This window comes from Delphinus delphis, chromosome 13, assembly GCF_949987515.2.
Source record: "Delphinus delphis chromosome 13, mDelDel1.2, whole genome shotgun sequence".
Lineage (NCBI taxonomy): Eukaryota > Metazoa > Chordata > Mammalia > Artiodactyla > Delphinidae > Delphinus > Delphinus delphis.
In genome coordinates this window covers 26,802,475-26,863,422 of record NC_082695.1, presented here as the reverse complement: position 1 = coordinate 26,863,422, position 60,948 = coordinate 26,802,475, and the positions used below count along the sequence as shown (strand labels likewise).

Below are 60,948 nucleotides of genomic sequence, written 5' to 3'. Positions count from 1 at the left end.
GTGTTTTGCACAAGTCTGCTGCCCACTCTCCGCTGACTGCCCTGAGTTGGCCTTAGCTGCCAAACTGTCGGGAACTCTGTCGGGAACTCCCCTTCTCCTTTGAAGCAGGAAGTTTAAATTATCAGGTCAATTAGGAAAGACACAACCGAAAAATACAAGTTTCATTCACACTTCCAGGAGGCGTTTCCTGGCTGGGTGCCACCTCTATTATTTTTGGCGAGGCTGCTGAAAGCCCCACAAACCCTGAGAAGGTACAGTGTAATCTTTGATTCTGTTTCAAGGATCAAAGCAAGTGAGTTTGGCTGTAAATGCAGATAACATTTCAGAGATGGTTTCATGAAAGAAGTCGCTAGACCAGGGCAGAAAGGGAGCTGGTGTTACGTCACTTCCAGTGACCTCGGCCGCCTTGGCCCTGGCAACCTGTCCCCACCTGGAGGCCCCGGGGCACGAGGTGCTAGAGGTCTCGCACGTAGGGCAACAGCGCTCCCCCGCACCGGCGCCTCCTGTGCCGGGGCGCTGGCTGGGCAGCCGCTCAGGGTCCAGCCTTGAGGGGTGAGTTGAGCCAGCCCGCCCACGGCGAGGGAACCGGGCTCCTCAGGGGACGGTCCTCGGGGCCAGCCCCGCCCCGTCGCTCCTGGGCGCACGTACGCGCCCGGCCCCTGCTGGTCTCCAGCTACGGGTACTCTCCGGGCACTCCGTCCAGGAAACGCTGCAGCCCCTCTGTGCCAACCCTCCCAGGTGCCCTCGGCCCCCAACATCCCTCCTGACGCTCAGCACTCAGTGCAGTTGTCGCCCCGTCTGTCCCTGAGTCCCAGCTAGAGCCAGGTGGACGCCACGATCCCGCCGCACCGAGCCGTTCCTCAGCGCAGCGCGCCGCGGGCGCCTGCGCACGCGACCCCGCCCGCCCTCCGGACCCGGCCCTTCCTGCGCCTGCGCACGCGGCCCCACCTGCTCTCGTGGCACTCCGCGCGGCGCCCGGCTGAGCGCCCTCCCATCAACCCTCGCGTCCTGCTGCCCCGCTGGCAGGGCCCGGAAGCGCCTGCGCGACCGAGGCTTCACGACGCAGGGCGCAGGCGCAGCGCGGCTGGGAGGCCAGCGAGGGGCGTTCCGGGAGCCGGCGCGGGGACGTAGGGGTCGGCCGCGCGCACGCAGGGGGCGTGGCCGCACGCCAAGGCGGTGCTGGGGCTCGCGCTGCTCGCGGCTGGGGTCGCGGGCTGCGCCCGGCGGGTTAGTGTGTTGGGGTCCGCGCCCTTCCGTCCCTTCCCGACCCCGGTCCGCGCCGGCCCTGGCCTCGCCTCGCGGCGGCCGGTCTCGTCCGTTTTGTAGGTGCGCTCGGACTCGCTGTCGAGGGAACCGGACCGTCGTGGCGCCGCGTGGCCGCAGGTAGGTGGGCTTCGTGCGGCGGCGCCTGAACCGGGCGCGCGCTGTCCTGTCCCGGGGAAGGGCCGGTCCCTCGGCGCCGGGCAGGCTGGGGACCTCGCTCCCCGAATTAGTGAGAGCCAGGCGGGGCGGGGTCCCGGGCGCGCACGGCAGCGGCTGCCTCCCCTCACAGGGGGCAGGAGCGGGAGTGGTTCGTGGTCACCGATTTTTCAGCGCTCGGTGAGAAACTGGACCGGACGGCATTTACCTGCTGTCTTCGGTCTCTGCCTCCCTAGCGTGTTTTTAGTGTTAGGATGGGACGGGCTTTCGGGTGGAAGACCCCCACCTCCCGCCTCGCCACCAGCGTTGGGGGTTGGGGAGGCAGGTGCTGGGGCCCCTGGCGGCTCCGAATGCTGCAGGCCGCCCTGGGAGGTCCTGGGCGGAAAGACCAACAGGCCGTGCCCCCTGGAGGAGCTCCCGCAGATGGGGGTAGGTAAACACGTGGGAAGCCGCCCCGAAGGTGAGTGCAGACTGGCGCCCCTAGGTGGGAGCCGGTTGAGCAGTGGGGGGCGGGGTGTGTGTGTGTGTGGAGGGCTTGTTGGGGAAATCGCGCCAAGAGGGGTGAAGCAGAGAGCGCTCTGTGCAGGCCGGGAGTGGACCTCGTGTTGCAGGCAGACTGGGGAGGTGGCTACCCTCAGGCTGGACTGCGGGAGGACTCCTTGCATCCGACGGGAACTGCACCTCCTTTTTTGTTTTGCGTTTCTTTGGGCTGCTCAGGAGTGATGATGGTCACTGTTCTCCAGGCCCTTTGCAGGGACCACCTTGGGGTGGGGAGAGTAGACAGAGCAAGTGGAATTTAACTCGGGTTCGGATTCTGGGCTGTTGACAGGGAGGGGAATGCAGGGAGGATATGTTTGGGGTGGGGGTGGCTGCACTGTGAGTAGCGACATGAGTCTAGGAGACACAGGACGGGTGTGGGGGTGGGGGGAAAGCTGGAAGGCACACAGGTAGTGCTTGCCATGCTTCTGGGGCTGTGATGTAAAAAGATCTTATGACACATTCTGCACCTGACAGTACAGTGCTTGGGCGGCTGGGAGATGGTTCACAGGACTGTGAAGCGTAGCTTGTAAATGGCGTGGTGATGTGTGGTGGGGTCAGCTGCCTCTGCCACTAACTGGTTGGTGTGTGTGGCCACAGACGAGTGACTTTACTCACCACCGTGCCTCGGGGTCAGCCTCATCAGGGGTCATTGTTGGCCATGACTAGAGCCGTCAGTGAAGGTTGTTATTGTCACTCCTGAAATTCTTTGACAGCCATCCAGGCCGTCCAAGGAAGCCCAGGGGGATCTGATCTGGCCCCCTGATCTGGCCTCCTGGGATTGACATCACCGCCATCACATCTTGCCCTTGAAACATCCCAGGTGGCATGTACCTGCTTTCTGGGACCTCCCAGGCAGGCCTCTGGGCCCCCTTGCATGGAGAGCTCCTGGTGGGGGCCCAGGGTCGGCTGCCCAGTGGTGGTGGTTGGGCCTAGTTCCCACTCTTCCCACCTTGTTTTTGGACAGATTGCCTCGGATGGTGGCCTGCGTCTGACAGTCCCATCAGCTCTTCTCAGCTCTTCTGAGGCCGCAGTGGTCAGCTCCCCGCTCAGCACTTGCCTGGAGCACCCCTTCGCAACCGTCTGTCCCGTTGTGTCTGCGCGCCGCTTCTGCCCACCCTCTGGGCGCCGTCCCTCCCTCCTCTCCCTCTTCTTTCTCTAGTTGACGTGACAGCTCCCGTCTGCTCCCAGCATGCCTCGTGGCCGGCGCCAGGGCCCTCGCAATCCCATCCGGGCGGCAGCCAACTACGCCAATGCACACCCCTGGCAGGAGGACGGGGCCACTCCTGGGGTTGCGTACACCCCCCTAGTGGATCCCTGGATTGAGCGGCCCTGCTGTGGGGACCCTGTGTGTGTGCGCACGACCATGGAGCAGAAGAGGTCAGCGAGTGGTGCTGTGGGCTGTAAGCCCGCGGAGAGGGGCCCCCCGGCAATGCGCATGGGCCCGCGGCCCCTCAGGGTGGACTTCCACTGGGTGCCCGGCTCAGACCCAGGCACCTTCGATGGCTCCCCTTGGCTGCTGGACCGTTTTCTGGCCCAGCTGGGCGATTACATGTCCTTCCGCTTTGAGCACTACCGGGACAACCTCAGCCGCGTCTGCGAGATCCTCGGGCGCCTGACGGGCCGAGCCCGGGCGTGGGCAGCCCCCTACCTCGATGGGGACCTGCCCCTGCCTGACAACTATGAGCTTTTTTGCCAGGATCTTGAGGAAGTTATTCAAAACCCAAACAACTTTGCTGAGTACCACGCTGCAGGGCCCTGTTCTTTGCCTCTGGCCTCGAGCCAGCCACCAGTGGCCCCACAGCTGCCTGTAGTGAGACAGTACTTAGCTAGGTTCTCAGAGGCCTTGGCCCTCAACATGGGCACTCCCCCCAGGTCTGTCCCCGCTGCTCTGGCCACCCCCACTGTTTCTAGTTCCAATTCCACATCTAGAAATGCTCTATCTGAGCAGCTGCTAGCCATGGAGAGCAGCTCTGGGCCTGTGGAACCTTCTGCCTTGTCCAACTCTGCAGGCAGTGCTGGTCCTGGTCCCGTGGGGCCATCTTCTTCCCAGCCAGGGGAGGCGGCCCCCAAACCTGTCCTTGCAGTTGCAGAATCTGCTGAACCCCCTGCCCAGAAACCAGGTCCCACTAACCCAGGGGGTCCAGGACCCCAGAAAACAAAGGAGGAGGTTTCTGAGACAGAGGCAGGCCAGGAGGCATCCTTAGGTACCCCAGAGGGGGCAGTGGACACCCCAGCCACCCTAGGAGAGCCACCATTCTGTCCCACGCACCAACCCACAGCACTGGATTCCGAACACGGCCTGGGCAGGTATGGCAGTGCCCCCTTGTCATGAAGTGGTCTGCGTGACCAGGGAACCCCACGGCCCCACTGTCAGGACAGTGGGGTATTGCCAGCTAACTCTAGATGGGGTGCACCAGGTAGTGCCCTGTCCACTTGCCCCATTGCTGGGCAGGAGATGGACTTGTTTGGCGTCTGCCATGTCTGAGCACAAACAGCTCCCCTTAAACTCCCACCCCAGGGCACAGCAGGACAGTGGCCTCTGCCCTGTGCCCCTCATTCTCCAACTCAGTGGCCCAGAGGCTGCCTCCCACTGGGCTCTTGGCTGCATCCCAACACCTTGTTGGGAAGCGCCTTCTCACTTGGCCTGTTCCCGCTAGTTGGAAAGAATTGCGTAGACCAGTCCCCATCAAGTTTGTACAGTCCTTGTAACTAGTCCCCCCCAAACCCACCCCCTTCAGTGCTGGCTGGGACTGGACTGGGTCCGCTGTGCCAGCCCTTTTGGATCTAACTCCTGTGGTGTCTGCTTTGACTCCTGCCCCAGTCTCTGCTCCCTGTGTCCCCTATCCTCTGGACTAGAAGTTAAGGAAGGGTGCATGGAGAAAGCAGCTGCTTTCATTATTCAGTATAAGTGGGAGGGTGTCTTGGCAGAGAAGGGTGCTTCCCTATGTACGGGCTTACCAGCAGCCCTGGCCCACTGGGACAGCTTTAATGCAGGAGGGTGGAGTGGGGGCCTCCTTGCCAGTCTCAGCTCCCTTTCAGGCATTTGCCTGCAGTGTTAGCATCTAGTCTTGTTTTGGCCCACGCTGCCCTCCCCTCTGCTCTTCAGCATCCTGCCTCCACGCCCACTCGTGCACTTCGCTGCTTCAGCACTCAACGCCCAGCGCTGTAATGACTTGTGCCTCTGGATGGACTGTGAGTCCCTAGGGCAGGGCTCCATCAGTCAACCTCGTGTCCCTGCTACACAGTCGGTGCTATTAAACATGGGTTGGATCCATGGCTGAGTGAGTCCTTGTCCATCTGGGAGCAGAGTCTGGGCCCAGCCGTGAGCACCCGGTCAGCGTTGCAGGTGTGGTTCATGGCAGGGACTTGGATCCTTGCAGGGTCTGGCTGAATGGGTGGGAGTGGGAGGCTTGGTGGGAGGGGTGTGGCCTTGAGAACTATCTTCCAGGCCAGCGGTGAAGTGAGCAGGCAGCAGGCCAGGGCTGTGAGTCCCTAGGGCCGAGGGTGGAGTGAAGGAGTACCTGCTCTGCACAGGGAGGGTTTTCTAGTAACAGAGCTGACTGGGAGGCTTCTCCAGCCCAGGTCAGCACAGGACAGGCACAGTGCATCTGCTCCGAGGGACAGATAGGCAAACATTTCAGGCCCCTGTGGGTCCTGTAATTGGGAAAACAAAACACTTTCCTGGAGAATAGGAAAGAAAAAGAAGTGGAAATATAACTGCAATCAGAAAGTCATTTTAGGAAGGAAAGTAATAAGCAAATGGTAAATTTTAAGTAAAATAGACATTGTTGGGATTACTTCATTAGTAATTTGCTTGAAAATGTTCTGGGTTCAGGTGGTTTTATTTCTGAGTTATTTTACGGCACAGACACCTCATAAGTAAAACAGCTGCGAGTCTTAGAAGTAGGTGGGAAGCTGATGTAGCCCCAAAGTGAAACAAGCAAGTTGATAAGAAATCAGTGTGCACCCTTGGTTCTGATCCAGTGGAGGAATTTGGATGTTCCAGCCCAGCCTGGTCACACTGCTGCCCCCATGCTATTGCTCAGGCCCGGGCCCTCCTCCTGCAGGCTGTCCTGGTCAGCTGTGGCCTGGCCCACGTATGGGTCTGATGTCGTTGGCAACATTGGGGCCCCAGAGCTGCCCTCTGGGGCGGGTGGCCCAGTCAGCAGCCTTCTGCACAGGCTGCCTCTCCCGTCTCCACTTAGTGGACCTGGAGTGAGTTCCCTCAGCCCAAGATTTCCATCTTCCGTTTTGACCCCCGGTCTCACTGGGGGCCTTTTCCCCCTCGGGCCCCAGACGGCTCCTGCAGGCTCAGGTTATGGTCCAGCATACCTCTCATGAGGGTCATCTGCAACGGCAGGCCCGGGGGCTTTGGGGAGAGACTGGACAGATGACCTGCGGAAAATGGGTTCTGTTGGTGTGCCCTGGCCATGAAGAAAAGGACGGGAGGGCAGGCCTCAGTTGTGAGGGCAAGGTCACCCATTCCTGGGGTCGGGAGAGGGTGGGAGGGCGCTGGCCTTCCAGACTGGCAGCGCCTATCGTTCCGCAAAGTGACTGCCCCATATTTAGCTGGCACTGTGCCCTGCCTTTGGGCAGATGTGATGACCCAGCTGCTCTCCTCTGGGGGGAGAAGGAACACAGAGGGCCAGGAGAGGGGGCTCTGCTGTGCGTGGCAGGAGAAGGGCCCTTGGGTCATGGCCACTCCCGGCTCTGCACACGTAGGCAGCCCACCCGGAGGAGGGTGCTCTGGGCCTGGCAGGGTTGCTGGATGTGCTCAGGGTGGGCTGTGCTGGGGCGTGCATTCCAGACCATTGTGTCTGTCCCTCGCTTCCCTTGGAAATACCCGGAGGTCTCATTTTCTAAAGCTGGGACACGATGGGCACTGTGGGAGGGTTTGTAAAGCGCCCGTGTCCAAGAAAACTTCTAACACCGGAAGTGTTGAGAATGAGGTACTGTGAGATACAGAACATTTTTTAAAGCTGCAGGAACGAAAGGACGTGGAAATTGGTATGGAAGGATGAGCAGAGAACTTGTAAATAAAGCCGAATAAATACAGGGGTTTAGTTCACGCTGGCAGGGCTGTTTCCAATTAATGGGGGTAAAGTGGATCATTCAGTGAGAGGACTTGGAGCAGCTGGTCAGTTGTCTGGAAAACAGTGAAACTCACTATGTGCCAGCCGTGCTTCAGGTGGATTAAAGATTTAACGGTAAAAAGTCACAAAAGCACCATGGGGAGGTACGGGCAGATTTTCTGCTGTGATTCCAGACATTCTAGGTGCCGTGAACCGCAGGAGGCCTCTGGGCGCGCTGAACCCTGGCCCGCGTGCAGGTGGCGGCTGCTCGCTCCATGGTCTCGGCTGAACCATGAGCCATTGGAATCACCCGTCCTCAAGGCGGCGGGGTAGGGCTGAGTGAGTGCCCAGTGGGGGTCACCGCCTTGTTAACAGCCTGGAGGTCCGGCAGCGAGGAGTGCGGTCACCAGGCTGCTGGCGCTGTGTAGGTCAGGGCGGGCCGACTGTGCTGCAGGAACAGAACCTCCACATCGTGGCCACCCCATCCATTGTGGTCCCTCGGGTCGTGCCGACAGGGCTCTACTGGCTACGTTTCGCCATGACTGCAGAGACTGGGGAAGGACCGCTGTGAACCACTAGTGGTGCGCATCACTCCCCTCCGTTCACCTGGCCTGAGGGAGCTGCTGAGCCCTCCCGCGAAGTGGGTGGGGCCCTCAGCACCGAGCCACAGGACACAGCCGTTCAGCCGTGACGGGGGGCCACATGGGCCGTGGGGAGAGATGCCCATGCGCACCTGCTCAGGCTGCGTGGCCTAAGCGACAGGAGGTGCTTCCTCCCGGTCCTGGAGCCTGGGCATCCGAGATCCAGGTGTTGGCAGGGTTGGCTGCTCCCGAGACCCCTCACCTCGCTGTGTGTCCCCCAACGGTCTCCCTCAGTGTGTCTGTGTCCTCGCCCCCTTATGAGGACACCGGTCCTATTGGATCAGGGCCCACCATATGACCGCATTGAAGCTTAATCCCCTCTTTGAAGCCTCTGGACACAACCACGTCTGAGGTGCTAGGAGTGGAGCTTCAACATGGGAACTTGGGGGAGACAGCTGGGCCATCAGAACGCCCGACATGGGTTTGTTTGTTTCCCATCTTTGCAGTCTTGGGCAGTGCTGTCGTGAGCATCCTTCTGACGTCGCCCCTGTGTGCAGAGCTGCTCCAGCCTCGAGCAGGATGTGCCCAGTTCTGTATCTGGGACCCCTACAGAGGGTGCGAAGATGTTACTCTATATTCCCAAGTTTAAACATTCTTCCTTTCACGTGACTCTGGAATCTCCTGGCTTGCAGGGCGCCCTTGACAGCCCATTCCTTCTCCCCGGGTGCCCTGTCTCCCTGTTGGCGGGGCCGTAAGAAGGTGAAGAGGGATGTCCCTGGCTGCTTTCCACCTGTGTGTCTGAGCAGTGCCGGCCTGGGCCAGCGGTCGGGAGTGAGCCCGCGCCCTTACACCTGCCTGTGCAGGTGGCAGAAGTGCAGCCACGGTGCAGGGACACCTGCTGGCCGCTGGGAGTGCCACATCGGCCCCCGAGAGGCCTCAAGTGATAGCGACCTTCACCACCACCATGCTTAGGGGCCCCTCTCCAAGTGGGACTGGGTTCACGGGAACTTCCTGGGCACCAGCCCGTGGGCATCAGCCCCATCCCAGGCCCTGGGGAGGGCCATCTGGGCACTGATGTCAGCCCTGGGGAACTGGCCCCTGTGGACCATCCCTCCTGGCGGTAGTGGGCCCCAGAGGCCGGTGCTGGTGCCTGGGAACGGTCCCACTTCCTGTAAAACATGGAGCTTTTCTGTGCATTCACCGGGAACAACCAGGGTGGCAGCCCATTGCTAGCCAGTCCCACCCTGGCCCCTAAGTGCCAGGCAGGCCGGCTGAGAACACCCAAGTGGCCTTCCTTCCTGCCATCTCCAGCTCCTGGACCAGTGGCTCCTCACCCTGGCATTTCCTCCTGGCCCGGCAATGATGGCCTGTCCCCCCATCCCAAGGAGTCCAATTGGTGCCTCCAAGCCCTCAGCTGTAGGAAGCCCTTCATACTTTTTGTTGGTCAGGCCGCAGAGGTGCTTAGGGGAGAACGGGCTGTGCTCACCTCTGCCCAGGCACCCATCATATCACGTGGACCTTGACCCCAGCGGAGGAGCCTGGTCCTCCGTGGCCATCTTCCCCAAACACGGGGCAAGTTGGAAAGGACACTCACAGCCCCCAAGGGGCTTCACACGAATTGCTGGCAGCTGCCCAAGGGCCCAGGATGCTGCCCCAGGGATGTGAGGCCAGCGCTGCTGCTGCCTGAGCAGTGGATCCTGCCAGAGGGAGCAGCGTCCCTCCCAGGCTTTGCAGGAGCAGGTGACTTGCTTCTCTTGGATTGAACAAGAGGCTCAGGGCCAGGCCGGGTGGGTGGCTGTCCTCCCTGGGCCTCAGGAGCACAGCACTCAGCTCCACTTCCGAAACTCATGTCCACAGCCATCCCCGAGTTTGCTTGTGGACCCTCTGGCTCACAGGGAGGTGCCCTGCGCACGGGGGGCGGGGTGGGTAGGCTGTAGTCGGGACTCGGGGGGCTCCTGCTGGCTGGGCTCAGGAGTCTTCCCCGTGCACGTGCAGAACAGCCAGCACGGGCCTGCCAGCCTCAGGCCGTGCGGAACCGGGCGCAACTGAGGCCACCACCTGGGCTTCTGGGCGACGCTGTGCCAGAGGCGGGCAGGCCCAGGGAAGGGCTATGAGGGTGTTCCTAGTCTCCCCCCACCCCCCCACACACGGACACGTCAGGCCCCGGGAGGCAGGCATGGCTGGGTTGGGGGAAGGTAGTGTAGGGATGGTGCCCAGTTCCCGCCTCCCCAATGGGCTCTGAGGCCCGCTAAGCACGGGGCTGCTTGTGGCACCGTCCTCCTCCCCACCCCCTCCCCGGGCCAGGGAGCTGCCTCCCCGGAACCCCTCTCCAGGATCCGCATCTTTGAAGCCATGGATACTGACAGAGGATTCAGTGAATCCAAGGTCGCCAGCCGGGCGTTGACAGATGCCCGGCCACGATACTATTTCTGATTTAATAACCGAATGGGAGGCTGGCCCTTGGTAATAATTAGGGCTAATTACTGAGGAGGTGTTGACAGAAAGGCTGAGAGGAAACAAACTACCTTTATCCCGGGGCTTAGAGTCAGATTACACTGTGCTATCTGCCTCTCAGAAAGGAGACGCTTCAATCACTCACCAGAGGCTTCAAAGGGGAAGGGGCCCTGGCCGTGCACGGGCTCAGGAGGGCTATGAAGCATGCCTTTGACTCCGAATGGCCACGCAGAGCCCACTCCAGAGATGGTTTCTTTGTGAAGTTTGAGTTCCCTGGGCAAACCTGCCGCTGCACCCGGGCCTGGGCGGGGCTCTGCAGGCACGGGCGGGAGGCGGGGCCAGGGCTGGTGCTGAGGCCAGGTCCTCCCTGGGCTGGGCCCACGCGTGGCAGTCCGCAGGAAGGCAGGGCGGCTGGTGCGTTTTCCTTGGCCCAGGGAGCGAGCTGCAGGGAACAGGGTAGGGCTGTCACCCAGCAGGCTGTCCCCTGTCTCACCTGGACCCCTGAACCGCAGCTTCTCCACAGCATTGTGGGCCAGTCTGGCCTCCTTGGAGGGGGCTGTGTCCTCGGCCTTACTATTGGGGGACCACTCCTGGGGGCCTGAGTGTCACTCACTGGGCTGCCCTCACCCAGTGAGCCAGCACCGTGGACCGGATGCTGACCCACAGGGACCTCGGTGACAGGCTAACTACCTAGAGCGTTGTCCTGTGTCGTGGGCTTGTTGCTCACGCGCTGTGTGCCGACTCCCCTGGACCTCCCTGCGTTTCAGAGATGGGGGAGGGGTGGTGGTCAGACCTCCATGTTCTGTGAAGCAGGAGGCTTCCCAGTGATCTGGCCTGGACCGCCCTGGGGCCGCCACATCTGTAACGTGACTTCCAGGGGCCAGTTCTGGGATTTGGGCCTTGCTGTGGTCTGAGCTGATCAGGAAGGTGGAGGGCGACGGGGCCTACTCAGGATGGCCTGTCCAGGTGTGGCCTGGGAGGTGCAGAGGGGCTGGGTCTCAGTTCCTCCTGGCCTGGAGAACTGGCCAGCTCAGAGTTTTCCTGCTAGAATGGCCGTGCCGCATGAGAGAGAGGGGACTGCTGGGTCAGCATCTCCCTTCCCTGGTGCTACTCTGCTTTGGGAGTAACAATGAGCATGAAGATGATAAAAGTTACCAGTAAATTGCTTAGCTGAGTACTGACTACCTTGTGTTGGGGGCACTATTGATGGATTTAAGTCTATTTATATTAGGGCAAAAATAGGATGGGAAATCACTTTAAATAGGAGAAGCACTTAAAAATTGTCATTAAATCTGTTTAAAGTCACCTTAACTGGAATGAGAAATTGGATCTAAAGCCAGAAAAATCTAGACAGGAAACTGGGTTTTCATAATACCTTAGTGGTAAATCAAATACCATTAACTGTAGGTCAAGAAAAAATAGCCCCCAAATATTGTTCAATATATGTTATTTGAAAAATAGCCTCCTCGAAAATGGCCAGGAGGGCGGCGGCCCAGTGGTTGCCCCATGCCTGGAAGGTGCTGGTGCCCTCCCCTTGCGACTGTTGTGCGTGGGGACGGCACGGTCGTCCCGTGATGAACAGCCTTGAGCACTGTGATCCACCCAAGTCTGGAGCTTATTCCGATTTCCTTAGTTTTCCTCTTGTGTCCTTTTCCAGGACCTCAGCTAGGACTATGTGACACTTGGTCACATCCCCTTGGGCCCCTGTGGGCTGTGATGCCTGAGACAGTTTCGAGGCGAGTACCCTCCGCTATGATTTGCCGTTTGTGTTTCTCGAGATCAGCCTGGGGTCTGGGTTTCTAGGAGCAAGACCTCCAAGATAAAGGGCCATTGCACCGTGTCAGACCCAGGGGACGTGCTGTCAGCATGACCTTGATCGCCTGGACGGTGGCGGTTGTCGGGTCTCCCCTGTGAGGAGGGCTACCTCCACGCACACCCTCGCAGGCAGGGGTCCAGCTCCGCCGCCTTGCAGGTCACTTGGAATTCTGCTCAGATTTGTCTGCTCTCCCTGTTGATCTATTTCTTCAGTCGTTTCCTTCATCACTGTGGACTCACGGTATCAATCAGGACTGATTGTTAAGACACGAACTTACAGGGAGTCCCAACACATGTACAGAAACCTTTCCATGGTCAGAGCCCTCCTCTCGCTGCCCCTTGGTCATGAGCCCACCCCTGATCCCTGACTCTGGCCCCTGGCACCTCCAGTCACGCTGTCTACCTGGCCCTGCCGTTTCCAGAATGCCGTGTGAATAGGGCCAAGCAGTATGTAGCCTGTTACTCGCTCTGATTTTCTGGGGAGGCGTCCATGGTGTTGCGTTCATCAATACTTTCTTCCTATTTTATTGCTCAAGGGTGTCTTGTCATTTCGCATTCGGGCGATATTCTGAACAGAACAGACCAGTCAGGTACAGGTGTTTGTGTGCACGTATGTTTTCATTTCTCTAGATTAAATATCCAGCGGCGGAGTGCTGGCAACTTGACGATCGGCTGTTTTGTGCTCCAGGGACCTGCTGGGCTGTCATCCAGGGCGTGTGTGCAGTTTGTATCCTCACCTGTGGCTCAGCAGCCGTTGGCTTCCTCGGGGGGTTGTCTTCTTCATTTGAACTGTGTTGTTTTCATTTGCATTTCCCTAGAGGCTAAGGATGCTGAGCGTCTTCTTGTGCTTATTTGCCATCTGTACACCTTATAGGTGAAGTGTCGTCTGTTCAGATCTTTTGTTTAGTTGCTGTTGAGTTTTTTTAAATATTACTGATATACTAAAACGTGCACATATTTAAAGTGGATAATTTGATAAGTTCCAACACCTGTGTAAGCATCACCATACCCAAGACATGAATGTGCCTGCTGTCCTTAGGGAATCCCTAGGGTTTCCTCCCAACCTTCGACCTTTGTAAGGCCTCTCCCCACTCCCTGCAGCGCCCCTCCCCAGGAGCCACTCATCTGTTTCCTGTCGCTACTGGGTAGTTAGCACTTTTTAGAAGTTTATGTAAATAGAATAGAATATTTACTCTTTTTTTCTGGCTGCTTTTAGTAGATATATGATTTTTAGGTTGATTCGTGGGGAGGCGTGATCAGTGCCCCTTTGTTGTTGAGTATGGGTATACCACCGTTTGTTCAGCCTTGATGGATGTTTGGATTGTTTCCAGTTTGGGACTTCTTTTGGAGAAACAGCCACGCTTTATTCCAAAGCCATTGTACCAGTATGTTCATAGGAGAGTTCTTCTGCTTCACGTGCTTCCCAGCGGCCAGGGGTGTGGTCAGTCTTTAATGTGGGCCGCTCCCATAAGCGTGTAGTACAGGTGACTGTGGCTTTCGTTTGTGTTTCCCTGATGACCAAAGCTGGTGAGTATGTTTTCAGGTCCTAATTTGGCATTTGCATATCTTCTTGGCTATAGTGTTTATTCACATCTTTTGCCCTTTCTTTTAAAATTTACTTTCTGTTTTTTATTTACTTTTTCTTTGCTTTCCTCATGAATTTTGAGGATTCTTTATATATTGTGGATGCATGATTTACAAATATTTTCTCCCAGTCTGTAGTTTGTCTTTTCATTTTCTTAACACCATCTTTCAAAGAGCAGAAGTTTCTAATTTTCTTGAAATGAAATTTATCCGTTTTTCTATTGTGGATCATGCTTACTGATAGTTTTTAAAAATCATGAATGGATGTTGAACTTTGCTGGATGCCTTTTCTGTATCAGTGTAGCTGATATGGTCTTGTGTTTTTTCTTCTTTAGTGTGTTAATGTGATGGAGTTATCTCTATTGATTTTGGAATATTGAATCTGCTTTGTGTTCCTGAAGTAAACTCTAGTTGGTCATAGTGTATTCTTTTTTTTTTTTTTAACTTATTTATTTTATTTTTATTTTTGGCTGCATTAGGTCTTCGTTGCTGCGCGCGGACTTTCTCTGGTTGTGGCAAGTGGGGGCTACTTTTCATTGTGCACGTCGTACTGGCTTCTCGTGTTGAGGAGCACCAGGCTCTAGGCATACAGGCTTCAGTAGCTGTTGCACATAGGCTCAGTAGTTGTGGCTCGCAGGCTCTAGAGCACAGGCTCAGTAGTTGTGGCACACGGGCTTAGTTGCTCCGCAGCATGTGGGATCTTCCCGGACCAGGGATCGCCACCATGTCCCCTGCATTGGCAGGCAGATTCTTAACCACTGGGCCCCCAGGGAAACCCCCGTAGTGTATTCTTTTTATATACTGCTGGATTTGATTTACTTTTTTTTGAGGATTTTTACATCTGTATTCATGAGGAATATTGGCTTGTGGTTTTCTTTTCTTGTACTGTCTTTATCTGCTTTTGGTATGAGGATCATGCTGGCCTCAAAATGAATTGGGAAATGTTCCCTTTTTTTCTGTTTTCTGGAAGAAATTATATAGAATTGGGGCTATTTTCTCTTTAAATGTTTGGTAGAATATGCCAGTCAAGTCATGTGGGCTGGAGTTTTCTTTTCTTTGCAAAGATTTTAACTAAAAATGCAATCCCTTTAGTCACTATAGGGCTATTCAGGTCATTTCTTCTAGGTGACCTAGAAACCCCCTAGTCTGTGGTTTTCAATTTCTATTTCATCTAAGTTGTTGTATTTATGTGCACTGAGTTATTTATGGTATTTCCTTATCCTCCTTTTAAGGTTAGTGGTGTCTGTAGTGATAACCCTTCTTCCATTATTATAATTGGTTTCTTCTCTTTTTTCAGTTGTCAGGCTAGCTACCGATTTATCTATTTTATTGATCTTTTTAAAGATCCAATCTGTGGTTTTGCTGATTTTTCTCTGTAGTTTTACAATTCTCTTGTTTTATTTATTTCTTTTCTGACCTTATTATTTCCTTCCTTTTCCTGGCTTTGGGCTTATTTTTCTTCTTTTTCTAGTTTCTTGAGGTAGAAGCTAGGTCATTGATTTGAGACTTTTCTTCTTTTCTTTCTTTCTTTCTTTCTTTTTTTTAAAGAAAACCTTTATTTTAATTTTTTTTTTTTTTTTTTTTTTTTTTTGCCACACTATGAGGCTTGCAGTACCTTAGTTCCCCAACCAGGGATTGAACCCAGGCCCACTGCAGTGAAGGCACGGAGTCTTAACCAGTGGACCACCAGGGAATTCCCCCTTTCTTCTTTTCTAATTTGGCATTTGATGCTATAAATTTCCTCGAAGTCCTGCTTTAGCTGCTTCTGACAAGTTTTGCTATTTTATATTTTCATTTTTATTCAGTTCAAAATATTTTCCAATTTCTGTTGGGACTTCTTCTTTGCCCCATTGATTATTTAAAAGCTGTTGTTTGTTTCCCAAATATTTGGAGATTTTTCCAGTTGTCTTTCTGTTATTGATTCCAGGTTAAATCCATAAGATCAGAGAACATTGTGCGCTTTTGGTTCTTCTACATTTTTTTGAGATATAATTGACATATAACATTGTATTAGTTTCAGGTATACAACATAATGATTTGATAGTTGTATATATTGCAAGATGATTGCCATGATCAGTCCAGTTAACATCTGTCACCTCACATAGTAACAAAGGTTCCTCTACATTTTTTAAAATTTTGTTTTATTTTTTTTTTTGTCTGCATTGGGTCTTCATTGCTGCGCACAGCCTTTCTCTAGTTGTGGAGAGTGGGGGCTACTCCTCGTTGCAGTGCACGGGCTTCCTATTGTGGTGGCCTCTCTTGTTGTGGAGCATGGGCTCTAGGTGCGTGGGCTTCAGTAGTTGTGGCACATGGGCTTCAGTAGTTGTGGCTCACAGGCCCTAGAGTGCAGGCTCAGTAGTTGTGGCGCTCAGGCCTAGTTGCTCTGTGGCATGTGGGATCTTCCCAGACCAGAGCTCGAATCCGTGTCCCCTGCATTGACAGGCAGATTGCCAACCACTGCACAGCCAGGGAAGCCCTTAAGGTTTGTTTTAAAACACAGGATATGGTCTATCTTGATGAACGCTCCATGTATATTTGAGACGTATGAGTTGTTCTGTTGGTGGAATGTTCACTTCATGTCAGCTCAGTCCAGTAGATAGATAGTATTAGGTCTCCTGTACTATTTTCTGGCCATTTGTTGAGTTGATTGCTGAGGAGTTTGAGTCTCTAGCTGTAATTATGTATCTGTCTACTTCTGCTTTCATTTCCATCAGTTTTTCCTTCATGTGTTGTGAAGTTCTGCTGTTAGCGGAGTACATGTTTAGGACTTTCATGTCTTCTTGATGAATTGATGGCTTGTGTCATTGTGTGTTTTCTTCTCCCTGTTAATAGTCCTTGTTTTGAGGTCTGCTTTCTCTGATAATAATGTATCCATTACACCTTTTTTTTTGTTATTTGTATAGTATATCTTTTATATTTTTACTTTCAATTTATCTATGTTTTTATTTTTTTATTTTATTTACTTATTTATTTTTTGGCCACTCTGTGTGGCACACGGGATCTTACTTCCCTGACCAGGGATCGAACCCATGCCCCCTGCATTGGGAGCACAGAGTCTTAACCACTGGACCACCAGGGAGGTCCTCTATGTTTTTATATTTAAAGTAGGTTTCTTCTAGATAATTTACAGTCGGGCTTTTTAAAAATTAGCTTATAGTTGTTGGGTCTTATAATAGCATGTTGAGAGCATTTATGTTTATTGTAGTCGTTTTTATGGTTCTATTTAGGTCTTGCATTTTGTTTTCTCATTTTCCTGATGCTCTGGCCCTCTATCCCTTCTTTCCATCCTTCTTTTGGATTATTTGGATATTTTCAAATACTCTGTTTAAATTTTCTGTTAGCTTTTTGTCTGTATCTCTTATATATTATGTTTTTAATAGTTAGTAGAAGCCTTACATCCATATGGGTCCCCTTACCCTCCCCCCTTCATGTTATAGCTGTCAGATTGCAAACCCCAACAATATACATGTTCACTTAAGAGGTGGAAATTTGTCTTTTATGTTTACCATTTCTCTTCCTCTATCTTCTTGGAGTTCCACATTTCTTTCTGATATTTCTTTTGAGCTGTAGAACCTTCTTTAATATTTCTTTTAGGGAATATCTTCCCGCAAGAAATTCTCTTGGTTTTCCTTCACCTGAAAATACCTTTATTTTGCCTTCATTCCCAAAAGATAATTTGATGGATATAGAGTTCTTTTGTTTACTCTAAAGATGTTCCACTGTCTTCTGACTTCCTGGTTTCTGATATGAAATTCACGTTCACACAGATGATTATTTCCCTATGTGTAATGTGCCGTTACTGTCAGGATTTTACTGCTGTTATTTTTCAGCAGTTTAATTATGACATGAGTATGGTTTTCTTTGAGTTTATCCTGCTTATGATTCATTGAGTTCTTGAATTTATACATTTTTGTCTTTTCCCAAATTTGTGACATTTCGGGCATTATTTATTCAGGTAATTTTCCTACCCCATCTCCTTCTCTTGTCCTCAGACTCCCATGCATGAATGTTAGACCTTTTTCTATTATTCTGCAGTCCCTGATGCTCTAATCATTTATTCCAGTCTTTTTTCTTTCTGATCTTATATTGGATAATTTCTTTTGACCAGTCTTCATGTCACTGACTCTCTCCTTTGTCATCTCTGATTCCATTATTGAATGTCTTTGTTTCAGATATTGTATTATTTAGTTCTGGAACTTCCTTTTTTAAAAAAAATTTTTCTCTCCGCTGGGAACTTTCTTTCATTCATTTCAAGTGTGGTTACCTTTGCCTCATGGAGTATAATCATAAAAGCTGCTTTAAAACCCTTATCTGATATTCCCAACATCTGAACTGTCTTGAGGTTGGCATCTGTAAATTGTCGTTTCCTTTGAGAATTGACCTCATTTCGTGGTTCTGTGTGTTGAATAATTTTGTGTTGTATCCTAGACATACCCTGGACCGGGTATTACATTGGGTCCTCTGGAGAATGTTGAGTTTCGTGTTAACAGGCATTCAACCCAGTTAGATTGTCTCACCCTCTGTGGGCTACAGTTTTACTTTCATTTCCATTTTCAAGGCTCTTGATACACTGCTTTGGGTCTGTCCCACTCACCAGCCACTCTGGGTTCAGCCTGAGACTTGGGCAGTGGTTTAGGTCCTAGTTCAGGTCTTAAAGCTGGTGCTGCTTTGGGTCTATCCCACATGTATGCAGCTCAGAGAAGAGCCTGGGGCTTTTGTGGGTTCATTCACAGAATTAAGGGATCTTTTTCTTTAGCTCTCTCCTCTCTGCCATTCTTATACCCACATAGGATCTGGCAGGGTTCTTTCTCCATGGTTCCTCTGACCAGAACGACAGGGGTCTCTCAGAGTCACTTCTTCCACATAGCTCCGTGTCCAGGGCCCATCCTCGGGGCAGGGCCAAGAGAGAAGAGAAACACAGGCCATCAGGGAGTCAAACCCTAACTTTTTAGAATCTAGGATTCTATTGGCTTTTTGACTATATTTCTTGTATTATATATTATGTTTTTAACTCAATCTAGGACTTAAACTAATCTCAGTGCAGAGAAAAAGTGTCTCTCCAAATTTTAGCTACCACTGCCTTGCAGCAGTGCAACTTAGACCCACCCTCAAGGCAGTGCCCCAAGACATAAAAATAAAAGCAGGAAGCTTGTGCCCATTCAGATCAATTCTCCAAGTTTTTGCTTGCCTCCAAAGTCTGTCTGCTATTGTTCACTTTTCAGAGTTTTCAAGTAATTGCTGTTTATATTTTGTCTAGAGTTTTTAGTTGCAATCTGGCAGATAGAGAGGAGAGAGGCTGTAGTGAGCCTACTTCATCCTGGCCAGAACCAGAAGCCTCTTTAGGTGGTATTAATTTACATTTCTCCATGAGTGAGGTTAAGCATCTTTTCTTATGTTTAAGGGCCATTTTCATATCTTTATTTGTGAATTGTCTATTCATGTCTTTTGCCCAATTTTCTATTTGGTATTTAGTCCTTCTTTAATTTTGAAGACTTTATGTGTTTTAAAGATACTTTGATTTTTATCTCTTTTGATGTGTAAAAGTTAAAAAATTTATTGTTAAGTACTTTATCTTCTTAGTTGGTATTGTAAGTGGGATTTTCTGTGACGGGTTATTGGTTGTGTACATGGAAGCTGTTGAGTTCTCTTTGCTAGTTTTATTTGCTGCTACTATCACTGAAGTTTTCCTTTAATGTTTGTTTTTTCATTTGTTTGTTTGCTTATTTGTTTTTTGGCCACGGCCATGGTGCACAGCATGCAGGATCTTAGTTCCCCGAGCAGGGATTGAACCTATGACCCCTGCAGTGGAAGCACAGAGTCTTAACCACTGGACCTCCAGGTAAGTCCTGTTCTTTTAATGTTTGGATCTGTTTTATCATTGATTATCTAGGGCTTTCAATGTATACCATCATGTCATCTGGAAGAGAATTTAACATCTTCTTTTCCAGTTCATATGCCTCTAATTGATTTTTCTTATCTAACTGAATAAGCTTAAACCTCCCATACAATGTTGACTAATATTGTAGACAGTGAGTATCCTGATCTTAATAGAAATACCTCTGATATTTCTTCATAAAGTAATGTGTTTTGGCTTTAGAACTAAGGAGGGTGTGTGTTTGTGTGTGTGTATGTGTGTGTGTGTATGTATTATAATCATTTTTAAGAAACCCATCAGTTTCTGTTTGCTTAAGTATTTTAATTAAAAATGGGTATTGAGGGCTTCCCTGGTGGCGCAGTGGTTGAGAGTCCGCCGGCCGATGCAGGGGACACGGGTTTGTGCCCCGGTCCGGGAAGATCCCACATACCGCGGAACGGCTGGGCCCGTGAGCCATGGCCGCTGAGCCTGTGCATCCAGAGCCTGTGCTCCGCAACGGGAAAGGCCACAACAGTGAGAGGCCTGCGTACCGCAAAAAAAAAAAAAAAAAAAAAAGGGTATTGAATGTTGTCAGAGGCTTTATCAGCATCTATGGAGATAGTCATATGCTTTTTCTTTATAAATCTATTAATATGATGTATGACATTAATGGATTTCCTAATTGAACCAACTTTGCATTCTAGGATAAATTCCACTTGGTCAGCATGTATTACGTTCTTAATTTGATGTTGTATTTTGTTTGCTAATATTTTATTTGCTATTTTTGTATGATAAGTGATATCAATCTCTATTTTTCTTCTGACCAAAGCTTTAAATATATCTGATGAATCTTGGTATGTAATGTTGTTTTGCCATTTTAAAAAATTTGTGGTTTAAGTATTTCCCCTTTTACCTAGAAATCATTTAATAAATTTTTAAAAATTTATAGTTGGAAAGATCTTTTTGGTTTTTATTTTGTTAATTTTTTGGTTTAATTGCACTGTGATCATAGAATATTGTTTATAATGTTAATATTTCTTCTTTGCGGAACTTACTGATGTTTCAATTGTGACGCAGTATTTGATCACAGAGAATGCATTCATGTGCCCTTGAGGAGAAGGTATAGTGTCTGTTGTCAGAGTGTGGAGTTCCCTACAGTTCCATACTGTTTACCTTGTTGAGTCTCTGTCTCCTTACTTATTTTGTCACTTGGTCTGACTTGTACTGACGGTAGTATATTACATTCTCCAATTACTAGTGAGTTTTTTTCTGTGCCTCTTTGCATCTCCTGTAGTTTGTGCTTTATAAAGGTGTTGTTTCTGTTACTTAGTACATAGATGTTCATACATTCATTGTGAACCGCAGCTTAGTATTAGAAAGTGTCTGGCTTTGTCAAATCTGATGCTTTTTGGCTAGAATTAAACTTTTTTTTTAATTAATTAATTTATTTATTTTTGGCTATGTTGGGTCTTTGTTGCTGCACGTGGGCTTTCTCCAGTTGCGGCGAGTGGGGGCTACTCTTTGTTGCAGCGCGCGGGCTTCTCATTGCGGTGGCTTCTCTTGTTGCGGAGCACAGGCTGTAGGCGGGCGGGCTTCAGTAGTTGTGGTGCACGAGCTTAGTTGCTCCGTGGCATGTGAGATCTTCCCAGACCAGGGCTCGAACCTGTGTCCCCTCTATTGGCACATGGATTCTTAACCACTGCACCACCAGGGAAGTCCCTAGAATTAAACTTTGATGTCAGTGTTTCAACTCCTGTTTTTTTACTGTTTCCGTTTGCCTGACATACCTTTGTCTATCTTTAATTTCAGCCTTTTGGAATCACTTTAACTTGTTTCTCTTATTGACACATATTCTGAGTATGAGTCCTTTATCAGATATATGTTGCAACTATTTTATCCTTGTTTCTAGTCTCATTTTTTACTTCCTTAATGTCTTTCGAAGAAAATCATGATTTTGAACTTCTTCTGTGTGACACTGGAGTTTATTCATTTTCAGTTCTGTGGAGTATTCTGTCATATGAATGTGCCAGAAGCATCCCATTCTGCAGCTGATGGTTATTTGGGTTGTTTCTGGTTTTTATTATTATGCACAATACTGCTATGAACACTCTTGTACAAGTCTTTGTGTGCAAGTGTGCAAGTTTCTTTAGGGTGTTTAAGTGTGGGGTTGCTGGGTCATAGGGTGTGCCAGGTGGTCCCTGATCGTTTTCCACGGTGATTGGTTCCACATAGGCCCCTCCAATGTGGTACACAGCTCCAGTTGCCCCACATCTTGGTCAGCATTTGCCAGGCTGTTTAATTTTTGGCTAATCTGCTAGGAGTGCAGTTATTTCACGCTAAGGTTGAACAGGCATTTCCAAGATTATTAATTAGGTTAAACATCTCTTCCTATGTTTGTTGGGTATTTATGTTTCTTGTGAAACATCTGTTCAAGTCTTTTGCTCATTTAACGTTTGGTGTTTGCTTCTTTATGTTATTGATCTGTGTCTTTATCTATTCTGGATACAAGTCCCGTGTGGGTTTGTGGCAAGTGTGGAGTAGTGAGTACTTGTGTTCACCGATGGCGGGCATTTTGCCACATTTGCTTTACTTCTCTGCCTGTGTACTTGCATGTAGCTAGACACAGGTCGAGGGTTTTTTTTCTGAAACGTTTGAAAACAGATTGCAGACATAACATTTCATCCCTAAAATACTGTATCCTAGGAATAAGGATACTCTTCTACATAAAATACCATTGTTTTCCCCAAGAAACTTAGCAATATTAATTCTATATTATCTGCAGCCTGTATTCAGATTCCCCCAGTTGTGGCCCCTGTTTCTGATCAGGATCTAATCAAGGTTCACACGTTGCATTTGGTCGACATGCTCTTTAGTCTCTGAATTTAGAAGAGTCACCCTGCTGTTTCTCTCCCTGTTTCTCTTGACCTTGACCTTTGCCATGAGTCTGAGCTGGGTGTCCTGTCTGGGCCCCTGGTGGGTATGTCTGGAAGTTCCCGAACGTTGCTGGCATAGGTGGACGGCGATGGGCCCTCGGGAGATGAGTGATGCAGGCTGTTTACTGCGGGTGGCCCGCTTCAAGGACAGTGCCAGTGGTGACAGCCCGGTGTCCCCTCATGAAGGAGCATTTCCTCTGTGATTCATAAACGACCTGTAGGCACAGCAGATCTCCTGCTCCCAATAGCTTTTCCCCAGTCGGGTCATTTTCCGGATCTGAGAGGTGATGCTCTCTGCTTGTACATTCAGTTCCATCTTTTTATTTCTTTAAAGTCGTGAAGCGTTATATTTCACAGACCTGAACGCTCTGCTCGGGTCCAGGTCTGCGCCTGCGGTTCCTGGTGCTCCTGGTCCTCGCAGGGCTGGGCCTCCTTGTCTGCTTTTACGAGTGTTGGCTGGGAGCCGGCATTTCTTAGGGTTTTTCCTGTGAATTCACTGAGGCCTGGGTTGAAGGGGTCCTTCTGAGAGATGCACGGCCTGCAGTTGGGGGGCCCCAAGGTGGTGTGATTTGGAGCTGAGAGCTGAGGGCGGTGACGTTCTAGAATCTCCGAGCACAGCTTTGGTTCTGGTTCAGCCTAACACTTGAGCCCATGGCCCCGGGGACCTCATCTGTAGGGGATACTCCTTCGAGATTACCCACCTCCAGAGGGCTCAAACTTTGTCCCTCATGGACCTGGGACTCCAGGTCCCTAGGGCAGCAGGTGCCCTAGGGCAGGGCCAGCTGCAGGCTCTGTGGCCCTGCCCACGCTGCACTGTGCTCCCACACCAGGGTAGTGGGGAGGCCGGGTCCCCCCTCCACAGGAGTAACCCTGCGGCTGTCCTCCGTCTGTGGGCCGGGCCTGGGGGGCTCTGGGGGCATTTGTAGCAATGGTGGAAAGGCTGTCAGACTGTCTCTCTTTTTAATTTTTAAAGGAATGTGTCTTGCAGAACCCAAAGTTGTGCTCCATGGATTAAGTTTCAGGCTCCTTTGCCCTCTGGGTGGGGGGAGAATGACAGGCCAGTGGAGGTGGGGGCAAGGCCAGCGGGGGGCAAGGCCGGTGGGCGGCCATCGTGCTCACCGCTCCGGGCGGCCTGGTGCCAGGAGATAGGATAATACGATTATTCTCAATTAGATTAATAAAGAATAATTAGACGTCATAAATCAAGTCATCATAGAGTATTGTCATGGGAAAAATATGTAGCTAGAATTAATTAGTTTTCAAATAAAGTGTTTACTTTAATTGCTTGAAATGATGGAGCCCTTAATTGCCGAGGCTTCGTCTTGGCCTGAGCGTCCGGCTGTTGTAACAACTTGACGGGTTTATTCCCTACGTCCGGGGAAAACAGTGGAGGAGGACTTGATTTCATCACCTGGGAGCTAGCCTGGTGCGGTGAGGTTGTGGAAACGCCCGTCAGGCCGCAGGCAGGTGGCAGGTGTGGGCTGGGTTTCTGCTGGGGCTGCCCAGGCCCACCGTGCTGCCTGTGTGTGTGTGCGTGTGCGTGTGTGTGTGTGTGTGTGTGTGTGCGTGAGCGCCTGTGTGAGCACGTGTGTGTGTATGTGTGTTGGGGGGCTGCACCGTGGGAGCCTGTGCAGGGGTGGCCTGTCCCTCTGTCCCCGGAGCCCCTTCCCGAAGGCCCACTCCGGCCCTTTCACTTCCCCCCTCTGGCAACTGTGTGGGCGCCTTCCCCTTGCTGTGTGCAGGCTGGGTGGGGGCTGTCCCAGAGGCCAGCAGGAGAGGCCCCCCCAGCTGCCGCAGCTCCCGGGGGGTCCGCTCCTAGCTGTCCCCTCTACACCCTCGGCCCGGCCCAGGGCCTGCAGGCAGACATACGTAGCCCTGGCTGCTTGTGAAATTGGGGTGGCGTGGTTGGGGTGGGCTCGGGGGGGCCCTGGCAGCTTCTCCTTTGGGGTGGGTGGGCCCAGCAGGCCTTACACACAGGACCAGTGATTTGAGGAAGGGTCTGTCCTCTGAGAGCAGCCCTCCAGGGGAGTGGCTGGGTAACTGGGCCCCGCCCCTTGCCCACACACACACCTGTGCCGGCCCTTCTGCCCCTTGGTGGCAGCGTGCAGGCTCTGGAACACTTCGAACCTGAGCCTGGGAGGCCTAGAGCAGCTCACCGGACGGTTCCTTGGGTGGCTGTAACAGTTGGAGGTTGTGATGAGCAGGACCGGGACCCGGCGGGCCGTGTTTGCAGCCCATGTGACGAAGACCGTGGACCCCATACACCTCTGACTTGGCTGGGAGGGCTCGTTGGGGAGGGCCCCCTGAGGGAGAAGCTGGAGCGAGGCCTGGGCAGAGGGCAGGACGAGTGCTCCCAGTGTGTGGACAGCTGGGACGAGGAGGACCCTGCCCAAGTTGGTGGGGGGTGTGGGCACTGCTGCCCTTGCCTGGGGACAGTACCTGTTGGGACAGAGGGTGCCGGGGTGGGCAGCATCCAGGGATGCTCCGGTGCCTTCCCGAAGGAGGACAGGTGAGTCATTCACGCCCTTCCTCGGTCCCCAGGTGACAAGCATGGCAGCCCCACCGCTCCCACCACCAGACCCCCAGTTTGTCCTCCGAGGCGCCCAGTCGGCGGTGCACACACTGCATTTCTGCGAAGGAGCCCAGGGGCAGGGGCGCCCGCTGCTCCTCTCAGGGTGAGTACCCCCGGCCCAGGGTGAAGTCGGGGGGTAAGGGCCTCAGGCTGCCCATCACCCGGGCACTCGCCCTTTCAGAGCCCTCGACGCGCTGTCCCCTCGGGCCTCCCCCGTGGAGGACGCAGGGACATGGTCTCCGTTAGAGGCGCCAGGCAGCTGGCACTGTCAGTGGCGGCCTCCCCACCTCTCCAGAGAAGAGGCTCCAGGGCCCTGCCACCCTCCCTGTAAGAGGAGCACGTGTCCCCTGGTTATGTGTTCAGAGCTGTCCCCTGAGCTGGGAGCTGCTGGCTGGAGCACCTGACCCACCGGCTGCGTGGTGTCCAGCCCGCTCCCCCCCATGCCCGAGCCTGACTGGAGCTTCTCTGAACAGGTCCCTTCGTGGGCTGGTGCACATCTGGAGCCTGCAGACACGGAGGGTGGTCGCCACCCTGGATGGCCATGGGGGCCAGTGTGTGACCTGGCTGCAGACACTGCCCCAGGGGCCCCAGCTCCTCAGGTGAGTCTTGGTGGCAGTGAGCCAGGTTGTGGCCTTCGGGGGGGTTCCGTGAGCTTTCCAGGGGAGGCCCTGAAGGCCTCCCCCAGCTGCCAGAACGGCCCCAACAATGGCAGAACCGGGTGACTTGTCGAGGGCAGCGCAGCCCGGGTGTGTGGGCCTTCCGGGCGGGTGCCCATTGAGAAGAGCCCAATGGACGCTTAGGACGGCTCTGTCCGAGCCCACCCTGGCCTGCTGGGGCCCCCAGGGCGAGGGCTGGGGGCCAGTACTTGGAGGAGCCTCCACTTCCCTCCTGCAAGTCGCGGGCCCTGGTGTCCTCATAGCCGCTCTGCAGCGCAGCCTTCTCCCTGGCCATGGAGCCACCTTCCTGCGAGGCAGGAAGGACTGGTCGCCAGGGTGGCACAGAGCTGAACCTCAAGCTCACCCAGGCTGATGGGGCCCCACTCCCTGCCCAGTGCGGCTGCCCCAGGGGGGACTGGGAGGCCGTGCAGGTGCCAGGGTCGTGGAACTCTGGGCTGCCAGCGTGGGTGGGTGGGAGATGGCAGAGCGAGGGGTCTGGCCCCCTGGCAGAGGAGATTGCATGTGTTGACACCATGGTGGGCCGGGACTGGGGAGTCTGGGGGCTGGGTAGCAGTGAGGGAGGGTCCTGTGGAGGTGACGGGCTGGGACCCCAGGTGGGAGGTGGGCCAGGAGGCAGCAAGAGGGCGCTGGTGGGTGAGGGAGTAAGTCAGGGGGCTTCCCTCCTTCCCCTGGAGAGGGGGATGGTGAGGGAAGGGCACGGACAGGAGGGAGCGGGGGCCACCTGGCAGCCAGAGCGACTGCTATCTGGGGCGGCCCTGACATCTGCCCCTGTACAGGGGTCCCAGCTCTCCCACCCCCGTCAGAAATCTGCCAAGTCAAAGAGGGCTTTCCCCGGCGCCCTCTGCCCCAGAACTCCCAGATGGTCCTGCTCTCCTGCTCCAGACTTGGAGCTTGGACACCTGGGCACCGTGGAGCCCAGTCCCCATTAAACAAGGCCTCTTGGGCTCCCAGTGGCTTCAAAGCACTTTTGTGTGGGACTGAAGCCGCTCCCACTCCCTGCAGGTGGCTGAGGCCCCAGGAGTCCTGGAGGCCATACCCTGGGCGTGTGTGCTTGTCCATCCATCTCAGCGCCTCGCTCCTTCCCTGCCCAGTTGCCCAGACGCACCCCTCACTGCAGGGCCCTCACGTGGCTTTGCTCTTTCCCTGATGATTAGAGTGGATGCTGTGTCTGAAGACCCCACAAGGCTGCTGGAAACTTCCTCCTGAGGTTTGAGCCGAGGTGTAAGCCCTTCTGGACCTCATGCTCCTCTGCGCACCTTGGGCTGGCCTTGGGGAGCCTCAGGCCGGGAGTTCCACCCCTTGGAGAGCTGGCTGGTGCTGTGCGGGGTGGCAACTCCAGGGGCACCCTGCTCATGTGCATGATGGATGGCGCTGTGGGGGCCCCCCGCCTAGGCAGGCGCAGACCACGCAGGTGCTTGGATGCTGCACTAGAGGCCGGGGCCCAGCTGTGTTTGGAAGTCAAGCCTCCAAAGTGGCCCTTGAGGGGGAAGGTGCCCTTTCATGTCAAGGGGCCGGAGGACAAAGCTGGGAGCCAGGGCTCTGCAGACACCCCAGCCACACCTGTACCCCTGAGGATGCACCTGTGCCTCTACAGCTGCCTGGGTGGGCTTGTTTCCTACTTCCTTTATTGGGAGGCGTGATGTACTTACAGGAAGGTGCATAAGACGAGTTTCAGACCATCTTGTCATGGGTGGGCACCTGGGCAGCCACTGCCCGCCCCACGCCCGCCCAGCGGCCTGTCCTCATCCTCAGGAGGCAGCCCCTCCACCTCATTCTTGCTTTACCGTCTGAATATGCATCTCCAAAAAGCATAGACTCATTTTATGTTTTTTTTCTTTTAACCTAAATGGAGCGACATGGAGCAGCTTCCTTTGTGTCTGATTCTGTGTTTGCGAGACCCGCCAGGGTGTGCACGGCTGCAGTGTGTTGTGTGGGTCTTTCTGTCTTATTCCTCTGGACGTGTGTACCCAGATTCCTCACCTTTCTGTGTCGGTGGAGATCTGGGTTGTCCACTTGGAGCTGTTGTGGATGAGGCTTGAGAAGACTCCCACCGGGCCTCCCGGTGCTGGGGGCCCCCGGATCCAGCAGTGGGGCTGCTCAGAGGCCACCAGTGTCCTTGAAGGGGCTCCCACTGGCCAGTCTGGGATGGTTAGGGCACAAAAATCAATGAGAACTCTGGGTGATGACCCATCAGTAACACAGGAATGTGTGAGTCCAGACTGATGGGAGGAGGGGAGATAAGAGGCGAGAGCCCGCTGTCTGGTGGGTGTGCCTTGTGGACGTGGAAGATGACCGTCTGCACCGTCTGCAGGGCTGACGGGCAGCACCACTGTGGGTGGAGGCGCTGGGTCATCTGAGGCCAGGGTGGCGGATGTCACAGTGTCTTTCCCAGAAGTGCCCACGGCAGGGGGAGGGGCTTTGAGTGAACACACCTGGCGGGCGCCTCTGTCCAGGTGATCAGGGTGGGCAGTCGGCCTTATGTGCAGTGTCATCCCCTTGCTGTCCTCCCCAAACGTGGAAATGTCACCCTGGGGATGACACGCACACACACAAGGGACAGGGAAAGGCGTGGCCCGTCCAGTCCAAGGGCCTGGTGAGCGCTGACCAGCCCAGTGTTTGTCCCGGGGCCCCGAGCTCGCCTCTCCGTGACTGGCACTGACCCACATGGGCTGTGCCAGGGTCCCTCGCTGTGGGGGAAAGCGTGGAGGTGGCGGCGCAGCTGGGCGCGTGTACAGCGTTAGCAGTTAGGGGTCCAGGCGAAGGAGGCAGGGAGCCACTGTTCTGGGGGTTCCTCAGATACAGGACAGCCCTCCCTCCCTGTGTGGGTGCCCTTGGCCGGCGCCTCTGTGTGAGAGCACGGTTCCCACTGCTGCTTCTCTCCTGAGCTCCACTCAGACACGGTGTCGAGAGGCCTCACGTTCTCTCTCTCCCGCGTCGCTGCCGCTTCAGGCCGAATGACTCCTGCTCCCCAGGGTCCAGGCACATCCTGCCAACACCAGCGGTTCTCCAGACAGAGCTGGGGTCTGGATCAGGATCGGGTGCCCTGGGTCTACCTGGGGGGCATCCATCCACGCAGCACCGAGGTCTCCCAATGGTGCAGGTAGATTCCGGGCCCCGCGTGCCCTCCTGTCCCCTTCCACAGCTCCAGGACTGGCCCACTGTCCTGTCCCCTTCGTCCCCACTGGCCTATGCTGCTGCTTCTTCCCTTGTTTGTCTGGACCTCACCCCTTGAGAGGAGGATGGGAGGGCGGTTCTGTGGGGTGACCCTCACGTCGGCTCAGCTCCGGGGTTTCTTGGGGTCAGACTGGGGAGGTGGGCTTTTGGGAGGAAACCCTTCTCATCCCCTTGTCGGGGGTCTGGAACATCTGTGGGGCTCCACCTGGGGAGTGTGTCCACGGTGTCCCACCAGCAGGGACCGTTCCCTCTGCCTCCTAGGCTCCTAGGAAATGAGTCCTGAGGCCCAGCGAGGAGCATTTCTGGTGAGTGTTAGAGCCGCGCAGTGGATAGTGAGCCTCAGGGCTGCAGATACCCCGTCCCTCCATCCTCAGCGTCCGCTCAGGGGCTCTGCCCCCACAGCTGTGCCTGGGCTGATCTCACGGGGAGGGTTTCTCCTCCTTTTATAGCATTCTACTTTCACTGGAACTCTTCTGTTTAATGGGAATTCTCCTCCCTGTGTATATATGTGTTCACTCTTGGGTCTGAGCTCGTGGAGATTTCTTTTATTCTTGGGTTAGAATTTCATTCTACCCACAACACACTGACATTTGTCCTCACCCGGGAGGGTCACGGCCCGTCTCCTCTTATTTTGGCAGCCAGGGCCGCGACCTGAAGCTGTGCGTGTGGGACCTGGCGGAGGGCAGGAACGCCGTCGTGGACTCCGTGCTCTTGGAGAGCGTGGGCTTCTGCAGGGGCTCTGTGCTGGCTGGGGGCCTGCAGCGCTGGTTGCTGGCTGTGCCGGGGAGAGGCAGCGATGAGGTGAGTGAGCCCATTCACCCTTGGCCCCTGGCTGCAGGAATACTGTGCCCCGAGCGGCTCCTCAGGCCAGCCTTGGCCTGGTCACCTGAGGTGGCCCTGGCGCTAGGGGTTGGGAAAGGGGCCCGAAGTGGCCCAAGGTCTCTGGGAGGCCCTGGCACCCAGCCAGGAGCAGCACGGGATGGACAAGGTCAGGGCCCGAGGCTGTCAGGGGCCTTGGGAGCAGGCAGGCATGGAGGGAAGCCCCAGGCAGACCCCATGAGGTCGAGGTAGGCCTCAGAGTCAGGACAGCAGGGGAGGGCGGCCTTTTGGGGTCAGAACTGGGCACTGGCGTGAGAGGTCTTGGGCAGGGCTGAGACACAGGGTGTAAGGGCTGGCACCAGGGTGGCAATCGCAGTCACAGATGAGCGGGGCCCGTCAGAGGACAGGGCTCCTGGGGGCAGTGGGTGGGATGGATCCCCAAGGTCACTGTCAGATGGAGTCTAGGCTGAGTGTCCAGCAGTGATCTGTGGCAGGGACTGGTCAGTCTGGACAGTGGTGTTCACACCCCAGGGACGGAAGAGGCAGAATCCCCAGGGGAAGCAGAGCCCAGGACGGGGTGCCGGCGGGGAGCGCCGAGGGCAGGGGGATTGGGGTGCTGGAGGCAGTGGGGGAAGGAGCCCCAAGTGCAGCAGGATGGCCTGGTGGGTGGGGGCCTGGGGGCGCCGAGAGTGGGCGTGGGCCTGGGGTACATGTGCAGGGGGAGGGAGGCCCCTGCCTACCGCCCACGCCCCGTCCTTCCCGTGTCCCCTGCTGCCCTGAGGGCCTATGCGGCGGGCGGGGCTGGGCAGGGACGCAAGCCTTGCACCCGGGAAGTTTGGCCCCCACCCAAGAGGAGTCGTGAGTCTTAAAGCAGATTCAGCTCATAAATAATGAGGCAGGAACAGGCATCTATTTGTTCATGATGGCGTTTAAGTCACCAATTAGGAGCTACATGCGATTTTCTTGCCAGTTTGCCAAAAACCTGTTAAAAGTTTTATTAACGTGAAAAGAGAGGGCTCTGCTTTCTCCTGGTGGCAGCAGCCGGGTGGCGCCGAGCCTCCTCAGTGGTGGGGGCCGGACCACACTTCCGCTGAGGTTGCCTTCCGCTTCCCCCGCCAGCCTGGCCCAAGACTGCTCGTCCCCTCTGCTTCTCTCCAGCTCCCCAGCTTCTGGTACACCACCACCCCCCTGCCCGGGAGCCACAGGTCTGGGAACCTTGCATATCCTGGGAAAAGGGCTGTTTTCCATGTTCCCACCTGGAATCAGCACCACTGGCCTGTGCCCAAACAGAGCCAGGCCCGGCCGTCTGGGTGGCCACACTTGCCCGAACCAAACATTTTTCCTTCTGGAAACAAAACTTGCCCTTGAATGCCAGGTGGAAGCATCCCGGTGTGAGGAAGGCCCCGGCAGAGTGCAGAGCCCCTCCTGGGACCACAAGGACCAAGGGGCACTTGTTCTGGATGCCAGCACTGTGCCCCCTCTCATGGCGCCTAGCCCAGGCCTGGGCTGCCCTGGTGTCGCCCTCACTCTGGGCCACTCACCTCTGCCCGATCCCCCCGCCCTCGCGTCTCTCCTCACTGCCACCGGAGGGGTCTTCCTGAGCCCCCAGATCAGGGGTGGGGGCATCCCTCTCTGACCCTGGACCCCGCTCCCCCATCGCCCAGCAGCTTGTCCTCCTGACGTAGTGACGTTTTAGGAAACTGGCATCGGAGCAGAAATAGGAAGGCAGGCATCCAGCCCCCAGCACCATGTTCCTTGACCTTCTAGGTCCCCCGCCTTGGCCGGGACGGGCTTGGGTGCCTGAGGCCCAGCCAGTCCCCACCCCTACCTCCCTCCCGCTGACTTCGGAGGACAGAAGGGCTCCGAGGCCCCCTCCTCTTTGGTTTGCTCGGTCACTTCTGGGCCACACTCCATGCCACCGCATCCTCCTGTACCTCCTTCATTTTGCTGGAGCTTCCCCTGAGCTTCGTGGGTGCTACAGGAACTCCTTTTAGCAGCCTCTAATTCATGGCGGGATGACGCTCACGTCACTTAGGTCCTTTTCCGTCTCTTTGGGGCAGTGAGAACGAGGTGTCTGGGGTAGGTGCTGGCCCTGCAGGCAATGTGATACCGGCGGAGGGGGCTGTGTGTGCATGTGTGCGGGCATGTGTGTACACGCATGTGCACGTGCGTTAGTGAGAGCAGCAGCAGGGCTACACCCGTTCCACACTGTGTATTTACACCTTGAGTTCACCCTGGGGTTTCCTCCTGGGGGTTCTGTGCCCCAGGTGTCAAAGTGGACCAGCAGGTGTAGGTTCTGTCCCCTCGATGCCCCATCACGTCTGGACCTCAGACTCCTCATCTGCAAACCTGGGGCTGCCCCGTGTCGACGAGGGGTGCCTTGCAGCTCTGCGGTGCACACACTGTTGTTGGTGGAGTGTCCCCAGGAGGGTGGCTGGAGCCACCAGGTGGGGACATGTCACCCAGCCAGGCGCAGGAGGGGCTGTGTCAGCATCAGGCGACACTGAGCACAGGCCGCACACGGTGGAGGAGCAGGCGCTGGGGCCCCAGGTGTGCAGGTCTGGGTGCCATGCGACAGTCCTGGAGGGCTCAGGGTCATCCACGTGTGGGGCCCGACAGGGAAGGAGTGCCAGGAGGAGGGCGGGAGGCCGAGTGAGCTGAGTCAGCACCGTGGGCCAGGCCGCCTGCTTGGCCAAGAGGTCAACGCAGAGGAGGCCTGAGGTAGCTGCAGGGCAGTGACACCGCTTGAGGGACCTGCCAGTCACTCATGAGTGACGCGTGCATTCCACACAGCCCGGCAGTCCCCGAGCCCAGGAGCCCGTGGGTCAATGCGGGAGGCACGGCCTGGGTTCCCGAAGGCGCAGACAGGCCCACGGTGGCCGGGCTGAGGCCTCAAGAGTCTCCTGTTTGTGCAGCACAGACTTGACTTGGCTCTGGCCCAACTCAGCTTGTTTTCTTACTGTCAGGTTCAGATTCTGGAGATGCCGTCCAAGACGTCAGTGTGCTCCCTGAAGCCCGAGGCACAGGCCAGGCTGGGCATGCCCATGTGCCTGCAGCTCTGGCAGGTAAGGCCCAGCGCCCACCAGCCACGCCCACCGACCACACCTGCCGGCCACGCCCGCCAGGTGTGAATCATGCCCATTAGGGACTTGGTTCCTCATCACCTACGGGCACTGGCCCCTGGGAGGCGTGTGCACAGCGTCCTCCTCAGCCTTGGTGTCCCCAGCCCTCCAGCCCTCCTGCTGCGAGGACGCCTACAGACCCTTTGGGGATGCCGGACTCGTCCTCATCTTCGCAGGGCGGTGTGGGAGACAGCGACCCCCTCCTGGGGGAGCCACATGCTCCCCTCTGGTCTGCTCACCGGCACGGCCTGGCGTGGGGCCAGGAGGGGGTGCTGACTAACCCTGCAAGCCTGCACGGCCCCTGCGTCGCCAGGATTAATTTTTGTTACTTCTTTGCCTTGTTGAGGCTGGAGTGGGCTTAATGTGCTGGCTTTCCCTGCGGCCACACTTGGAATTTCTGATCCACGCCATTTCCTTCTTTCTTGGCTGTTCTCTCTGATTAGAGAGGGTCTGGAGGCATCTCCTGAGGCTGCGGCAGAAGCCGGGGGGCAGCGGAGTCACAGGCCTGAGTCCCTGCAGGATGGGTTCTGGCTCTGGGGCTGAGCGCGAGGCCTGGGAGGGACCCTCCTGACCAGAGGGGCAGCTTCCCACTCCCAGCGGTCAGCACCAGCTCAAAATGGGCGTCTACTCCTGGGGGCAGCAGAGCAGATGGTCCGGTGCATTCATGTGGAAAGAGTCTCGGCAGCGTCTTTACAGCTGCAGAAGCCATGGGGAGCAGGTCACTGACCAGGGCTGTCCCGGACCGCTGCCTGGGGCCTGTTTTTCAGCTCCGAGCAGCTCACCTGTGCCTCCTCAGAGCCACCCCGGGCTGCCTGGGACCAGGGGGAGGCCGTTACTGCCCCTGCTGTGACTCTCCATACGAACCCGGCCAGGCTCGCATGGTTTGGAGGTGTCTGTGCCCGCAGGGTCCCTGGGCCCAGCTCTTGTCCCTCCAGGGCCCTGCCCTGTCTTGCAGTTGGTGTCCCTGCCATCTCTGAACTGAGAGAAGCCCATGGGGGAGGGGCGTGAGGAAGTGGGGGCTTTGAGACTCACCTGGATGGCAAAGCTGCTGGTGCCAGCAGGCAGGGTGGGGGGGCGCCTGGAGGGGCAGCGGAGGCTGTGGAGGTGGCCTGGTGCTCACAGGCCCCGGGCGGGACGGGGCTGCATCCGCTCACCCTCCCTCCCTGGAGATGCTGTCATTGCCTAATTGTGTAAGAATTCCATCAGAAAAATGTGCAGAAATGGGATGTACAAACTTGTCAAGGTAATTGACGTGGTTGACAGAAGGACAAATCGAGTTGTGTTAGTTGATACAGATCCAGCGCAAAGCATCCTGTTAAGAAAAGACTATGCTGATTTGAAATGTCCCTTTATTCCTCGCCAAGCCTGGAGGTCCAGGTTATAGCTTATTGATCTGAGTGTGGCAGAGTGGCCCAATGTGGGATTCCTTTCTGAAACATTCAGAGATTTCTTGTTTTGCTCCTGAGAGTGGATGGCTTGTGTTATTAGAATGATTGTCACGTAGGAGGTCAGAAGTTGTCCACACCAACCCTCAGAGCAGGTCCTCCAGTGTCCCCCCCACGCCCCCAGCTAAGGGCTCCCCGGGGAACCTCGAGGTGCTGGGGGGCGCCTCGGGCTGGCACACCTGGGGTGGGGACGGGAATGCAGAGTGAGCAGAAGTCAGCCTGGCACCAAGGGCGTGGTCGCCAGAGGACTGAGGCCCCAGAGCCCTGACCCGCCTGCAGGGTCTATCCTGGGGGGCCGCAGGGACCCTGTGTGCTAGGAGAGAAGGTGGAGGGGCCTCAGTGCAGGGACAGAGCCTGGCACGGGGTCCTGTGGCTGGTCTGGCTCCTGCCCTGGCCGCCCTGTGTGCCTGCACAGGGGGCTCAGTGGTGTGCAGCCCCCGCTCCAGCCTAGGCACTCAGAGCTCCCAGACCATAGGCAGTGGGGGAGCCCTGGATGCAGGAGGAACATGCGGGGTGGGGGCTGGGGAGCAGGCTGGGCCAGGCAGTGCGGTGGGAAGCTGGTGGGAGGACACATCAGTGCCCCAAGGGGGATGGACCCAAGGGGGCCCCGGCAAGTTCCTCACAGCTGCTTTCTTGGACTCCTCCTTGCTGCTTGTTTTTGGGAGCACATGTTATCATCAGAAAAAAGGGCTTGTGGGAGGCGTCCTCCAGATCCCAGAGCTGGTCTGTACGGGGCTCCCCTGGCTCCCCTCACTCTGTGGGGCCCTGAGACATACCCCTCACACCAAGCACGGCGAGCTCTGCTTCCTGGGGTTCAGGACGTAGCTAGCGTCCACTCATGTTAGACACTCACGGTGTGCAACACCTGGGCATGGAGCCCCTCTGGGTGGGCAGCGAGCTCCAGCAGGTGGGCCAGGAGGGCCCGCCTGGGTGCTGTCGGCCATGCCTAGGCACGCGGCTCAGCACCAGCCTTGCCTGCCAGCAGCGGGTCCCCATTGGAGCTGCAGGCGACCCTGGAGGCAGCCTTGCTGGCGGCCCCCAGGCCCTGTGCTCACCGCTGGCCATCCAGGGTTTGAGGGCCGCCGGCTGAGCTCCTGGCCTCGGGAAATCCTCCGCTGGCAGGGGGCGCTTGGTCGTTTCTGAGCCCTGGGAGCTCAGTGGAGAGCAAAGGTGCTGGGTCCTGGCGGCAGTCCCGGGACTGGGCACCAAGCACGGGGCGGCCGCTCTCAGTCGGTGCCAGGCCGACCCAGGGTCCCCATGCTCCCCTGCAGGCGGCTGCACAGCCCTCTGACCCACGCCCTCATCCATCACGCGGCTCGGCCGGCAAGGCGCTGACTCTGCAGCCTTGACGGTTGGGGGGCTTCCGCGGCGACGTTGACAAAGTACAGAAGGTTCATTTTTCATTGAGACGGAGCTCGAGATTTTCTTTGGCCGGCAGTTCTAGACAGGTGGCCGGCCCCGCCCAGGGGTGGCCGCACGTCTTGGCCGGTGGGAAGGAGTGGGAGGACCAGCCAGTGTCCCAGACCCCGATGGCAGGCACCCCACCCAGCCCGCACTGGCCCCAGTCTGGGTGTCGGCCCCCTGGGGGTGTGCAGACCCCCCAGGGCTCAGTGGGGAAGGCAGCCTATCTCAAGCTCCTTCTCCTCCAGAAGGCCCGGGACCCCCGAGCATCCCCCAGCTGACAGCGAGCTGTCCCCGCAGGCTGACTCCAGTCCCCGCCCTCTCCTCCTGGCTGGCTACGAGGACGGCTCAGTGGCCCTGTGGGACGTCTCCTCACGGAAAGTGTGCAGCCGCGTCTCCTGCCACACGGAGCCCGTCATGGGTCTGGACTTCGACTCCCAGGAGGCCAGGGGCGTCTCAGGCTCTGCGGAGAAGGCGCTGGCCGTCTGGAGCCTGGATGAGCAGCAGGCCCTGCAGGTCAGTGGGCCAGGCCCGAGGTGTCATTTATCCTGCTCTGCGCCAACAGTCTGATGGGCTGGAACAATATTTAGGCATGAAGAGGACTTGTGGCAGGTCCGCAGTTAATTAATCATCGGACCCGGCGCGGGCGGGCCTGGCGGGCGGCAGTAGAGGGGCTGGCGCTCGTGAGCCATTCACAGGGTTTGGGTTTCCCTCAGACCTTGGCTAATAGCGGTCACGTTTCGTCCATCTAGAGGAAAGGCATGTAGAATCCAGGACTGTGCAAGCCTGTTTGCAAAACTCAGAGGAATTTGGTCAGTAAGGAACTGATCAATCAAAAAGAAAAAACCCCAAACCCTACATGGAGAAATCCCTTAGTGAGGCCCCTGTGGCTGTCTGCAAGCTGCCCGGGGGCAGTGGGAGGGCCGTAACGGCTCAGTGGCTTCCCACCACGTGGCTGGGGGCCCTTCGGGGCCACATCTGGGTGCCCAGTGCTCAGCCCTGTTGGGAGGGGGGGATGGAGTTGGCCGGGAGGGGAGCCTCCTGGCCAGGCCTCAGACGGGTGAGGTCCTGGGGAGTGAGGTGCTGGGTGTGCCCTGTGCCTGTCAGCCCCCTGAGGGTGGCCTGAGTGCACACTGGCTTCTGGGCGGGGGCGCCCCCATTAGCCAGGAAGCCTCAGAAGGCTGAGACCTGACCACGGCCGGCTCTGTGAGCCCAGGTCTGGTGGGGGAGTGGGGCCCCAGTGGGGAGCCGTGTATCCCACCTCCTGGAGCTCTGGAGGACAGGGCCTGTGGCTATGCCCTCTACAGGGGCTGCGTGGTCCAGGCTTCCCTGCAGACAGGAGACCACAGGAAGAGGGCATCTCTCGGGCCCTCCCCAGATGGGAGGCCTTGCCCAGCAGCCCGGGGCCCCCACAGCCAGGGAAGAGGCTCTGTGCACTTGGGTGGGTGGGAGAGGGCAGGCATGGGTGAAAATCGGGAGAGACTGCCATGCCCAGCGGACATTGCCGTGCCCTGGGTGCAGGATAGCAAGGGGCAGGGCTATCAGGGGTGGGTGAGGGGTCCTGGGCAGGAGCTAGGGGCCAAGGGCAGACTCAGCAGGGAGATCTTCCATGCGGCAGCTGGAGGGACCGCTCTAGCTTCCTAAAAAGCACAGTCCATGGGAGGACCAAGCTAGAACCAGAGCGAGTGGCCATGGCTGCAGGGTCTGGGAAGGGTCCTGAGGGGCGAGCAGCCCTGTGGAGTCCCGGGGACGGGGGAGGGAGAGGGAGGGAGGGGTCATGTGACACATGAGGACAAGGCAGGTGTTCCAACTTCCTTGGCATCACCTCCTGCCCCCCACGCCCCCCCCCCCCCCCACTGCAGACCAGCCTGTGCCACGCTCGCCTGACTTGCAGTAAAGCAGCTTCCCGTCCGTCTTCCTGTCCGGTGTCCCAGGGAGTCCACAGAGGCCCTGCAGGATGGGGTCAAACAGGCCTCCCCACGGGGCTGGGGCCGGCTGTGGGGGTGGAGCTTCTCCAGCCTCCATTCCAGAGGCAGCATCTCCAAGGCCTTGAAGTCCTGGATGTGGGTGGTGGGAGTGGAAGTCACCATGGTGCTCATCTTTAGAAATGGGGCGGAGCCACGTGGTGCTGGGTCTTCATGTTCTGAGCCGTCAAGGACACAGAGACTGGCCAGGTGGGCATCGGGGTTCCCCCCACACCCTCCTCTGCTCCTGCCTGGTGGGAACCAGGCAGCGACCCCCACCCCCATGAGGTCCAGTGCTCTGTCCTGCTGTGGCTTCAACTTCAGCCCAACTTTGCAAATGCCTAGAGACCCAGGTGGCTCTCCTGAGGGCCCCACTGACTGCAGTGCCCCCAGGCCCTGCCCCCAGGACCTAGGAAGAGGCCCCTCCTGCCGTCCTGGCCCAGGTCGACCTGGTCTCCCCTGGCCTGTTGGAGAAACAGCTGCAGGAACTTCAGACTTAAATTTATGGGGCATGTTCCAGCTCAGAGCTGGAGGTTCACTGTGCATATGAATTGGAAAGTCAGAGCATAGGGAGGCCAGGCCAGCCGGGAGGTTGGTGGAGGCCGTGCCGCGGCGTGCATCCTACGAGGCGCCGCTCCTCCCTCCGACTGCCCACTGTGGCCTCGCTGGAGACATCCATGTCCCCAGAGGCCCAGACACCTTCAGGTCCTGGAACGCAGGCCTCAAGGAGGAAGTGTCAGGGCCTCGAGGGCCTCAGCGTCGCGGTGTCCGCAGGCACCTCTCCCTGGGCCCTCGGTGCCGCAACTGGCCCTGAGGCGCTGGCTGTGAAGCCACGTGGGCAAAGATGTGCCTTACCTCGCGGCAGCAGCTCTAATGAGCCCAAATCAATCTCCCCGGGCGGGTGGGCGGGCGGGCGCTGCAGAGGCGCAGATGGGGCTCCTGCGTGGAGTGAGGGTAATGGGAACCAGATGGGGCCGTGCTGCGCGCGCATTCCTGGCACCTGAGGTCATGTGCTGCGAGAGCCACTGGTGGCCGGGATCCTTCCTGGAGGGTCCTGGTCCGAGACGGGCTTGGCCAGAGGCCGCGGCGGTAACTGGAGCCTTCGGCCACCCTCTCTAGGACGTTGGACGCTCACCCACCTGTAGGGGCTGCTCGCTCTGCTCCCCTCGAGCCCGGGGTCTGGGCCTTGGCTGTCGTCAGACACAGGTGGTGTACAGACCTGCCCTCCCTCCCACACTTGGGGCAGGGTCCACGGCCTTGAAGCAGGGGCTGATTTACGGCCAGCGGTATTTCTAGGCCCTGAAGTAATAACTAGGCCCCCACCCCAGCCAACCCAGGCTGGAGTCAGACGACCACTCCCCCCCATCACGCCCACGGCTGGTCGGCCAGGCGTCCCCTCCTCCCTGCTGCGTGGCCGTTGCCCGCCTGCTCCCCAGCCCTGCCGGGGGCTTCCCTCTAAAGTGTCAGCAGCTGGTGACACTTGGGCTGGTGCAAGGGAGACCATGGGGCCCCGAGCTGAGGAGCTATGGGCACAACACCATCCCCACCCCCACACACACATATCTCAGGACACCATGGGCGGGGCTCCGGCCGCCTTGACCATACATGGGTGCTGTGGGCCCCGATAGGACTGGTCTCTTCCAGTCCAGGTCCCCACTGAAAGGGCCTTGTGCCTTGATTCTGAGCTTCCAGGAGGGGCTGCGAGGGTGGGGGCGCATCACTCCTGTCCCCTTTCCCCTGGGCCGTCCTGGGCATCTCAGCCCCCCCCAGGTGGCAACACTGGCATGGATGCGCTCCGCTCCGCACCCGACTCGCAGCCAGCCACACAAAGACCACTGCTCAGGCTGCTCTGCAACTTCCCGGCCACCACCTGGGCTCCCGGCTCCACCAGCAGACAGCAGATTTGGGGAGCCCTTTACTCCCTGGGAAACATCCCCGTTGTTAACAAATCCACCTTGAAGCAGGGCCCCGAGTGGGTTCCGGCGCACCCACTGCTCCGAGCCCAGGGCGGAGTTCCTGGGAGAGGAAGAGTCGGGGGCTGTGAGTCACCTTGTCCTTGCCCGTGAGTTGGGGCTCAGGCTGACGCACCCCTGCTGCGGGCACACGTGTGGGCTTTGCCTTCTCATGCGGGCATGGCTGCACCAGCTTCCAAGGGAGGGGGCGGTGGGGGTGAGGGCCGTGCTGGGCACCCACCCAGTGAGTGGGTTATGGCTGCTTGTGTGCAGCACAGACAGGAGGCACTGAGCCTGGATTCCTCTGGACAAGAGCACTGGAGTGGCAGAGAGCGCGGGACATGCGGGGATGCTGCTGGTCGCCATGGACGGAGAAGGGGCCCGGGACATCACGGGCCTGGGCACTGGACAGAGGCCGCAGGAAGGCAGGGCAGGCGTGCGTGTAGTGGCTGGATGGGTCGCCGCAGGGGCACTGCCCATGTGCTGGCTGCACTGACCTTTTTCAGTTGTTTGTGATTGCATCCCTGTTTTATCTGCAGGACTGTCCTGTCCATTCCTGATCAGGCTTACGTTTGTTTTCTTTAAACATCTTTTCCCCATTTCCCGTCTACCTTTCTCTTCCTCCCCTGAGTCCTCCAGGCTCGATGTGCAGCTCTGACCGGGATTCATCACACTCACTTCCGGGCGCCCGATTTTTCTTTGTTCTCTGAGTGCGGAGCTGATCAGAGTGTTTTTATGTTTCCAAATGTTTGATTCTTTCCCCAGTTATTTTTTATTTCTAGGCTTCTAACTTGATCCATTTGTGGTTGGAGAACTAGTTCTGAGTGATAGCAGCTCCCTGAAATGCCAGTAGGTTCCTGTGGCCCCCGTGCTTGGAAAGAGGTATTTCTGCTGCCCACCACCCAGCTGCGCCTGCCCCTCAGGCAGCCGTGTGGTTCACGTGGGCCACGTGGGTCGAAAGCCATGCCTGCCCCGGCCTCTGGGGGGTGCTTTTGCTGGGTCCATCTTGGTGACTTTCCTGGGTCCTGTGTGTTCTTAGTCTGCATTTTGAATCTTCCTGGGGGGTTGAACTCTTGTTATCTCTGGGAAGGATTTTTGCCTGAAAGCCCATTTCAGCAGCGCTTCACATGGCTCAGGCCAGGTGTCTTCTGGCTGCTACTTCCTTCTGTAGCTTTTTTCCATCTTTCACCTTCAGCCTCCCTTCACACACAGGCGTCCCCCTCGTGGGCCAGCCGCGCACACGACCTCATTGCACGGGTTCTGTTTTGTCCCGTGCGCGCTGCCTGGCCGCCTTGTCGGGCCCTCTAGTGGGGCTCTGCTTTTTCATGCTTTGCGACAACCTCTGCCTTTTCTCTGGAGCACTTGGTTGGCTTTCTTCGTGTGCTTTGAAGACACGTGGTCTCCGGTGACCCCCGTCTGCTGGGGACTCGTGGCGTCTGGTCCCCACTCCTGGTCACCTCGTGGGGCTTCTCCTCGGCCGCTCCCAAGACGTTCTTTTTATCTGTGGTTTTCAGGGGTCTGGCCTCCCTGAGAGACATTGTCCCATGGCCCTCGAGGCTCTGGTCAGTTTTCTCTCTTCTTCAGGTCAGATAATGTCCATTGATAATGTCCCCTAGTTTACAGACTTTTAAAAAATAATAATTTCCGGCTTCCATGGTGGCACAGTGGTTGAGAGTCCGCCTGCCGATGCAGGGGACACGGGTTCATGCCCCGGTCCAGGAGGATACCACGTGCCACGGAGTGGCTGGGCCCGTGAGCCATGGCCGCTGAGCCTGCGCGTCCGGAGCCTGTGCTCCGCAACGGGAGAGGCCACAACAGTGAGAGGCCCGTGTACCGCGAAAAATAATAATAATAATAATAATTTCCAATCTGCTGTTAAGCCTGTCCTACACATTTTTCACGTCAGTTATTAGCTTTTCAGTTCTACATTTTCTATTACTGTGCCTTTTTTTTTTTAACAAAAGACTCTATTTTTAGAGCAGTTTTAGGTTCACAGCAAAATTGAGAGGAAGGTACAGAGATTTCCCATATACCCCCAGCCCCCCCACTATCGACATCCCCCCGCAACAAGTGGGACATTTGTTACAATCGATGGAACTACACTGACACCTCATCATCACCCAGAGCCCTTGGTTCACATCAGGGGTCACTTCTGGTGATGTACATCTTATGGGTTTGGACGAATGTACAATGATATGTGTCCAGATGTGCAGTGGTGTCTGTTTGTTGTCATTTGCATTTCTCTAATGACATACGATGTGGAGCATCTTTTCACATGCTTAGTTGCCATCTGTGTATCTTCTGTGCTGAGGTGTCTGTTCAGGCTTTTTGCCCATTTTTAAATTGGGTTGCTCATTTTCTTAAGAGTTCTTGTGTATTTTGGGTAACAGCCCGTTATCAGATGCGTCTTTGCAGATACTTTCTCTTAGTCTTTGGCTTGTCTTCTTATTCTTTCAACAGTGTCTTTACAGAGCAGAAGTTTCTAATTTTAGTGAAGTCAGGTTATCAATTGTTTCCTTTATGGATTATGCTCTGGTGTTGTATCTAAATACAAGGTCACCTAGGTTTTCTCCTGTCGTCATCTAGGAGTTCTACAGTTTTGCAATTTACATTTAGGTCTTTGGTCTATTTTGAGTTGATTTTTGTGAAGGTGGCAGGTCTGTGTCTGGATTCATTTCTTCTCATGTGGACGTCCAGTTGTTCCAGCACCGTTTGTTGAAAAGGCTACTTTGCTCCTGTGTCAAAGGTCACGTGTTTATGGGGGTCCATTGCTGGGCTCTTTTTTCTGTTCCACTGATCCGTTTGTCTCTTCTTCCACCAACATCCATGGTCTTGATTCCTGTAGCTTCACAGCAAGTTGTGAAGTTGGTCCTCCCGCTTTGCTCTTCACCTTCACAGAGTGTTGGCTGTTCTGAGTTGGTTCTGAATTTCCATTTCTCTGCTAATAGATCCTACCCGTTCACTCATCAAGACAATTTTTTGGTAATTATTTGCATTTTCTTTCATTTTTTGGAACTTATTTAAATATTGCTTTAAAGTCTTTGTCTGATATGTTCTACACCTGTGCCGTTCTGGGCTGGTTTCCATTAACTGCTTTTTTTCCTACTCCTTTGGGTGTCTAGTAATTTTTGTCTGTGCCAGACATTGTACTGATGGAGATGGAGACTGGATTCTCTTACTTTGCAGAGCAATCACTCTCAGCCCTGCGGCTGTTCACCTGCACCATGGGCTTGGCTTCCACTCCGTCAGGCAGTATGTGGGGCCCAGGGTCATCCCAGGCTCCTGTAATGCATGGGACTCACCTTCCAAACTGTACCTCCCCTTCGCACTTGTGGGGCTTGGTTTCCAGCTTCATCATGGTTGGCCAGAGTAGGCCCAACCAGGGCGTGATGCCTACCCTGCAGCGCGGCCACGCGGGGTCTCATCTGGTCTTGTGTGGACACACAGATGTCACCCTCGGCTGCTGGGTCCAAGGTCACTGTTGATCTCTTGTATTCGTTCCCTTTAACCCTGCAGCAGCCACTGGCCGGCTAACCTTGTGTGGTGCCCTGAGTGGGCACAGCCCAGCCCTCACAAGGACTCGTGGGACCCACATGGCCTGCAGTCCCTCCCCCAGCCCCCTCTATGCTGCTGCCTCACCCCACGGGTTCCAGCGGCCCCACCCTCTGATCACCTCCTTGGCTTCACGTGGCCGCTGTGCTCCGCCTGGACTTTGCGGCCAGACATTCCGCGAGCAGAGAGCTACTGGGCCTCTGGGAGGCTCCCCTGTCAGCTGCCCTTCCCACCGGTGTTGGTGCCTGGATGCAGTCACGCAGTGTCTTTTGTCCAGTTGGTGGTTGTTGGCAGCACGCGGAGTGGTCTGGCACCAGCTGCCCATCACAACCACCTCCTGTAGTCCCAGCTTCATGAAGGGTGTCTGTTTGTCTGCTGAGCAGACATTCGCGGCTTCTCGTTGTGAACTGTACACACTCTGTTGTTGTCAAGTGTGGGCAGTCTGTCCGAGTGCTCCCTGGTCCCCAGGGTGGGCCCTGGCTCTCGTCTGCTGGCTCCCGGGGTTTCTTGGCCAGTCATTCGTTTGGTGTCTCTCACGTTCACAGCACACATTTGGCTTTAACTTTGGAATCCAGTCCAAAGTCTGTTGAGTATATTTTTATTCCTTTTCAGAGAAATACAAGGGCAAATATTAGGAAACGATTACACCTGGGTGGGGAGAGGAAGTGAGGTGGTTCTGTCAGCACCTCAGTGGGTGTCAGATAATCTCCGTAGAATGAGGCTGACTGTTGTATCTTCGACCCAGATGACAAAGATGAGCAGATCAGTGAACTTCACACCCGTCTCTTTTGCTGCCGTCCTGTATTTCTGTTAGTTACACAACCGGTTCTGTAGCCTTGATCCCTGTATTGTCTCAGGCCTAATCCTGCAGGGGACTACGTTCCCTACTCTCTGCCAGGCCACTTGCTGCCGTTCCCCTGTTTTCTCCTGAGAGACTGGACTTAATCTCCTAGTTCTCCAGGAAGAGCTGATGGGACGCATCCCCTGGGTTCTTACATGTTCACAAATGCTCGTCTGTTGTTCTCATACCTGAGCGACAGTTTGGCTGGATATAAAATTCTCAGGCCTCCCCTCCCAGCTTTGCAGGCGTCACCCCACTGTCTGGCCCAGACCTGGCCCAGACGTGGCTATGGGCCATTCTGCCCTCATGGTTGACTTGATCCTTTTGCCTGACAAAAGGACTAATCAGCTTTGCGTCCAATGACGTTATCAAGCGCATCTTCCTGTGACCACCCTGTAGGCTCTCTGTGGATCCTAAGACTTCAGTTTCTAGAAGCAAGAACAGATTTTCTAAACGGCAAAGTTCAGAGCAGCTGCGCGGCCTTCCACATCTGCTGTTTCTCCAGTGGCCATGCCTCTGTCCCCAGGTTGGGTCACACCTGCCTTTGCTGTCTCTTCCGATTCCCCTCGCTTCTGCAGTGTTTGCTTCTCTCGGTGCCTGTGGATCAGGCTCCCTCTTCTGGGTTTGCTCTCCTGGTTCTTGTTTTATGGAGATCATTGCTTCATGCAGTTCTGTTTTGCTGATTTGCAAAAGTGTCTGGTGAGTGTCTGGTTGCTTGAGTTTCTTTCCTCCTTTTCCCTGTGTTGTCTTTGAAAAACGAATGACTCTCCCTGAGGCTGCTCTGGCCCAACAGGAGGTGAATTTGCAGAGAAAGGGGAGCTGCTGTGGGCACACCAGCGACCCCGGGGCAGCAAGGACTTCTGGTGCCCAGGGCTGGGCCAAGATAGGATGGGCGGAAGGACGTGGCCATTTGGGTCATCACGACGATGGCCAAGTGTGTGTTGTCAACGTGGGGCAGAGCTGCCAGATGGCCCCACAATGGCTGCACATCCAGCCCCGGGCAGCCTTCCCCCTTGCATGCCACGCAGGGCTGCCCTTCCCCTGGCTTTGCTGAAGGTGGGGTTTGCGTTCCTTCTGCTCCTTCTGCTTTGGGTGCGGTGAGTTTTCGCGAGAGAGGACCCACTGACCTTGCTGCCGTCCAGTGGGCAGTGCTGCTTGGAGGCTGGGGGGCAGTATTTCCTTGGGGAGGGGCCCAGGCCGCAGTCCACTGAGGCCTGTCCTGTCTCAACCCGAGGGTCTGGCCAAGGGCAGAGGTCGCCTGTGCTGGCTCCAGGAGGTGGCAGTAAGTTGGCAGGAGCGCTTGGCTCCCTGTTCCTGACAGGGGCGTCCTGGTAGAGGAGGAGGCGTGGAGGCAGGTCTAAGAAGCCACCTAACGGTTCTCCCTGCCGCTCTGATCACAGGTGCGTGGGACTCACGTGCTCACCAACCCCGGGATCGCCGACGTCAAGATTCGGCCAGACCGTAAGATTCTGGCCACTGCGGGCTGGGACCATCGCGTTCGTGTGTTTCACTGGCGGACGATGAAGCCGCTGGCCGTGCTGGCCTTCCACAGTGCCACCGTGCACTGTGTGGCCTTCGCTGACGACGGCTTGCTGGCCACAGGGTCTGGGGATCAGCGCATCAGTGTCTGGTCTCTCTACCCGTGCACGTGACTCGTGGCTCCTTGTCAGGACACTTGGATAGCGGGAAGGTGGTGCAAGGTGTCGGAGGCCATGGGCCACGGGCCCCACTGGTCATGGGAAGAGCCGGTCATTTGGGCCTCCTTCCTGCATGGGACCTGCTCCCTTTCATGAAGCACAGCGTCTGTGCCACGGCGACTGCCATTTAAAGCATAACCAGGCCAGACACTGGGCACCAGCGACCCAGGCAAGAGGCCGACCTGGGGGTGCCTGATAATAAACTTGTTTGCAAACCTGCAGGCTTGAGGTACGAATTCTCCCAGGTGACCCCCTGCTTCCCCGGGTGATCAGAGCCCAGAGCTGTCTGTCCTCAGAGCCTCCACTGGGCAGGGTGGCTGGTCCGTCCAGCAGGGACGCCAAGTGTGGGCCCCGGGTCCTGGGCTCCTCACACCGCAGACGGCCAGGAGCTCCTGCATCACAGGGTTGAACCAGTGACAGGCTCCTGATGGGAGTGCGGCAGGGAGAGGGCCCCCGATGGGGGTGGCGGGGAGGGCACAGGGCTAGGCCTCCAGCAGGACCAGCAGGAGAAAAGAAGGGCCACCTCGTGGAGTGAGGCTGAGAGTGGCAGGTGGCTGTCCCAGTGTGGCTTCTAGGCATAAAGCCCAGCAGCCCAAGCGAGACAGACAGGGACCAAGGGCGCTGTTGCAGCCGCTCACACAGGGCAGCCGCCGGCTACTCCCACGTGGGGCCGAGCCCAGACCTCAGGACAGCTTCTCTCAAGGCTGGGCTATGGATTGGGAAGGAATGGGACCCTGAAAATTGGGATGGGGGCTGTGGGCAGAGCCCGACCAAGCTGGGGGCCACAAACCCCTTCGTTCCATCAGCTTCTTTGCCGGGAGAGCCCCCTTCGCACCCTACCTGAGGTCAGCCCCCCTTTGGCTGCAGGACCTGAATGGCCTCCCCCGAGGCAGGGGCCCTAAGGGGCACTCAGGAACCCCCTACTCCACACTTTGCTTATAACCAGACTGGGTCCCAGCAGGCCCGAGAGGGTGGGGTCTGCGGTGGCTGCGCTCCAGAAGGGCTGCGTGGCTTTCCCAGGCATCTGGAGAACACGTGTGCATCCAGGTGGCGGGATGCCGAACCCACTGGAACAGGGCCCTGCTGGAGAGTCTGGCCTCCAGGTTCAGCTCGGGGGCTGAAGGGCTCTGAGGTTTGGCTGATTGGTTGAAGCAGGGACCACGAGGGACACAAGTGGGGTTGAAATGCCAGCACTGTGTGGGGTGCTGAGAGGGGGGCACCAAGGGTGTTGGGGGAGCTTCATGTGAGACTAGCTCACCCTCCTCGGGCTCCAGAAGATGTGCCTCCCGGCAGCTGTGAGGACCACCTGCATCCTTGGAGAGCTCTGTGGTCCCTCTTCCCCGAAGGTCAGAAGCGGCAGTGGGGACGGGTCCTGGGGCTGCGGGGCCTCATGGTGGACAAGGGTCCAGGACTGCGGGTGTGGGCAGATGACCCCGGGCCCCGGCAAGAGGAGCCAGTGGGCAGCTGCTGAAGCCTGGCCTGGTCCCCGTGGGCAGAGCAGAGCGTTCTGGATCCAGCGAGCAGACGTCTGACCCGGGCCACCTGGACCAGCAGGTATCTGCCCTGCAACCAGGCCCAGGTGCCCACCATACTGCCTGCAACTTGTGCTGCTGATCCAGCCGGGGCCCCCCAGACCCACACCCCTGACTGGGGGGCTGTGCACCATCCCAGCTCAGGGACGGGCCTCCCCGTGGGCCCGTTGGACAGAGGTGCTGCTGGGTTTCCTCCAGCACATCTGCGGGGGTGGGGGGGGCTGCGGCCCCTGGGATGTTGGGGGGTGGTGCGCATCCAGAGGGGTTTCCACATCACGAATGCCAGCAAGACGGGCGGCTCTGTTTAGGCTGCGGAGACCTGAACCCTGCGTGTGGGGCGTCCTCCGGGCACTGTGGTCTGCTCAGGACCCCACTCTCTGCCTTCTCCACGGGAGGCAGTAGGGCACTGGGTGCCCCTTTCAGGAGGTGGACCTCTGCTTCTTCGGCCTGGCCGGGCTCCTGCATCTCACATGTGCCCCCACCCCGAGCAAAGCCAACGTTCAGGCCAGCGTCCCCTCCCGTGGGTCTGTCCTGGAGACTGGACTAGAGGCCAGTGCTAAATAGCAAAGGACTCTGTCTCAGGACCCACTTGGCCTCCTCACTAGAGCATAGCTGTGAACACACCAGTCATTCTGTGGGTCCCGCCGCAGCTGTGACCCTGAGGTGCTGGGCGCTGGGCTGGGGCAGCCTCTAAAACCAGGCCGCAGCTGAGGGCGTGGTGCCCATGCCCGCTTACATCCGCGCCATCAGCTCGGCGATCCTTTGGCAGAATCGCTGAATTCACGAAAACAGCTGTGGCAGCGTGTCCTCCCGGCAGAGGACAGGGCACCACAAAAAACCAGAGGTGCCTCCCAAACGTTGGGGGTGAGCTGTGTGTGCTGTCTGCCGTGACTCAGCCCTGGAGGGGGAGAGGGCTCGGGAGACAAAGTGTCCATCCGTACCTGGCCCTCACCTCCGTTGAAGGCACAGGCAGAGGCTCCCAGAAGATCACGGCTGCTGGCCCTGAGCTGGGCTCTGGGCTGCCCACCAAGGCCACATGCTGTGAGCAGTGTCCCAAGGACATCTTGTGGCCAAATCTCCATGCATGGGGCTGAGTGGGGTTGTGACAGCCCTGCCAGACACTCAGGACCAGAGGAAGTGGGTCTGGGGACGCAGGCATTTCTCCTGAGCTCGCCACTGCCTGGCCCTCTTCCAGCCGCCTGGCACTCTATGGGTGGGTCCCATGGTCATCCCAGCATCGTGCTGCCCTGGCCCCTCTTGGACAAGCAAGAGGTCAGCGGCGGGCCGGGCAAGTGACCAGGGGACGCAGCACGGTTGGGAATTCTCACCTTTTCCTGGGCTCCATGAGCTTCAAGAGGTCTGAGAAGTCAGACCGCCACGTGCTCTGTAAACACGGCCCCGGGGGCTGGACGTTGCCACCGAGGGGTTCCCTGAGGAGGGCTATCCTGCAGGCTGCTCTCTGCTGCACGCCATGAGCGTCTGCACCCCCAGCAAGCAAGGCTGTTAGGTGTTTCCCACCCATGTCTCTGCAGGAGCAGCTCCGGGAGCAGTGTGCAGAGAGGAGACGACCCGAGGTTCTTTGGAGGCTCGGTGCTCAACCAGCTGGCACCTTGCGGGGAGCCTGGTCTGGGGTTAAGCTGAGCAGGCTGTGCACCTGGGCTGGGGCGGGTGTGCAGCCCCCTCCCCGCCCTCCCTGGTCTCCTGTGTATTGGGGCTGCTTGGCCCTGCCCAGATGTGGCCACCCTCACACCAGCTTGTCTGGAGGCCCCTCGGGATCTGGGCAGGTGGGAAGCGCGTGACTGGACGGAGCTGAGTGAGGTGGGAAGGGCAAGGCGGCTGCTGTGTGGTGGGGCTGTGCCCACCAGGTAGAGGCCACCAGTCCCAAAAGGATCCACTCAGGGAAGCATCTGAGTGGGAGGCACAGCCACAGATGAGGAAGCAGGACAGACTCACGGTGGCTGAACTGGAAAATGAGTAGGCGCTCCTGGCCTTTCCCTCATCCCACCAGGAGGGCTCAGGAGCCACCTGCGTGCACGGCCAGCACCTGCCCTGGGAGCTCAGACTCGGAGCTGACAGGCAGGTTCATTCTCTGTGTCGTAGCCCGGCGCCCTGTGCACAGCGCCCGGACCTCGGGCCCCAGGGCCAGTGTTCAGTGCCTGCCCTTCACAGAGACATGTGTGGCTCCTGCCTTAAAGCAGAGCTGCTTCTGTGGCACTGGGCAGACGGGGGTGGGGGTGGGGTGAATCTCGCAGCTGCCACAGGCCAGGATGTGTTCACAGGGGCCAGGAGCAGTTCTGAGGGTCCAGGGGCCGCCATGGGCATCATGGTGACGGTCACTGGTTCTGTTCAAATAGGCCAAGAATCCTCACCAACACTCTAATAACAAAGTGTGTCAGAAACGTACTGTCACAGCAGGTAGCCGCACGCGCCTGAAGACTGTTTTGCCCCAAACATCTGCATCTCCACAGTCCATAGGCTGGAATCCTAACCCCCAACATGATGGCAGTTGGAGGCAGGGCCTTTGGGGGGTGACTAGGTCATGAGGGTGGATCCCCAAGAATGGGATTAGTGCCAGAACCAGTATGTGGGCCCTTGCCTGACCCCGAATCCGCCTTGGTCTTAGACCTCCAGCCTCCAGAACTGAGCAGAGTCTCTGGTTGATAAGCTGCCCAACCCGTGGTATTTTGTTACAGCAGCAGGAAGAGGACAGGATGACAGGATGCCTGTATGTTTGTTGTTTGTCAAGACGTGCATGTTGAGAAGTTGAGTCCCTGGTCTGGTCCCGTTGCTGGGATGTTAATAATCAGCCCAGACTCAGGGGCATGCCCGTGAGTCGTCAGTCAGGAAGGCTGAGGGCCCACCGGGCTGTTTGTCTCTCTCCACGGGACAAGGCGGCACGGGGGCACCGCCCATCAGGTGCCTTCGGGTGGGCTCTCGGCGTGGCGGCCTCAGGGGAGTCATTCTTCGTGGGGGCACCGAGGGCTTGGCCAGCGAGCCAGGCGGGCACCAAGAGCCGCCTTTGCCTAGCCCTGGTGTGTGGGAGACACAGACCCCACCTCCTGATGGAGGGCCTTAGAGTGTTTGTAGCCTTTACAAGGTGAGACCCCAGAACTGAGGACGCGCCTTGGAGGGAGAGAAATGGGTGAGAACCAGCTTCCGCGAGTCTCTCCTGAGACGTTAGAAGTAGACGTGAGGCTGTCGTTTTGTTAAATGTTTAGAAGAGTTTTTAATGAATTTGCAACCAGTGATTAAGTGTTGGGGAAATTTTGTTTTATTTTATTCATAAATTTTGATTTATGAACTGAGTTAGAATGTGACTATATAGGGAATTACCATTACACAACATACAATTTATCAATCTTGAGAATTTATTGAACAATTGACCTTTTTTTTTTTTTTTTTTGGAAATTTCAAGCGGAGACCAAAATGGAGGGAAAAACCACAGCCCCGTGTAGCCAGCGCCCAGCTTCAGCATGAAGCAGCGGCCTCCAGGTATTAGGTGAGCTCTGGCTCCCGGGGCCTGCAGCCACTTGCCCAAAAAATGGGATAGCCCATTAGGTGGGCCTGGATGGACCCTTTCTGGATACACATCTCTCCTTGTGGGCAGGACGAACCAAGGCCACGGCCGCGCCCGCTGCAGCCTTGCCTTCCTGGCCGTGACCCCCAGCCCTCGATGGCTCTCTTACTGCCCTGGAGAAGTAAAGAGGGAGAAGGCGCTGTTTTGTGATTAGCAATAAATAACAGACCCGAGAGCTACGTCAACACACGGACGAGCTCAGACACGGGGCGTGGAGGGGGGAGGGGCAGCACCAGGGTGGGGTCCGGTCAGGAAGGGGTGAGCAGGCCCGGCTCCATCTTCACGGCGAGAGGACCTGCTTCACAACAGCTGCAGTCCACCCGGTGCGGCCGCCCCGCCCTTCGTAGTCGCCCCGTGGCCCTGCCGCCCTGTCTGTCCTGGGGTCTGCAGCTCTGCCTCTTCCGGGTGTGGAGACAGGTCCCACCGTGTCCCACCTTGTCCCATCTCCCCAGGCTGTCCAGGCTGCCTTCCCCCCTCGTCTGCATCAGGTCCTGAGGACGGAGGGATGAATGTCTCACCCACCCCCTGCCGGGCTCACCTGGCCGTGTCCTGGTTTTGTGGACGTTGGGGTGCATCCCCATCCATCCGTCCCTCGTGGGTGGATGTGCTGCCGTGAGGCTTCACCCACCAGCCTGGTCATGCACGGTCCTGAGCAGGGCCGGCTGGACACGCCCCCAAGGGGTCTTGCTTCTACTCAGCCTGTCCTGAGCCCCCTGCCCTCCCCAGAGCACAGCTGCCCAGCCGATCCTGGTGGGCATCCCTGTCCTTCCCTGGGGGACATGTGGTCCTTTAGAGCAGAAACTGTCTCAGCGAACAGTGTGGGGCGGGCACGAGACGTACCTGGAAGTGTCGCTCTGGCCCCTGCCTCTCCCCACCCTGGGCCTGGCCCCTGAAAGGTCAGAACCCCACAAACAGAGGGAGAGACGCTGGGCAGGCCAGGAGGGGCCGGTAGAGGGGCCAGCAAGAGCCCAGCTCCTGGGGTTGAATGTCGGGGGTCGGTGGTCGGCACAGGCTCTGACTGTGAAGCCTCAGTGACTTTCCTGGTGGTTTCAGAGGAGCAACAGGGGTCAGTGAAAAAGATCCCACCATCGCCTGCCCTGCAGGTCCGTTCTGCTCCAGAGCCAATGGGACTGGCCGGGCTCTGGTGCTGGCAGGGGCTCTCTCCCGGGTCCTGACCCCACACCCAGGCTGGAGCCCAGGGCTGGATGGCCTGCCTCATGGCAAGTCTGGGTCCCTGGGCACCAGGGGGCTTGTGGAGGGGGCTGGGTGGACCCGGCCTCGTGGACACGTAGCCAGGAGAGTGGCTCCCGTGGGATGGGTGCTCGCCCACCCAGTTGCCACCCAGCTGCGTGCCAGGCAGGCTGAGGGGCTCAGAACACTGCGGCTGCACTGTGAGCTGCTCCAGACCCTGTGACGCCTGCCCTGAAGATTCCTGTGCACTGCAGGGGGCCGGCCTCCACCTACCCCGTGTGACAACCGACAGTGTCGCCAAATGCTGCCCAAGCTCCTGGGGACAAAACTACCGTGTGAAAAACTGCTGGTTTAGAGACAGGTGAGGACTTGATCAATTTGAGATGAACAGCATATTTTTTTTGCAGACTGTGGATAATCCAGCGGTTTTTAATTGTTAAATATACATTAAAAATCATTGCCGGGGCTTCCCTGGTGGCGCAGTGGTTGATAGTCTGCCTGCTGATGCAGGGGACATGGGTTCGTGCCCTGGTCCGGGAAGATCCCACATGCTGCAGAGCAGCTAGGCCTGTGAGCCATGGCCGCTGAGCCTGCGCGTCCGGAGCCTGTGCTCCGCAATGGGAGAGGCCACAACAGTGAGAGGCCTGTGTACCACCAAAAAAAAAAAAAATCATTGCCATTTTAACCATTTTTAAGTGCACAGCTCAGTGGCATCAAGTACACTCACACTGTCCTGCAGCTGTCACCACTGTCACCTTCAGAACTTTTCATCTTCCCAAACTGACACTCTGTCCCCATCAAACACTAACTCCCCCTCCTCCCACCCCTGACCAGCCCCTGGCCCCCACCATCTGCTTTCTGTCTCTGAATCTGACAAGCCCAGGGACCTCATGTAGGGGGAACCACACAGGATTTGTCCTTCTGTGCCTGGCTCATTTCAACAAGCATCACATCAAGGGTCATCCACATTGTAGTGTCAGAATGTCCTTCCTTTTTATTCCCCTGTGTGGACAGATCATATCTTTTTATCCATTTTTCAATTAATCAGTTCTATCCATTGATCAGCTATTGATAGGTGGGCTGTTTCCACCTCTTGGCTGCTGTGACTTGAGCTGCCCTGAGCGTGAGTGGACAAGTGCAGGTTCAAGTCTCTGTTCTCAGTTCTCTTGGGTCCACTCCCTGGAGTGGAATTGCTCGGTCATATGGTAATGCTATGTTTCACTTTTTGTGAAAACTCTAGTTTCCCACGGCATCTGCATCAGTTTACATTCCCACCAGCAGTGCACGGGTTCCAATTTCTCCCCATCCCCACCAGCATTTGTTATTTTCTGTTTGTTTTGTGTTGATAATATCCATCCATCCTAATGGGTGTGAAGTGATCTCTTGCTGTGGTTTAATCCAGGTTTTACATTCATCGTCAAGTTATTTTCTGGGTGTACACATGATAGGATCTCTGTCTTCTGGGAACTTAATTCCCTGGGGTGAGACACATGCATGGAAGCAGCTGACCACTGGAGGGACCCAGCCACAGAGCGCAGGGCTGGGCCGGCTTCCGGGAGCGAATCGGCCAGGTCAGCACGAGGAAGAGGCTGTCCTGGCCCACCTGAGACCAGGCCCCTTCCTGGCAGCAACGGTGTCGGGCTGCCTGATGCCTGGGGGCTCCCGCCCGCAGCCTGCCCATGAGAGGGCGGGATTGGCCCCTGTGGCCTTGGACTCAGGAAAGCAGGTGATAGCAGGACAGAGACAGTGGCAGGTGAAGCCCAGGCAGCTCTGGGGCCAGCCCTGCAGCACTTTGTGGGCACGACTCAGTGTCCAGCTCTCCTGAAAGGGGTGCTGACTGCGTCCTGGGCCCCATCTCTAAATGGACCCTCCCAGCCAGCCACCCAAAGGGAGGGAGGGCTTGATCATCAGAGCCAATGAGGTGAAATGTGCCTGGGACACCCCAGCCCACAGAAGGGGAAGCAGAGCCGCCACCCGCCTCCTCGGGGCGCTGGGTCAGCTCTCCGCTAGCGCTGTCTGGTCAGGGAATACAGCAGCAGGCACGCGTGGGGAGTGGCCTCTCCTCGGCCACCCCCGTGGACAGTGACCTTGCCCTAAATGGCCAGAGGCTTCTCGCTGGCATAAGCCAGCCGCGGGGTGGTGGGTGGGTGAGTGCCCGCCTCCTGGCTCAGCGGCAGCCCAGTCCCCACCTCACAGGCTCTCCCAGGAGGAGGGCCCGGCCAGAGAGCTTCCAGACGGGCCAGCTGCGTCTTAAGGAAGCTGCCTGTTTTTCTTAGCCCCTTTAAGATTTCACTCACTGTTACCAGAAGGGTGACAGTTTGCACAGACGCAGCTACTTCCATATTTTGCTTCAGCCTCACAGCCACGCCCAGGGGCTCGGAGTCCCCAGCACAACGTTGGAGGGGAGGAGGTGGTGGCCTCGCGCCCGACCCGGCTGTGTGGGGCTCCTGCAGCCCTGAGCCCCACCTGCTGGCCTCAAAGGAAGCGGCGGCCGGTTGGCCCTCGGGCGTTGGCCCTCGGGCACACAGGGGTCCCAGAGCACTAAGGCATGTGGGAAGGGCTTGTGTTCCGGGTAGCAACCCAGTCTACCAGGCGGCCCCTGCCATGGAGAACCTGCCTGCCCTTGGGGACGACCCCCCTGCTGGGGGAAGGTCCAAGTGCAGCCGGGGCCTTGGAGAGACCCCAAGCGCTGTCCTCTCCCTGCACAAGGCCTCCATTGGCCTGGCTGCCATCACCACCTTCATTGGGTGATGAGGTCACAAAAGGTCCTGGGAAAGAACCTAGAAAATGCATCCTGGGATAAAGGTTGGGCTCTGAGATGGGAAAAAGGGGAGAGGAACTGAGATTAGGACAACCAAGAGGAGCCAGGAGGAGGCTGGGAAGACAGGAGTGCTGGGAGGGGCATCGTCCTGGAGGGGCCAGTGTTGGGGGAGGGGCTGCGGAGGATGGGGGTCTCCTGGGGGTGGGGTGGGGGGCTGGCTGTCTTCGGGGCAAGAGGGTAGCCCCCAGAGCTGCACGGGCCCTACCCTGTGGACACACACACACGTGGCTGAGAAAACGAGCCTTTCCTCAGGTCCGGCCCCGTCCACCGGAGGTGCAGGCTCCTGCTGACGCCACCAAGGAAGACTGAGCCTTTGGATGTCCGAGATGGCATCTCCGGGTCACTGGCATGGAGGTCTTCGCCGCAGGAGGGCCCAGCTGTCCCCCAGCCCAGGGGGCGCCGCGGTGGGGCTGGGAGGAGCGGGTTGGGTGTGTGCTCCGTGCAGTCGAGAGCTGATAAAGGATGTCAACGTTCCTCTTTATAATTAAGAAGATAATTTAATCGCTGCTATTAAGATCTCGGCTCCTCCCGAAGTGGGGTGCTTTCAACAAAATACCTTTGGTTCTGCTGTTTCCCACACACAGCCCTGGCAGCAGTTAAGTGGAGATGCCGAGATTCCGAAGTTTCATCTCGTGAACCCATCTGGTTTGAAGTAGTACAACAAGCAGGAAAGGGAATTGAATCAAAGGCACAATTTGAGTTTTTCTAAATACAGAAAACGTGTGAGGTAGACCAGCAAACACCCCCATCGTCCCCTCCCAGGGCTGGGCCATGTCCCCGGCCTGTTCCCAGCTGGGCCTGTGTCAGGACGCAGAAGCTGCTTCCATATTGCGGAAGGCACATGGGGACAGGCCTGTGCGGAGGTTCTGCCCGGAAACCCGCAGAACCGAAGGGCCTCACTGGGCCCACATGGAGGAGGAGGGGTCCCCCCGTCACAGTAGGGAAACCAAGGTCTGTGGAACCAGGCTCGCCCCCTTTGCACCCAGCTCCAGCTGTGCCACACTCCTGCCTCCACAGGAATCATCCTTTTGGTCCTAGAAGAAGCTCCCGGCCCCCACCTCCCTCTGGCCGCCTGCACGTGGCTTTGATCTGCAGCAGCACCTGGAGGGCAGTGCGTCACGCTCCCCCTCCCCCACCCCCATCCATGGCCCACATACCCTCTGGACCTCCCCAGCCCCAGGGAAGGGGCTGCAGCCCCACAACTGCCAGGGCCCTTCCCTCCTCAACTCAGGCCTGAGGACCACCGAACAGACCACCTGCATCCCACGGCTGGCAATGCAGTGCAGGGGGTCAGTCCTGAGCATCTTCACAACAGCGGGGGCAGTTCTTTGGGGTCACAGGGCTCCAGAGCAGGGGCTCTGGGGACTCAGGTGAAGGGGTGCAACCGCCGGGCTTGCGGGGCGCCTGGCACCGGGCGAGTCTCCAGAACTGCCAGCCATTTGCGCCAGGGGCATGGGGAGGGCAGGCAGTTCCCGAGCCTCCCTGGGAGCTGGGCCCTTTACGTTCCTCAGGCTGTGGGACTGAGGGAGGCGGCAGCCGGCCCAGGGAGCCGCCTGCTGCTGGGCATTGTCACCCCACACCCCAGGGTCCTTGGGCTCCTGAGACCCCTGATGTGGGGCCCGAAGGCCCCACCCTCCTCCACTTGCTCCCGACTTTCCCTCTTTCACACAGTGGACGTTGTTGTTGTTTGAAGAGCTTCGGGATTGAAGAATCCAGAGCCCCTGGACCAGAGCTCTGAGGTCCCTCCTGGTCCTAGCTCTCGTCCTCGCTGCTCTGGCAGCCAGAACCTGGGGACAGGCAAGAGGGGTGGAACATGGCCTCTGAGCCGACAGGGAAACGCAAGGAAGATGCCTGTGGGGGTATCCAACAGCTGAGGGTGAGCCCCCGAGGAGGAGGGGCGAACAGGACCCCAGCCACACACAGAGAAGGGTCGGGGTGTGGGAGGAGGGGCCGGAAGAGGGAAGACGATTGACGGTCCCAGGGAGGATGCCTGCAGCTGAGGGTGCTCACCAAGCACTTGGTCAGGATCAGCGACTGAGAGAGGCCCGAGCGCCCTTCTGAAACACAAAGCCCACAGCAGAGGCTGGGTGCCCCAAGCCAACCCTTCCCTCTGACCCCCAGGATGAAAGGCAGGGTGATGGTGGTCTGTGGGGGTGATGGGCAGCACAGCACCCACTAGAGAACAAACAAGCACCCTTCACCGGAGACTGGACACTGGTCTGACATAGAGAACCCTGACGGATGCATTGTGGCCGGCTGGGCACCCGGTTCACGACCCATGTATGACAAGTTCTTAGCCAGGCCAACTTACCTGTGGGGGCAGCGGAGAGAGAACCCGCCTCTGGGGGCCGTTCCCCAGGGCAGGCGACCGTCTGCAGGGTCTAGCCCACAGGCCGCCAGGCTCTCAAATGCAGCCGGCCGGGAGCCCGACGTTGACCTTTATTCTGTCCCGTTCATCAGCGCGTGCACGGCCCCGCATCAGACAGCAGCAGGGCTCTCCCTCTCCAGTGGGTGGTGATCTTGGGAGGGGCCACGCTCCGCTGAGTCCTTTCACCTGCAAACGCCAGGTGCCAGCGTTGGTTCAGGGGAAGCATCTCCTCACTTTAGCTTTGAACAAAACCAAAAAAGAGATTTCTCCACCCATGGTTTTCCCCCAGTCTGGATGGTGAAAGTGTGCAGTGGGGAGAGGGAGGCCTGAGAACCACAGTGGTCCCGAAGGGGTGGCCGGCGCCCACAGGGAAAACTAGTTCAACAGGGCAAACCACTGCCCATCACTCCTGCAGGCCTCCCAGGACAAGGGGGTGCTGGGTGCATTTGTGGCCCCCAAGCAGGGGAGCCCAGTGGCACAGCTGGCTCACCCAGAGGGAGATGTGCAGTGGGGAGTAGATGGTGTCCATCAGTGGTGGTGTCCAGGGCTGCCCTCAGGAGTGCATTCCTGAAGCTCTGTCCACGGAGCCTGCTGGCCACTCAGGCAGTGCTGCAAGTCTTCATGTCCGGGCACCAGGTGCCCCATGAGGCTCTGGAGGGCCCTGGCTCCAGAGCTCACCCTTCAGCAGCCTTGGTCACCACCTCCCTTCCTAGACCTGCCTCAAGGGAACAGTTCCTGTCGTCCAATTGCTAAGCTCTAGGTCACTTCCGCCTCCAGGACCAACACATCCGGGAAAAAAGTCCAGCGCAGGGCAGGCGTCAGGAAATGCCTGGCTGTGTCCTTGGAGATGTGGTGCCTCCTGGCAGCGATCGACACAAATACACTGGGTCAGGCACAGAAGGGGGACAAAACCTCGGCCACTTGCATTTCCCGTCCGTCTCGTGTCCAAGTCGGCAGCCTTGACGCTGACAGGCTGTCAGCTCTTCCTGCCTGGACTCAGGAAGGGAGGGATCAAAGGGTTCCTCTGGCCCCATCCCTGTTGTTGAGCTAATAGGTCCCTCACCACCTGGCCTGGGAAAAACGCTTCACAGGCAGGTTTCAAGATGACTCATGACCACTGTCATTGTGGCCCCGTCCAGGTCACTCCGTGGGGACGCTCGCAGCAAATAAAGTCAATAAACAGGGGAAAACGCAGGCCTGAGCCAGGGCCAGCCAGGGAAATGCTACAAGAGCAGAACTACCTGTTTTTGTCTTTCCGATAAGAGTCAGGGCTTCTCCCCTTCCTAGCCCCCAACGGACAGTGTCCTGTCCTGCACGACCAAGACCGTTATACCAGCTTCCGTGGAAAAACACACAGGACAGGCACCGGCCTGAAAACAGGCCAGGGGTGCGGGCCCAAGTTCTAGAAAAGGGACAACCGCCAAGTGAGGAATTTAACAAGGCCGGATGCACACCTGGGGCCACAAGGTGGCAGTGGGGGAGGGGCGCTCTGGCCGGGCTGGGAGGGGCGGGGAGAGGACGCAGGGAGGCGTGGCCGGGAGGGGGCTGGGAGGAGGGGCTCGGAGCGTACCTCAGGGACCCCCCGCCCCGCCCAGGACCCGGCTGCAGGGAGACCCCGAGTCCCCGAGTCAGCCCGGACTCGCTCTCCCCGAGACACCCCGCGCGATGTGACTGGACGCAAAGAAATGGACACTCAGGCAGCTTCCAAAAGAGGCGAAACCGTTTATCAAGGCGGCGCCGGCGCGGTATCTACAGTTATCTACAAATATCTACAAGTATCTACACCGCCTGCAGACGGGTTCTCGGGTCGTCTACACTGCAACTGCCAGCCGGGCCGGGGGACGTCGCGGTCTCGCGGAGAACAATAAATATCACTTCCTTCCGGCGCGAACCGCGCACTTTGGCACTGGCTGTGCGGACCCGGGGCCCTCGAGGCCGAGGAGGGACCCGCGGTGGCCCTGGGGCCAGGGAACCAGGTCCTTGGACAGCTCTGGGGCTGGCGGATGGAGGCCCCACGGCTTGGAGGCCCGGGAAGGGGGCCTGCGGTGGCCCCGGGCTGGGTGGACCGGACCCCCAGGCGGACGCCCACATTATCTGGGGCAGTAGTCGTAAGAGCCGGGCGGCGCGGCCCCGGCCGATGAGTACATGCTGGCGGCAGCCGCAGCAGCGGCGGCGGCGGCGGCGGCGGCTGCGGGGCTCACGGCGGGGTGGTGGTGCGGGTGCGCGTGCGGGTGCGCGTGCGCGTGGAACCCGTGGCCGCGCAGGCCCGGCAGCGGGTAGGGCGCTGGCCGGCTCTTGGCCCCGAGGTAGTGGTCGTAGGCGGTGGCCGGGTACTTGTAGGGGTGGTGGTGCAGCGGCTCCGACGCGCCGGGTGCCTCCAGGCGCAGCTCGGGGTGCGGGGGGCTGGGCCGGCCTCCAGGCGCGCCGGGCAGCGGGACGCCGGACCCGGGCAGCGCGGGGCTCAGCACCCGCGCCAGCAGCTGCGGCGGGTGCGCCGGGTCCCCGAGCACGGCCGGGCCGCCCGCGTCGCGCTCGAATTCTCGCCGGGCCTCGGCCGCGTCTGCGGGGAGGGCCGAGGGCTGAATCGCGGAGAGGCCCGCGAGAACGCGCCTGCCCCCGCTCCGCGCCCCTGCCCAGCCCCGGGCCCTCCCCGGGGGCCCGCGCCCTCCACTGGGACGGCGGGCGGGGCGGGCAGGCGCAGCCGTCGGGCCGGGCGGGCGAGTGCGCGCTTGCCTGCCGCCGCGGCCGTTGTGCAACCGGCGCGCGAAGGCCGCGAGCGCCCCTGCGGCGCGGGCGAGGCCGGGCGCTGCCGTCTGCCCAGATCCCACGACCCCGGCCCTACCTTTCTCAGCGCCGTTGGGCTGTGTGGGTGAGGCCACGGGGTTCCGCGAGCGCGCAAAGGCGCTCATGAGCGGCAGTGCGCCGGGCCGATGGTTTCGGGGCCTGCGGGAGGGAGATGGGCAGCGTGTCAGGGGGCGCCCGGCCAGGCGCCCGCGCGCTCGCTCGCCGTCTCCTCGGGGGACACTCACCAGTCCTCGGGGTCGCAGTCTCGAAAACCTTTGGCGAAAGGGTTACTGGCGATCTTGAGCTGGGTAATCTGCAGGAAAGCGGGCACTGAACACCCGGCTCCAGCCCCTGTTCTTGGGGCCACCGGACCTCGGTGGAGCGGAGGGGAGCGTTAGGAGAGCCCTCCCCCACTCAGTAAGGGCCCCTCTACTCTCCGCTGACCAGAAATGCCTGGCTCACAACTGCTCTCTCCCCCGCAGGGGTTGTGCCTCTCTCCTGGGGCAGGGGTGCTGGGGAGACCCCTTTCTCGCTAAAGAACCTGTCTTTTCCGTCCCAAGTGATTAGGATAGAGACCCTGCTCCCCCGGCTGGGATGGGAATGTAGTCACTTCCACCCCCCACCCCGCTGTGGTCCAGAGTGGAGGAGCACCCTAGGAATCTGGGTAAACTGCGCATCAGGCCCCTGATGGGGAGTTTCCGGAATGGTTTGGAAAACAAACTTTCAGGCCACAGTGACAGTTCCCCCTTGAGAGGTCAACCTGATAGGAGGCTGGTCCGCCTGCAGCAGAGGGGAGGGGGTGGCCTGAGGCTCTGGGGGTGGGGCTCCATCGAGTGGGGTTTCCAGGAATGGAACCTTCTGTCCCCCAGGCAGCAACTGAAAATTGCACCCCTGCCCAGAAGTGTTGACCGGGCCACCCAGGGCCTCACCCGGTGGTTCTGGTAGGCAGTGACCGCAGTGAAGCGTGTCTCCTCAAACACAAAGGTTTTGAAGTTCTCCTCGGCGTATTTCTCGCTGTCTTTGCGCGGGTCCACATAGACCACGTGGAAGCGTGGCTGGTATCTGTGCATGGAGTTGAGAATAATCTGGAAGAAAGGTGGTGAGGGCCGAGCTAGGAAACCAGCCAAGGTCCGGACGGGCAGTGAGCTTCCAGACAACTCGGCAGAACCCTGAGCTCCCAAAAGGAGGCTGGGCCGTGGGGCATCAC

General features: G+C 57.4%; 3 protein-coding genes across 7 annotated transcripts in view; 2 read left to right on the top strand and 1 right to left on the bottom strand.

Annotated features, from left to right (window-relative positions):
• The first annotated feature begins 1,114 nt into the window (after positions 1-1,114).
• GNB1L (G protein subunit beta 1 like) lies at positions 1,115-45,682 on the top strand. Of its 2 annotated transcripts, XM_060028563.2 has the most exons (8): positions 1,115-1,383; positions 19,220-19,304; positions 24,794-24,927; positions 25,298-25,423; positions 29,314-29,476; positions 32,461-32,559; positions 35,763-35,978; positions 45,172-45,682. In XM_060028563.2, exons 3-8 carry the CDS (start codon positions 24,803-24,805, stop codon positions 45,421-45,423), a joined length of 981 nt encoding a protein of 326 aa, XP_059884546.1. In that variant the 5' UTR covers positions 1,115-1,383; positions 19,220-19,304; positions 24,794-24,802; the 3' UTR covers positions 45,424-45,682. The 2 variants fall into 2 exon arrangements, with proteins under 2 accessions (XP_059884546.1, XP_059884547.1); XM_060028564.2 differs by lacking the exon at positions 19,220-19,304.
• On the top strand, positions 1,394-5,234 carry RTL10 (retrotransposon Gag like 10). Its single transcript, XM_060028562.1, has 2 exons — positions 1,394-1,879; positions 2,924-5,234. The coding sequence occupies exon 2, from the start codon at positions 3,149-3,151 to the stop codon at positions 4,289-4,291; it is 1,143 nt and encodes a 380-aa protein (XP_059884545.1). The 5' UTR covers positions 1,394-1,879; positions 2,924-3,148; the 3' UTR covers positions 4,292-5,234.
• Positions 45,683-58,659: 12,977 nt separating the features above from the next.
• TBX1 (T-box transcription factor 1) overlaps positions 58,660-60,948 on the bottom strand; it is a 7,740-nt gene continuing 5,451 nt past the window's right edge. For all 4 annotated transcript variants that reach the window (XM_060028558.1, XM_060028557.1, XM_060028556.1 and 1 more), the window contains 4 exons: positions 60,671-60,826; positions 59,987-60,054; positions 59,800-59,900; positions 58,660-59,517 (listed from right to left, as the gene is read on the bottom strand). In XM_060028558.1, the coding sequence (XP_059884541.1) occupies positions 59,048-59,517; positions 59,800-59,900; positions 59,987-60,054; positions 60,671-60,826 (795 nt within the window). In that variant the 3' untranslated portion in view covers positions 58,660-59,047. The remainder of the gene's footprint in view (positions 59,518-59,799; positions 59,901-59,986; positions 60,055-60,670; positions 60,827-60,948) is intronic.

Bases quoted from the DNA above. Each gene is read 5' to 3' on its own strand.
- GNB1L (XM_060028564.2), top strand. From the start codon at position 24,803: ATGGCAGCCCCACCGCTCCCACCACCAGACCCCCAGTTTGTCCTCCGA. The intron at 25,424-29,313 runs GTGAGTCTTGGT...TTATTTTGGCAG, and splicing joins CAGGGGCCCCAGCTCCTCAG to CCAGGGCCGCGACCTGAAGC. The intron at 35,979-45,171 runs GTCAGTGGGCCA...CTCTGATCACAG, and splicing joins ATGAGCAGCAGGCCCTGCAG to GTGCGTGGGACTCACGTGCT.
- RTL10 (XM_060028562.1), top strand. From the start codon at position 3,149: ATGCCTCGTGGCCGGCGCCAGGGCCCTCGCAATCCCATCCGGGCGGCA.